The sequence below is a fragment of the Syngnathus typhle genome, linkage group LG2 (genome assembly GCF_033458585.1).
Source record: "Syngnathus typhle isolate RoL2023-S1 ecotype Sweden linkage group LG2, RoL_Styp_1.0, whole genome shotgun sequence".
NCBI classification, from domain to species: domain Eukaryota; kingdom Metazoa; phylum Chordata; class Actinopteri; order Syngnathiformes; family Syngnathidae; genus Syngnathus; species Syngnathus typhle.
Window position 1 is genome coordinate 5,296,419 of NC_083739.1, and position 72,089 is coordinate 5,368,507.

Below are 72,089 nucleotides of genomic sequence, written 5' to 3' on the forward strand. Positions count from 1 at the left end.
AAGGCAGCGAGCGGCATATTTTTCTCTTTTTAGAACAAAGTGACATGTAAATTAGCTTTAAGAGCGCCACTCAGGACGCTGATGGCACCCTAATTGTCCCAATCAATTGTGGCCAACAATCTCTCGAGCCGGCGCAGGCTGCGACAACAAGGCCGCCATCAAAAGAGGCGTCGTACCTCGGCCACGTGCGCGATTGCGCTCGTCTCGTCTACTCGCCCGCTCGCTCGGCAGGAAGCGCTCGAGCCACTTCTATCAACATCCCTCCAAATCCTTTGAGTGTCGGGATAACAAACCAACGTCCGGCCGACCGTGACTCTCCCCTCCCCTTGACCTCTAACCAACGGATTAGCCCGGCTTGAAAAATATATTGAAAATAATTCAAATACAGAATGTGAAAATATGCAAGACTGCGGGAGGCATGTTGGAGAGGTCACGAGTCCAAAGTTTCAGAGTTCACGAAAAGCTTGTTTGCTTGCTAGCAGCTCATCACACTGTTGTGGGCAGAGCCATTGGTTAGCGCCGCCCTGATTTTTACACCTGATTGTTATTGCTCTTTTTTTTGAAGAGGAATTGAAGTCAAAAATTTTCTTGGCAATAATATGTATTCTATGCGACTCCACTATAATCTAATCCCCAATTTGTGATTAATAATTCACTTGTGGGATATGAATGAAGCAGCAAAATGCAGCCGTTTGTCACCATCATCGCAGTGCCGGCCGACCGGGCTCACGTAATGACCAATCACGGCTCAACTGTTTTCTGGCTTGGGTCATGTGACCTTGGCTGATTTTTAGATTGTGCTGTTTAAATCCACATTTTACATGCAGTTGTATATTGGAAATAATTTTTTGGACCTGACTTGAGGCATTTTTTTCCCATCTGGTTTAAGATGCCGAATTCAGATTTTCTTTTCTTAGGGTCAATACATTTTTAAATTTTAGACTAGCCTTGATCCCCAAAACTATTTTCTGCGCAATCCAAACCATTTTGGCACTTGTATTGCAAATGGATTGATTGCAATTTTTCTTCCTTTGGCTTTATTATTTTCACATTTAGATTATCTGTTTGTTTTTTTTGCCCATTATTGCAGTATTTTAATTTTTAATGCTTGATCTCATCACGGCTTAATGCACATTTTTCCATTTGCGTCGCACACATTCCTTTGCAATTGACGAGATCCAAATGAGGTTTGTTCTGCCTCGGTCCAGGTCTGGGATCCACTGAGTGCTATTCTAGTTTTGCACCCAACTTATTCCCTGAGGGATATTAAGAGGAATTCTGCGGAAAATATCAAATGTGACTCCCAAGCACGATCCTGATTATTTTCTTATCCCGGCTAAATGTTTTTGCGGCCGTCGAGCGCAAATGTGGGACGAGGTTCCCGCAAATGTACACTTGTTCTTTTTTTTTTTTTTGTCTTTGTGTCCTGAGAGGATGTGCACTCGTATTAAGAGCACGGCAATATGCAAATGAATGTTGAGATGAGAGATACAACAATTATTCAAATGTTTGATTAATTATTCAGCTGAGACACTGTCAATTATTCATTGGGGCAAGCGATAAAGTTGTGCTTTTTTTTTTTTTTCCTTTTTCTCTGCAAGTAAAAAGTTTCCTGGCGGGATCTATCAGACCCCCGGATCAGAAGCCTTTTTTTTTTTTTGTCATGTCAAATTGATTCTTTGCGACATTGGCTGCTGATGTGGTGGCGAGCAGGAAGGTGTCCCTAATAAAATGAAGTCCAGTTGTCAGTGAAAGTCTGCAGAGTGCAAAGTTGTTTTAAATTCTTTATTGACTCAATCCGGCATCGGTGGCTTCATTTCACATGCGGATGTTTGTATCCATGTGTATTTGTGTGTGTATGCGTGTGTCAGTGAATAGCTGAGAAGATAGCAAATCAATAGCTCTCCAGTGCAAACATTTGTTTGTGCCCGGGCTAGCTTGTTCTCCTTCTTGTCCTCGCGAAAGGGATCAGAAAAAAAAAAAAAGCTAACTCTTCATTTTAGATGTCGGAGGAGCCCTTACACATCACACGGCCCGGCAGTCGCCTCCTGCTCTTTAATTGTCCGTCAATCTCGACGTGGCGTGGCGTTGGCGGCTATCAGAGACCAAGTCAGATGGGAGCTGCCCGGTTTGATGTTGGCAAAGCTGCAAGAGACGCAAACAAGCACAGTGGGGAGATGAGATGCGGGACGTCTGAGCTTTGCTTCAGACTCCGCCTACTCTACTCGTAAAAAAAAAAAAAAAAATTGAAACCGGCGAGGTCAATCGGCATGTCGCAGGTCAAATTCTCGCCGTTTTCCTTCTTTATTGCTTTACTGTAAGCCACAGAAAAATGGCACAAAGAGGAATGCCCCATGATCTGTTTTGACACGTGTCTCATGATATCCTCATGTCAACTTTTGAGCAACACCCTTCATGATAATGAGATGAACTGAAGATAAAATCTCCAATGTGGACTTTTTTCTTTTTTTTTCCCCCCGAAATGTCGATGCGGCCGCTACATTTGTAATTTGGTAGCGGAGTAGTAGTCGAGCCCTGTGTCGGCGCCGTAGCCGCCGCGGCGTCTTTCTTTGGCATGTGTGCGTGCGTGTGTGCAGCGTACAGCAAACAAACCTTGCATGAATTTATTCATCAGCCGACATCACGCGCTCATATTTGTACATTTTGCTCAGTTGAGTGCAGCTTTGACATCAAGAGAAGAAAATAAATAAATCTGCATTTGTACCTAAGCAGGAATCTCTTTTGAGCACTTGTTTCCTGACCTTTGACCTTTTCAAAATGTATACATTTATTGCTTCTTCGCTGTCCTCTTGTTCCGCAAGTTCAATTTGAGCAGCACCTTCTCAGAGTTTGGACCGGAAAGTATTCAGCTTTGTACAGCACACACACAAATACACCCGCGTACACACACACACACACACACACACGTAGACACACACAGAACAGAAATGAGGATTATATTTTGATTTTCTGCCTCCTGGCGTATTGAAACTCCCAGTGACTATTGATTCAAATTGACAAAATAAGCCATCAGATTTCTTTGCTGCAACGTCGTATGAAACAAGCAGACAAAGAATTCACCTCGTAATCACACTTTGATCATCAAATTTACATGCAGAATAAATATTAAAACAGTGACGCCCCCCTCAATTAACAACCTGTAGGCCCTAAACACACCGCCTCCCCCTAAAGGTCACACATACATACACACAAACGCACACACTCACTTAATCCGTTTACACGCTGAATATGCGGCCCCACGCACAAGAGCCTGCGTGCGTGGAGAAAAGCGAGAGCTACCACTTCAGGCCCGCCTGGATGAATGCATCTGTGGCCGTGTGCGCGCGCGCGCGCGCCCGTGTGAAAGTGCGCCAACCACGCCGCTTCGTTTACATGCAAATACCCCTACAGCAAATTACGCGTGGCAATAATTCACCCAGGAGCTGATTCACTTTCCACCCGGGGAAAATGACAGGCAAAGCGGCCTTACGTCACTTCCGTCACACCACAAAAGTTGGCTGGAAATAAATTCAATTTACCCGTTAATAATAATAATAATAAAAATAATTGTAATAATTTCAAGACTCAACCTTAATTATACTTTTTTTCTGCTAATTAAACAGCATCTGAGTTTTCTGTTGATGGGGGGAAAAAAAGGAGGAGGGGGATTGATTGATGATTTAATTAGCCATCCAGTAGCGACCTGCAAAAGGAAGGGACACAAAATAACCCTTCATTTGCTTAGCCAATCAACTCGCTGCGAGGGCGGGGCTTGCTCCCTCACTCCATCCCTGTGTGGTGTGTGTGTGTGTGCGCGCGCGAGCGAGAGAGAGAGAGAGAGAGGGAGAGAGAGAGAGAGAGCGGCGCGCGTTGAGATGGTTGACTTCTTTAATAAATGTGGGGTTCATCCTCTTAAGTGGCCTCCAGAAGCGAGAATCACTCTAATAAAGCTCGAAAATGTCGATGATATTCGCATAATATTCCTGCAGGGACTCGTGCAGCTCCGCGGACACTTTACGTCTCTTTATGTCACTTTATGTTTTTTCCTCCCCTCTCTCTTTTTTTTTTTTTTATTTCTTCGATCTTTTAGTGCCACAGAGCTATTCTAAAATAGCCTGTATGTGTCACTGTTGGAATATAGTTCGTCATTTAAATGTAAAAACCATGGGTTTTTTTTGGCTTGATTTTTATTATTTATTATCTAGCGCTAAAAAATGTGCAAATGAGTAAAATGCAAATTTACCCCCCCTCCCATGCATGTTACATTTACACGTAAGTTATGTAGCTATACCTGCATGCAAAAAAAAAAAAAGATAAATAAAATTACAAACACATGGCATCTTATGCATCAGATTTAAAACGAAGAGCCCAAATATGAACGTTGTTATTTGTTTAACACCCACACCATTTTATTTTTGTGAAACTGTTCGACTTTTCTTGAATCATTTTCACAGAAACATAGTTAGACACTCACAAAAAGATGATGGTACTAAATTCAACAATTTAGCGCACAAAATTGCTGCTATAGTATTTTACAAAAAAAATACATATTCCGTTGAAAAATTGCACATTTGGGCGACCGGCCAACGCTTTGCGGTCAATGAAGCGGATCGAGAACGCGCACATCTCTGCCCAAAACACCAAGTGTAAATAAAAATTTGCAAATAAGAATCCTTACGTGGTTGCGGCTGGCGTGGACGTGCCTCAAGTTTTTCCCCGCGCACTCACGCGCGCACACATCACACATGCACACAAACTCCGCGTGGACATAGTTGGTTTCACAGTGCCAAAGAGAAGGATGCAGAAAGCGAGAGGAGCAGGAGGGGGCAACAAGAGCGTGTCGGGGGTGGGGGTAGGGGGTGGGATAGAGGAAATAAAAAAAATAATAATAATAAGTTGAAGCCAGAAGATGCTCACGTTTGGCTCCCCTCAATTATCCCCTCCCGTGAAGATAGGTGGCGTGCGTTTCAGGGGGCTTCTCCTCCGTGTGCACTGCAAAGAAAAGGAGGTGGAAAGAAAAAAATGTCATTAGAAGAGGCGGAACACGTCAGTCCCGACCCAGGTTTGTTTCCTGGAGTGGGTGTAAGACATCAGTTGTAAACCTGCCCGAGCAGGACGCGCGCTCCCTCCCTCCTCCCAACCACAAGCAGGCTTTATTTCTAAGGCTTTATTATCACCGCTGGACCGGAATCCGCTCACCGCCGCGCTCCGGTGTCATCGGACCAACACACCACTGTTTGTTCCCCTCACAGCAAGCAGGTACGTTCGGCGCACTTTTTCCCTTTTTATTCGCACTCAAAACTGACGCGCTCCACTTCGCGCCTCACTTGGAACTTACCTGCGCAGGTGGATGAGGTAGTTTGAAAGAGGGAGAAAAAAAGAAAAAGAGAAATCCATGCATGCGCAGAGGCGGTTAGTGGAGGCTCCTCGTAGCCGGCACTGGGCGCTCTTTACCCGGCGTTTTGCCCAGCGCAGCTCCGCCTGTGCTCGGAGAGGAGCAAACGACGCTGGTCCGCCCGCTCGGTCCACTTTGTGCCCACTCGCGCCACGCTGCAAAACAATTGACACGTCGTTTTCAACTTATTTGCACATATTTGATCAGTTAGTCCCACGACAATCTTTTAGCTTTTCTTTGTGCGCAATTTACGCACTCAGCGCAACCTGGTTTTCTTGCATTTTCACTTGCGTGTTTTCTAATTGATTTGCCATTTGCGAAAGCTGCGCGCGGCGTAAACAATGCAGTCGCAGCAATTTGTTCAAAGTTCCGTTATACTTTTTCCTCGTGTGTGTGTGCACCCCCGTGGAACTCAGTTTAAAAACGGCCTAAAATGTGATGAAGGTGCCTTTCCCCCCTCATCGTCGAGTTTGAAGCCACTACACAAGCTGTTACTTGAACAAGTAAAACTAACTAAATAAATAAAACTAAAAAAAGAGGAACTTTTAAAATGAAATTATTTGAAGCTTAAACACAACCTCGGATAGAAAATGAAGATGTGTGGGTTTTTGTTGATTTTTTTTATCATCCCTTGTTGTCATCATAATCTCAGAATTATCACAAGTATTTATGATTTTTTATTTTTCTCATTGTCTACACCAAAGTTAGTTTGTGCGTCTGTCTCGCAAGGCTAACACTGTCGCGGCTCTTGTTTTGTGTGCGTGTGCGTGCATGTTGGTGTGTGTGTGTGTGTGTCCCGTCAGAGTGAGACGACAAACTGAATCCACGCGTTGGGGTCCATGCGAGCTGCCGTCTGAGTGAGCCCACACGCGCACTTCTAAATGAGGCAGGAGATGATGGCGGATGGGCCCCGGTGCAAGCGGCGAAAACAGGCCAACCCCAGACGGAAAAACGGTAAGAGATCATCCGCTCCGATCTTTCCGCCTCGCTCTGCTGTTTGAGTCGTCGCCTGCTGAGCGCTCCAGTCGGGACCGTTAGTCCGCTCGGGGACAAACCCCACGCCCGCCCGCCCGCCTGCCTGCCTGCCTGCCTGTGCGGTCTTGTGTGCCCACTCTTTTGGGGCTGTGTTGTTGAGGGAGCAGCGAGCAAACTTTGGCATGTTGGAAAGTTGTCTCGGTGTCGACGGGCCTGCTGATTGGCACGAACCCGTCCGTCGTGGGGTGGAGTGCTTGTGTCTAACGGTCACCCGAGTGTGGCTGATCCCTGGACACGCGCGACTTGTGACTCCGTTTTTGCTTCATTGCGCGTGTGGGTGTTGGATTTTTTCTAACGTCAGGCTACTCTTGTATATACAATTTTTGTGCGTAATTTTCTTTTCGATTTAATTATACTATGAACCTAAAATGATCGGTGACGCGACTCGTCGCGTGCATTGCTGGACGTGACGGTTCGACTTGTCGTCTCAACTCGGACACTAATTGGCGCGCTGGAGGTGCACATTTATTGCTTTTCTTTATCCATTCGAGTGCGCACTTTCCCACAAGAGGCAAATGTGCTGTGACATTTCCTGGCCCCGTTATTCCTGATTATTCCACACATACACACTGTGCGTGTGTGTGTGCGTGCGTGCGTGCTGGCGTATTTGCGCGCGCGCGCGTGTGTGTGTGAAACATGAAGGCTGCCATGCAGCTGCTCAGAGAAGCTTTGCATTTTTCTTGAATCGAGACTTGTTAATTGTATTAGATTTTTATAGCAACGCCGACACGGATTCTTTATTTGGATCAGATTTCATTTATTGATTTGCTGGATCAATGCGAGGAAAACATAATATTCCTCTTGTGAAAAGCAGCAGCTGGCTTTCAAATATTTATTTATTTGAACAAATATATATTTAGAGCTTGTTTAGTAGCACCTTTTTGTTCAAATGAATATTTTTTTTATCACTCCCTTAATGTTAAAAAAGATTCCAAATAATTTTCACACATTAAGGAGGAGCTCAGTTATTTGAATCGCTTGTGAAAATAGTTGCATGCAGTATTTTGAATAATATTATATGACATGTAGTAAGTTCCCTGCTTGATGCCCTCACCGGCCCCTCCCTTTGCGCCCCCCCCCCCCTCCCTCCATAGTCCCCTGGGAATCTAGAGTCTTATTGGGGTTTGTGTCCTCCCCCTGACTGCGCGGAGGACTAACCCGGTCGGTTTCGCCGAGCCCGGCTCCGAGAGCACCGTCGGAATAAGACGAATCAAACCCAAACGTGCCTGGTGTGGAAATGTTGGCGCGGTTTTGGAGAAAGCGGCTTCATGTGTTCTTTTGCAATTTATTTTAGGGCCTGTTTGTGGCCAATGTGATTCTGTTTAGTTTTTTTTCTCCAGCCATCCAGCCAATTAGTATTAATGAGGCCTTTGCTCACTAAGTTGTCCAAGCGATGACATTCTCGTCCAGATGACTGTTGGCCTTCAGGGCTGGAGGTGGCACACGGTAACGCTCTCTGGCCAACGTGTCATGTGATATTTAGACACAGCTCATCACTTCCTCCTGCATGTCTGCGCACAATATTCCAAAGAACACACACATAGGGAAAGTTCGGGCCCGGTCAGGTGTGGCTCTTCGGATCCAGCGGTGAACAAACGTGCGCTTGATTTTCCCACCAGACGTCGGGCAAATCTTGTGATAAGCCGGGAAATATGTTTTTGATTTTTTCACCCTCTAAATCCTGCATTGCCCTCATGTGAATCATTTCTGATTTCCCTGCGTGACCTTTGACCTTTAATTGTCAGGATGTCCCCTTGGAACTGTACTCAGATTACATAACAGCTGCAGCTCAGTAACGCGCTTTACATGTAGTCTGAATTACAGCGTGTGTGCGTGTGCGTGTGCGTGTGTGTGTGTGTCTAAGCATGCATTGAGTGTAACACAATGCCACATTTGTGCCAGTCCAAACAATTTGTCCATTACAATTATTCCGCAGTCTTTTTAAAGTTGTGTGGGAGAGAACCGTGAGCGTTTAGGGGGGGGGGGGGGGGGCATGTGGGAGTGAGGCAAGGTACCCCCCCCACCCCCACCCGCCTCCCCTCTCCCTCAAGGTAGAGGGGGAGGGAAGGAGGAGGTTTCGCAGGCCGCTCGCGGACAATTGATTGTCAGCGGTAATGTGTTTCATTTACATGTTTATACCGTCAATAATGGCGGGGGGTTGTCCGCCGCGCCATTCAGCGCCGCCATTCCCATACGGGTCGCCAATTGTGTGCAGCCTTCCGCTCCTGATGGCTTCTTCTAGCGCATACAAGCAGTTCACGGCCACGTCTGCATCCGAGGGATTATTCTGTTTGAGCGAGTGAAATAATGACGGCGAGATGTTCCGGGGCCCGCTGCGACGGCGCCGTCGGCACAAACGCGCCGTTGTCACAAGCCGGCGACAATCACAAATGGGCCGAGGTCAGAATTGTCCCGTCACCGGCGGCGTGACACCTTTGGATTTCTTCTTCCCTCGGCCGTGGCTTATAAATGTAAATGTAAAAAGAGATTTATGAATACGTCTGCCGGGTGGAAGTCGAGCGCTCGGCAGTCTTCTTCTCCCCCCACGTTAAAAATTGAATCTTTTTTTTTTTTTTTCTTAATTTGATATTTTGTCATTTTCTCATTTTCTGATGTGACATTTTGTCTTCATTGTCATCTCTTCTGTTTGTGTCCTCATTGTCATCTCTTCTGATTTGTGTCCTAGTTCGGCAGCATGTGTACACATGCGTGCATAGTTGCTCGCACCTTTGATAAGACACATAAAAGCAGGACACACACACACACACACACATACACACACACACGGACTAATGATCATCTCCTCCATCCTGGACATCGGATGGAAGCTTTTTTATCCTTCCCCGAAAATAGCCATGAAAAACATTTTCTGACCTTTTTTCTTTTTCTCTGCCATTTTTATTTCTTTTAATTTCCTTTGCATCCTCGACCACCGCGCTGGTGTGAAGACGCGTCTTTTATTTTTCGCTCCCCCCCTTCCCCTTCTCCTCCGCCTGGCGGCCAGAGAACCCACACTCGCAGAGGCACCGGCGGGCCGGACCCCTGACACGGCGGGTCTTTGGAATGCCTTAGGTACCATTTCACTTTGGCTCACATCAATGCTGACCTGAATGCCTTTCATATCTGATCCGCCGCGTCTCTCCTGGTAAACATCCCCCAGGGGGAGAACAAAGAAAGGAGCTCCTCTTCTGCTGCTTCTTCTTCTCCCTCTTAATCACAATTCAGCCCCTCTCGCCGCCAGCAGTAGGGCTGCACATTTGCATTCAGCATCAGAAAGGGGGCCGAGATGAAAAGGGGGTGGGAGGGGGGTTGGCGATGGAGGAAGATGAGGGAGGAAGGGGTGGCTGCTGGAGAGAAATAACTGGGCTGTTTGTGCTTGTTTGTTGCCGGTCCCCTGGTTACAAGCCTTTTATAGCCTCCCTCCTCTAGCGGGGGCCCGGGCCCCTCCTGACACACAGATAGTGTTACGAGATGGCGTGCTCGCACTATTCGTGGACACCCGTCCGCTTCTTGAGAAGAAGCGGCGGGCCGGAGCATCCGCGAGCAGGTGTCGTCTGGTTCTTGCCGGGGGAAAAAAAAAGTTAGGAGCCGCAAACACCGGGCAGGTGTCTCGCAAGCTCCTTGTGTAACTGATATCTTTATCGGCAACCTCCCAGGCGGGGATGGATGCAAATCTTGAGTAAAGATGGGGAGATGTGGGATTTTGTCGGGAAGGGGGGGGGGGGGGTCATGTGATATGGATTTCTTTTTACCCTTTCTTTTCCTCTCACAGAACTTTTTTTCTTCTTTTTGGTTAAGAAGAAGGATTATCGGTACACCTTCCCTCCCCCTCCTCTTCCTCATGGCCAAGCTGCGCAGGATTTAGGCAGATTTACTTCAGCAAACACCTTTGGACACTGGGGGTGGCGGTGGAGGGGGGGGGGGGGGTGAAGGAGAAAGAGTCTGTTTGCAAAAGGGGCCTTTTGTTCTGGGAGGTTCTGGATAATGACTTACCAGGCAGCCATGATATTAACCCCTGCTTTGGAGGGACGGGGTGGCTGGTGTCGGGGGCGGGCGGGGTGGTCTCTTAAAACACATTGGCAGTCAGTGGCCAAAGTGGCAACCAGGACGTTGTGATTTGGTGGCTGGTGCCACTTTGGACTCTTCAGACACGGGTTGTCCCGCCTCCTTGTTCCCTTCCCTTGCAAGAAAACAAATGCAAATACCTGCACGCTATTTTTAATGCCCGAGCGCCGCACGGTGATGCGTCGGCAAATATCACGCCTCATTTGAGCCACGTGACAAGTCTTTACGGGGCCCATCCGGCCGGACTCATCCCGCTGCTTGTTTTCAATCCACTGATGTGATTTTGACGACTCGACTTTTTTAGATTTGAACTTATCCAACCCCGGGGTATGTAAAGGTAGAAGTCGGCGCCGTTCGCCACCTTGCTAGCGGATGCTATTTGAAGCGAGATCACTTTGCTTCATTATTCACCGCTCGGGAGCCAGCTCGCCGCTCGCCTCCCGTTACCTTTCTCTAACGAGGCCTAGCCCGCGCCGCCGCGTGCCCTCGCACGGAATCCCGAGGCGTTATCTGGCTTTAATTGCGGCCGATCGCCGAGCGAGATGAACAAATTTAGGTCGTTTTGCGGCTGCACGCATTTTTTCTAGCTTTCATCTCGCCCGCTGATCAAGCGGCCCGCTAACCGGAGGTTGCAGCCTAAAGAGGAAATGGTCAGAAATTACACGCGGCCTCTCTGTTATTCAAACATACAGTTAACCTCTGGCAAGAGTGAGTCAAGGAGAGATGAAACGTGGAGGGGGGAGGGGGGGAGGAGTGCAGCACCCTTTACTTTAAATGTCAGCACACGGACATGTGCAGCAAAGTCGAGCGTGGCAAAAAAAAAAAAAAAAAGTCAGAGAGGTGAATTTACGTGTTAATCGGTTGTGACTGGATAGGGAGCCCCCGCCCCTGAACGCCGCTCGTCCCGCCGCTGTCAGAGGCAGATGTCAAACAAACACCTCCTCAGGTAGCGGGGGGATAATCACGCCGACAGGCCCGTCGTCCGCCGTCGTCCTGACAGGCGGCTCACACGGCCGAGGAGACACTCGGGCTTGCGTTTCAACGAGGCCGAGGCAGCCATGCACGCTCATCGCAGAAAGTGGAGAAATAGGTTCATATCTTTGGAGGACCAATCAAGGTTGACCTTTGGCACACCTTATGAGCTCTCATCTTCCACAAAGCAATTGGTTGGGACTCACTGATGTTTGTTCTCCAGACATTCCTGACTAAAAGTTGGGACTTCCGTGCAGCTCAGCATCTAATTACTGCTACCGCCAGCCCATATCGAGCCCCCCCCCCCCCACCCATCCTTTCCTCCGCGCAATCTATATGCACCCCCAGCCAAGAGAAGCTGCGTCCTTATCGTCCGGCATTCCTCAGATAAATTGCAGTGTTATTCTTACGACTTGACGAGGTCTTCCATACTTGAATTTGAGGTCATTTTATGATGGTGTTAGGGCACTACGTTCTGATGAGCGCTTTTTATTTTACGTCCTTCGCACCAAATAACAAACCAAAGGTGATAGACACAAATTGTGGACTGTACTTCCTCTTTTCAGCTAGGAGCTGGAGTAGTTTTAAAAATTGGGGAAAACACATTTGTTCTGAGAGGCATTGTAAAGTTTAGATCTTTTAATTCATATTTATTTTTATCATATTTGTATGATATAATATATATATATATATATGTGTGTATATATATATATATACACATGTATATATATATATATATATATATATATATATATATATATATATATATATATATATGCACACACATATATATACATATATATATAATATGACTAAATATATATACGCATATATATATACAGTATATACATACTGTATATATATATATAATGATATACGATCTGATCCTATACGTTCCAAGTTTTTTTTTTTTCTTTTTCTTTAAATGATATGTGGCTATAATTAGCTTGAGAGTGACATCTTAAAACACGGCGCTGACTGTACAACAACTATTCTGGTCCCCTAGAGAAGGAAGGAAAACACACGCAAGTCATACATCTGCTGTGATGTTATGAAAAATTGAAGCTCACAGTTCTGTAATCACGGCAAACTCAACTGCACCTTTCAAACGTTGGAAATCGAATTGAAAGAGTGCACATTTTTCAAATTGAAATTTAAAAATTGAATAAAATAATCACAGTGTATAAATAGAAAAGTCCGATTATATATAAATGACAAACTTTTCGGACAGAAATTCACATAAATTATCGACGATAATTAGTTTGATGATTTTCATCAGTATTGTGACCAGTTTTAGTTTTCTGGAAATAAATGTTCAGTTGTCTTACCGATAAAAGGCAAAATCTGAGAAATTGATCATTTCTCATTGATTACAATTTTTTTCCATGCACTTTTTCTTGGGCCTCTTGGCATTCTTGTAGGCATAATCTCAAAACCTTGACTCAAAGGAGTGAGACACGGATGATGTGCAGGTGGAGGTATTCCTGTTCCTGCTTTCATCATTTGTCTGCAAGCTGGTGAAGCACCAATCACAGTTTGGCTAATGTTATTATGTTTGCTAATTAGTTGCAGTGACTGGCAATGACTTTTCAGTAATTAAAGTCATGAAATATTCATTTGTGCTACCTTTGCAGTAGCCTTCTTTAATTGTCATGCTGCACTGGCAATTAATAATTTGGCACTGCCCACTTTTGGGTGATACTTTTTTTCTGCTGACTCAGGACTTTTTTTTTGTTTTTTCAACTTGGTGCATTTTGTGATCTTTTTTTTCCAATGTTACTCCGCTGACTGCAGCAACAGACTAAAGCAGGTTGGTCGCCAGACAGTCGCAAGAACGACAGACAACCGTTTACACCAGGGCTCTTTTTTTTTTGTCAATTACAAAATGACAGACGCTTACATACTTTATTTAACATGTGTCGGCCAGCTTCTCCAGCCCCACCCCCCACCCACCCCGCTGCAACCCGCAGAGGGAAGCAGATAAGGATTTTTTGATGAAACTTTTAGTGAGTCTGGCTGCTCCAGTTCCACGTCACAGACAACCCCCCCCCCCACTCCGCCCCCACCTTCCTGCTGCCATATATTGTTATTAAGGTTTGCGTGGGAGAGGCGAGGGTGATTATGTTTTTAATTTCAACCCCCTCCCTCCTCCCACCACCTGTTTGCAAATAATTTAACGGCTTCCTTCCTCTCGGTAGTCCGCTTCATCTTCTCACGACTCGCGTTGCCTTCATCTTCTCCTGTCATCATCATCCTCTTCTTCCTTCACCCCACCTCCCCCTCCCACTGTCTCCACCCCGCCCTCAGCTTTTTTTGCGGGCTGACGGCTTGATGGCCGTTTCGACAGGCCGCCATTGAGGTAAAGCAGTGTGACGGCAGAGTTTTGTTAAGCTCAGAACAAAGGCTTGGAGATGGCGGGTCGGGTCCATTGTCCCGAGCGCATATTGGCCTCTTTTGCAGGATTTAATGCTCTGTTTACCTCCAGCCAGTCACCGCTAATATTCAGAGAGGAGCTCCGGCCTGTTAGATGCACTTCAGGGTGACGGAAGGGAAGGCAAAGTTTTATATGGCTGTGTGTGTGTGTGTGTCTGGACTGTCCCCTGCATGCTCTCTGGACAAACTGAAAGCAGTGCTCAGTGGGATTAGAGAATGAGTGTTGTTTCGGGGGGAGGGGGTCATTGGACTGAACACAGCACGAAGGGATTCTGGGAGGTTTTTTTTTTCCCCCCGTGTTTTCGGGCAAGTCCAGTTTACCGATTGTGTCAAAGTGGCTCTTTTAAAGAAAGAAGGAAAGAAAAAAACAGAGGACGGCCGCCACTTGCAGCTCTTCAGGGAAAACCCATCTCATATAAACTAAAAAAAGGCGCCGTGGTGGTTTGCCTTTGTTTTTACATTAATTTCAAAGCTACATTCCAGAGCCGTAAAGGCGGGCGAAGGCGCCGTCGTGGAACCCAATGTTACTTTGACGAGCACATAAAGATCGGGAGCCGGTGCCAACGGAACCCATCTGCGCCTGAGAGCGGAAGACTTTGATTGGTTGTTTTAAGGTCAGCGCTCTAACAAAAACCCTCACAATGATTGACAAGCCGCTACTCTGATTGTTTTGAGGAAGAAAGACAGTAAATCCTCTTCCTCTCGCTGTGGTAATTAAAGGGTTAACCGGATCAAAGAATCCCAAGAACTTGGTGTCCCCCCCCCCCTTCTCTCCCCCTCCCTTGGCAAAACAGTTACAAAATTACAGCAGATAAGAAGTGAGCAGTGTTTATGCAATCAAGCTAACGAAGAAACAAAACAATTTAATGCGGGAAAAAATCATCATTCATCTGCATTATAATTGCCTCTCTCTCACACATCTACCAACATGCTTAATTAAAATTGTGATTAAATGCGGCTGCAGCGCCTGCAACGACACACACACACACTCAGCACCTAAACAGGTGCTACAGTTTAAAAGTAAAGGAAAGAAGCTAATTAGCATTAGAAATTGTCAGATTGCCTGCAAGAATTTGCGTTAATTTCACTCACTGATGAGGTAATTTATGGCGGGTGGGGGAGGGCCGTGAGGATGATTACCGCAACACACACACACACGGCATGCAGGTGAAACTGTTGGCTAAATACTGAAACTTATTTGCCGCACACAGCTAAGCTCGGAGGTTCTTTGGAAATTCGGTGCACGTGGCTCACACACGACCCAAATGTTGCTTCTTCACAATCCAAGTCAAGGGAAACACAACACGAAACTGGTGGCTGGGAATTTTTTTCTTCTGTTTTTTTTTTCCGATGGGAGCTCCGCTCGGGATGTTGGCGGCCGTCCTCGCTCCCACTCAGATTTTCCAGAACCTTCACAGATACTGCTGATCTGGACCTCTCATGTTCACAACCCCTAGTAATTACCTGTCATTGTACATCATTATAGTTGGCGGCGCTGGAATGTCGGATCTGGAACGAGACAGTCAGCCAAACCTTTCCACCATCTTGGGGGGGAGAAAAAAAAACTGGCTGTAGAAAGTCTCGCTAGAGCCACATTTCTTATGACGGCTGTTTGTGCCAGCAAACATGGTGCTTGTGTTTTACAGTGTGGTATAAGGATCTGGGGGTTCTAGGCTACGTCCAATGGGAGGCGTCCTTACGGCAGAGCGTGGCGGCAAAAAGTTCAGAAAGTCCAGGAGTTAAACCTAAACCTCCTCGTCATCACTACTTTTGTTGTGATCTTATTTTGGGTCGTTGCGCATCACAAATTATGTACAGCAGAGTGGACCTATTTTTTTTTTCCCTTTAGGGATTATAATCTGTAAAATAAAAAAATAGTAATTTAGGAGATATTTTCCAAGGCCATTTTCCTTCAGTCACAGCAGAGTTCCTTCCCGATTATTTCATGTTGGCAGCCCCTCTCGGAGACTCCCACTCCCTCCTTCCCTACCCCCTCCCTCCCTCCCTCGCTTCTCATCCTCGGAGCAGGTCAGCCAGTAAGTGACAAGGTATTTCGCTGTTTTGTGAACCTTTGCCAGACTGATTGTTCACTGCAAGTGTAGTGTAACTGAGCTGCTTGTAGCTCGCCCAAGTGTGGAAAATAAGATCGAGGCTGATTTTTTTTTTTTTTTTGCTTTCACCGCCATTGAGCAATCCCCCCACCTCCTCCTGAGCCCACCTCACCACTTTCCCTCTCGGCTCCACTGAGATAGTAAAACAGATATCTAGACTGGTACGTCTATTTATGTTCCACCTGACAGGCCGCCGTCTTCGTCCAACTTTTACACTCGCGCCGCGATGATCCGTGACCGCTTTCGGCCACCGCGGCCACGTGTTGAGTCACTGCCGACATATTGTAAATCATGAATTGCTCTAGCCAAGTGTGTCATAATTCACCGGGATTATTATTTCTGCTTTGGAAGTATTGTTTGGATGTATAGTTTAGTTGTACTGTTTAGTCCCAGTGAGCCGGGACCGATAAAAGGTAGCCCTTTTCAAAGATAGATGAAAAACCTGGATTGGGGTATAAATATTATCCACTCTGGGTTAGAATTTGTTGGGATTAGGTTGCCCTAACCTACTGATATCAAACTCAAGGCCCGTGGGCCAGATCGGGCCCGCCACATCATTTTATGTGGCCCACAAAAGCAAAATCATGTGTGTCAATTCAATGTTTCTTGTTATACACCAAAATTATCTTTCCTGAGATATTGGAACAATGTTTGTTATAATCCTAATTTCAAAATAAATTAGAAAATTGTCGTACTCTAGTCATTAATACTGCCATGAGGGAAACATAACTCCGATGCGGCCTGCAACAAAAATTAGTTTGACACCAAACTCTTTTAAGATTCTTAACGATGAATTTTTGCACATTTTCACAATGTACCAAGCAAGGCCTTTATCATATTTTGAAAAAAATGCTGACAGATTCAAATGAAGACATTCTATTTTGGAATCCCGCCATTTTCAAATTCTCCTTCTGATCCGTGTGGAGTACCTGTTGTGATTTTTATTATGATAAGTGTTTCTGCCAACTGGATATAAGAGATAATATTATTATAATGGCTGGAGCTGCCCGACTGGTGTAACAGATGTGTAGAGCTGCGCTTTGCCTCCTCACACACAGTGGCGTTTATCTCGCAGCAGATGGAGGAAGCCTCTCGTGTGTCGTATTAAAAAAACTCTACCTTGTTTATAGCCCGGGGCGCAGTGTGGAGACAACCGTGAATTTATCAGACAAAATGCTACCTTAAGTGTCTCCCTATGATTCCGACATATTTTTTCTGTCGGCCCGTGTGACGGCATGACGGCGCTTAGGTGAAAGGGAGATGACAACAAAGCGTGTAGGGAAAAGCCTGGCGGAGAGATGGAGAAGGAAAACCGGGGGCGGGGGCTTCGCTAAAATTAGTACGGCATTAGAGCGGGGGCACGAGGGGGCGTTGTGGAATACACACACACACACACACACACACAAAAAAACAAATAAACAAAAAAAAAAAGCTTGAGTGAATTAATGTGCGCATAATGCGAGCGCGACCTGTGAAGTATGCCAGGGTTCCTCAGGTAACAGGATTACGTGGGCACATAATTGATCCATTCAGGGGTGGAGGAGGGGGGGCTCTAAAGAGGCCACGGCTTTGGAAATGCACTTTATGGCAGGCATTCGTAAATTCAAAGGAATCAATACGTCACTTTTATTACATCTCGGAGCCAGATGGGCGTTAAAGGCAGCGCTCATCCTTCCATCACACCTCGCCAGCTTTTGTCTTGCAGCGTTGGCACGTTTGTGTACGTTTGAAGCTAGCAACGTTGCTAAGCTATTTGGCTAACCGTTGAACAATCGTGTTCAATCGTGAACAATCGTGAAAAACAAACATTGTTTATTCAATACCAGATTTTTTTTCCCAAAAAGTCCAGAACTGTTAATATTTAAGTTATGAATATTTATGTTGATGGAATTATCTTAGTAAAAGAATATTGTTAATCAAAACAATTTGATAATTTCGATTCTTCATCGTAGGCATCGTAGGCATTGTAACAGCGTTGATATTTTCTTAGTCATCTTTTTCCAATGTTAATGTTTAAGTTATGAATATTGATGGGATTATTTGGGGAAAAAAAATATTGTTAATCAAAACAATTTGATCATTTCGATTCTTCATCGTATGCATCGCAACAGCGTCGATATTTTCTTAGTCAGCTTTTTCAATGTGGCTGACGCTTTATGACCCGGAACCACTTTCAGTTCATAGCTGTGCAGTATGACCCGTTAATTTCTTGACCTCGTAATGTGTTTGAGACCTTCTGAATTGGAAGATGTTTTTTTGTGTGTCTGTAAATGTGTGACATAGGTCACCTCTCCACCTCCTGTTCCCGTCCTCCCTAATTCCTTGACTCTCTCTCGTCTTTTCTTATCTTACTGATAGGTACCCGTATCAAGGTCCTGGCTTTGTCGCCAAGACCTTTGTGTGTGTTTTTCTACACGCTGTTATTGCAAACAGTAGTGGATTTGTAGCAAGGTGGCGCCATGATTTGAGATTGTGTGTTTGTATGTGTGTGTGTGTCATTCTGCATTACCCGGTTTAAAATATGCACGTTTCACATAAAGACAACGGCAAGCTTAATTAGCATCCCGTGCTGTAACGCAAATGAATAATGCAGCAAAAGACTGATGCAAACGGAAAGAAGTCGCTAGCAAAGAGAGGAGGCCCCTCCACAATTAGAGGGGCCCGCTTGCCTAACGTTTGCCAGGATTCTCCTTTTCCCATTCCAGTAGTTCATTTTCAGTCAGTAAATAATAAGAAGTTGGTGATGCTTGCGTTTTTAATTCCGCCTCCTCCCCCCTCCCTCCTCGCCGCACGCACTTTCCCCTTCCTCAGTTGACTGGGTGACATCTGCTATCAATGCTAAGCAGGTGTTCCCGTGCAAGCAGACATGCCCCCCTGTTTGTGTTTCGCCATCACCGCCACCGTGCACCCAAATGAGCAACGTGATTAAGAATCCTGTAAATTTTTGAAAGGAAACGGATGGCTGCCCGGCTAGAACGTAATTACACCGCCGCCGACATCCGTAGCTCGCCGCTGCCGCCGCGCCAGCCGGAGCCAAAGCAACAGCAGAGAATTAATAATATATAATAGCATCTTTGCTTGTAATTCATAAATGAAATAAAATGGAGGTGTATCCGCTGATAAGACTCCCCCCACCCCTCCCTCGCCTCAAAATGGATTCGATCGTCTTCCACAATGTGTTAACTGGCGGAGCTTCACATCTTTTTGGTTTGGAGCTCATTTATTTGCTAAATGAGGCCTCGGCACGCGGCGTGTGACATCACGCTCGTCGGCGCCTTGGACGATTACCTCTGGCGTCTCAAGTGGCGTCCCACTTCCTTCCTTTTAACTTCAAAGACGCTCGCCACATTAAGTTGGTGACTTTTCTTCATGTGCGCTAAAAAGAAGCGCCACTATCTTTTTTCACGGTGTCAGAGCGAGGTGCTCCCGGTGAACTCTCGCGAGGTCAAGTGATGGTGGAGATGACTTTTGGACGTTCGTGGCGAGCTCAACGCAGTTCCGTCATGTCTTGATGTTTACCAACGGGAGATCGGAGGGCTGCTGGGAAATGAGTCGGGTAACCGCGGGCTGCTGGGTGGCGATGGCGGCGGTGGGGGAGGGGCGATGGGAAGCAGACGAATCAAGGGGGCGATTGTGTCTGGTGCCAGTCAGTCGTAATTAAGAGCCCGGGGCGGGAGGGGGGAGCACGAATAATGGGCAGGGGTGTATACACACACTGACGGACCTGGAGACATCACCTCACATGCACATTAATGTGCACAGTGACACATCCTTAAGCCGCATCTTTTATACGGAACAGCTCACCTGAAAATAATGGCGGCGGCGCTGGGTGGGGATGCAAATGAGGCCGGAGGTTAGCGTGGGAAAAGTGGGGCAGGGTGGGGGGGTGCTAGGTGATCCTCCGGGCAGAAGTGTGTGTGGGGGGGTCTTTGTTTGCAATCTCAGTTTAAAAATACCCCCCCCGCCCCCTCTGTGTCACCTCAGCGGCCCCCGGCTCGGCCGAGCAGAGCGAGCCGGTGATGTATGGTTTGTTTAACAAAGAGGGAGGGCTCAGGTCCATTTATCAGCCAAACACAGGGTGCTGAAGACATTATCATACGGTGCCATCATGTTTTTACCAGTGACATGAAGCTACTGTGTTCACTAATTTCACTCTCCTCCTTTTTTTTTTGGGTCCCGCTCCTTGTGCACCTGCTGGCTCCAAAGCAGGTAAGCCTGTTTTCTTTCAAAATGCAACCATGCTTTTCTCTCTCCTCATTATTATTCAAAGAGCTGTAAAAACACGTTTGTTGTCTAAAACAAGGCGACGGAACCTGTTTGATGGCGCCGCTGCCACTGTTGTACCACTCTTGCTTTATTATTATTTATTGGCCATTCCTCTCACCTCCTCCGTCCCCTTTATCACCTGTTTAAATAATTTCTAGAAACAAGGATGCGGCAAACACGCACACTCACGCTCAGTTTTCGCTCATCAAAGTTTAATCGCTGCCCATGTTACAGGTTTTTTTTTTTCGAATAAAGCACACTTAAAAGATCTCGATGCAAATGACGCTGCATTATTCATGCGCTCTGGCAGCACTTGTAGGTTTAAACATTTGCTTGGCCACCTTGATGTCAGTAATTACCTTCGCCGTGTCCGCCGTTGTCATGAATAAGCTATTTCCTACGAGCAGAGGCCGTGCTTGATGAGCTTTTAGAGTGGCTCGACACCCAACTGGTGAATTGCCACTGCCGCATCAGTGACTTCAACATGCGGCAGCGGGGCGGGGTGGGGCTCGGCTGGAAGACTCGAGAGTGACGCCAAACGTTCTCAGTTGCTATCTGATGTCTTCTCGGTGTCGGCGTGAGCTAACGTGGATCCTTGGCCGCACTTTGGCGGCCTCTTAGTGACTCACTGACGTGTGTGTGTGTAGCCAGTGGTGTGTAAACTAAAAACCACCAGCTTCTGGCATTCAAAAATTATCCGCCTATCTAGAAAAATAAGAAAAAACTGACCAGAAAATTATATCTATATATATATATATTATTATTATTATATCTATATTTTTGGTTGAGGTCATTCGCTTGTTTTGACAAGATGGGTAGGGTTAGCTAGGTAGCTTATTTTCTTCCAACTAAGCACTATGACAGTTTTTATATGTCAGTGATAAGAATAAAATAAAACAAGTGCTTAGGTGCATCTCAAAATCATCAGTAAATTAATTGAATCAATAATTTTTTCCTTTTTTTTTTTTTAGTCCCTGTACTTAATTTGGAGCAGTGTGAATACGTATGCCATGTATCTATATCATTGGGATAACCGCTTCCTTTTTAAAATATGCAATGTCTCGGCAATTTAATAATTTGTGACGTTTCCATAGCAACACGTGAGCGACCCACATGCGCGGGGTTAGCAATTAGCCAGCTCTCAGCATGTGACAGGTGAGCTGCAGGTTGTTGAGGTGTCAGATGTTAACGCTCCCATCAGTAGCGGCCCCGTGACAACCTGCTGTAATATCGCCACAAACATGTTAACCTGCACACCATCATGTTACCCCAAGTGCAAATGACGTTCGCCCCCAGGAGGGCGAGCACACCGAGATTGCTGCAGCGGCGTGTGGGGGAACAAAGTAGCGACGTTGGCTTCCATCGTCTTTACGAGCGGAAGAATTAATATTTAAACATTCTAATAACGTGGCTCGCCTTCCATGCACTTTTAAACAAAGCAACAATATTTTTCACCTGAGGTAAGGCCATGATTTGTCTTCCCACCATGCACAATTTCCCAGACAGCCCCTCCCCCTTTCCAACATCCCCCGGAACCTGTTTATGACTTCCACCTTATTTCTCATACAAAACAGAGGAAAATATTCATGGAGATGAATATTGAAACGCATTTTGCCGACATACTGTACAAGCTTGGACGGTCAAAGCTGCGGGAAGCCTGCGACATCTCATCACAATCGAGTGCATTTTTTAACGTAGATTCTTTTGTTTGTTGTTTTGAAGCTAACGCCAATAGCTCGTTGAACTTCCGTAGGCGTGCTGTTTGCATTCAAGGTGTAGGTAACGCTTTCCTCCCACTGGGACTGTGTAAACAAACGCTCAGTAAAAGCAGGAAAATGATCCACTTTGAGGAATCCTCTAAGGTGGCGGGCGAGGTGGAGCCCTGACATGCTGCGCACGCCTTCAGGTTTGTCGTTGATCATGAGGACCAGCGGCAGCTAAATTGAATGACATAAAAAAAAAAAGAGTTATGCACTAAGCCCCGCGGAGCTTCATCTTTAATAGAACGCAATACACGTCTCACCTTGCAACGTACACACGAGCGCTCGTAAAATGTCATAAGCTGATTCCGACGTTTTATGCTACGTCAATGGATGGACAGTTTTGCTAGCACCTGGGAGATCGGGAGATTAAACTCAACATTAAGGTGTAGTGGCGCCTTTGTATGGGGAAAGATTGCCTTCCTTTGATACGCGATGTTCCCTCCGGGTGTTCTCGCTGCGGTGCCGCAGGCTATCAACAGGTTTATTGAAGAGGACGTTCAAAGCGTAGGAAATATGACGAGCAAATTACCTTGGCAATGGCCCACTTTTGGTTCAGGCATTTGTGCGCTACCTTGACGTGAGTGCTTGAAATGTGTGATTATATGTCTTATTTCTATTTAACCTGCTCGGGTCCTTCACCGCTCGCCGCTCCTCTCCAGGGCAAATCCTGACTCTACAACCAGGAATCAATTTAAAGCGTATTGATTCGGTGGAAAAAATAAAAAATAAAGCACGCTTTGCTAACTCTGGCATTAGACCGGCCAGCCGCTCTACATTTGTCCCAACATGAGAATTCCGTCTAGACTGCCGAGCGAGGGGATTTAGCATGAGGACGGTTGGAGCAGATGACTTTCACCAATTAGATTAAATCCTCGGCTAATTTAAGGCAGCTCCGCGACGCCCCCGCTCTTGAGTCATTACCACCGCAAGGCAATTATACCCTGAGTGGTCCAAACGCTGACGTGCCGCAACACATCGGTCCAAAAGTTGCAGCACAGACCTATCCGGATCCCGCCCCGGACGTGATAGCCGGATAATGGCATCCATTTTGGGTTTTAAAAACACAGAAAGACAAGTGATGTGAAGAGTAGATGGCCGATTCTGACCGACCTGGTCGGCGACAGTCACGGCCGTCGCGAGGGCAGTGCCGCACAGTTGCTCTTTTTTCAGACGAGGCCAAGCCGGGTCGGGCCGGGCCGTGGTGGGAGCCTTCGGAGGGCTGGCGCGGACTCTGCATGACAATACCTACATCTGTCCGCCGTTTTGTTCTTTGTGTTCTTATGGGCTGCTGCCTTTGTGGTGCTGTCGTGGTAACAGGAGGTTAGAGGTAAAGGCGGTGGGTGGGGAGGGGAGGGTCGGGGCGGGGAGGGGGCGTCTTGTGACACAGCTTTTGTTGTGCTCCCATATTTGATCCTCTTAGCGGTTTGCCATGCCTCATGCCCACTCCTACAACTTTTAAAGCCACACGTCGCTGTCAAAAGCAAAAAGCGCTTGTTTGCTTCCACCAAAGTCTCGCCGCCTATTGCGGCGAGAAACAAACTTCGTTTGTTTTATAAGCGGTGGATCTCCCAAATGAGATGGAGACTTTACGGCATCAATTTGCACAGTGTGTTAAAGAAAGGTTTATAGCCCCTCCCCCCCCGGCGTGCCTCTGGAGGGGCCATTACAGGGCCTTTATTGTTTCAGAGCTGAGGTCATCCTCCTGCTTGGTGCGGCCCAAACAAAGGCCACGGGTTTCATTGCAGGCCCGACTGTGTGAAAGGAAACACGCTCTAATAGTGTTTGATTCTGACAGATAGAGCGGCGAGGAAACAGCCGCTGCACCTGACAGCGGCGCATAAGTCACTTTGGATTTTTTTTCTAAGATGCTCCGCGTCAAACCTTTTTGTGCCCGCCGGCGCCGCCGCCGCCAAGGTGTTGAGTACGTCTCAAGCAGGATGTCGTTCCTCGGTGACAGGCAGTCAGGAGAAGGGGAACGGCGGGAGGGATGGGGAGGGGAGGGGCCGAGGGGGCCTGAAGTCAAACAGCATTCTAAGCGCTTATTTGTTGTATGTCTGACATGACTTTTAGATGTTTCGTCACAGCGACAGCAGTAAATAAAAGGCTCATCTTTGGCACGAGCCTTTCAGGCCCTTTGTCTCCGTGGTGATGACCTTGGTAATTGCGACAGTAATTACAATAAGTGGCCGTTATATTTCAAGGTGCAGCGACCTTCATTATCCAAATCAATTTGAGTCACTATCAATTTGATAACTCACCGCCGCCACGCGCACCGCTGTATGGAAGACACGCGGCTAACGTGCCTGTCGTCCGCTATATAATGGAACGCCGTTACCGAGATTGAGCCGGGCTGCTCTCGGCGCCGGCGCCAATCGATATTAACGGCTCGTAAAAAAAAAAAAAAAAAAAAAAAAAAATTACCGCCGAGGCTCAGCCTACTTAAACAAAGTGCAACATATCGAAGGAAGCAGCTGAAGATGCAAAGATGGGGTCAAAGGTCCCCGAGCGTTCGGCGGCTACTAAACGTGCGTACGGCTCGGAAGAATGTATTGAATTGTTTGCAGACACTCGCCGCTCTATGGAGCCCGACAGAGGTCGGCATTCATGGCTCGCCACCTGGATGCAATCCTGCCAAGCGGCCATCGCCGAGCGCTCTTTCAGGGTCGCACGTGCGCCGCTGTTGAATTATATGCACCTGTCTCGTCTTGCAAGTGCGGACGGAGACTTTTGTCGGTCACCGTGTTGACATGCAGGTCAAAATTAGGGGCAAATGAATCTTTCCCCGTTTGAGCAGCTGGATGCAAGGCGCCGCAGTACTTTGCCGCCAAAACGTTTGCCATCGCGTGAAGCCAAAATCCTCCTCCGCCTCGACGCTGACAAAACAGCAATTATTCCGTGACCTCATTGCCACGGGTTGGCAAAATGTGCAATTTGCGCGTGTTTACAAGTTTGGCACACCTGCAGCTCATCCCTCGCCTTTAAGGCGCCACGCGTTGCCAGCCGGCGACGTCGCCGGCCGTCACCGAGACGAGCGCAGAAAGAAAGGCGCCGGCCAACGGGGTGAAGTAGCGAGAGAGAGAGAGAGAGAGAGAGTGTGAGCGAGAGAGAGCGGCGCTCTGTGCACCATTCTTCCCGAAGCCTCCGCCTGGCTTATTGCTGTGCGTGTTAAGAATCAGCCTTTTACACAGGCGTACAATGGAGACAACATTACTTCCACAGTAGCCTCATTATTTCCTCGCCGCCTACCTTCTGCCCTACACTGCTTTACGCTCTCCTTGCGTTATTGTTGGGCCGTAATGGCGCCGGGGTAGTTCTGCAATTCCCTCATTATTTAGCTTATTAAGGCTGCATCGAGTCTATAATCGCGCCGCATTTGGTGTCAAAGGGGGCGACTGTACTGATTTGCCACATTTGAAGGCGAGACGAGACGGCGAGCTCAATCCTCTACGCACGCAGGCGGGATGAAATTGCTCTGCAAATAAAGGCAGTGTAGAAATGACCCTCGTAGCCGACGCGCGATGCTCGCTCCGCCCTGAGCAAAGTGCACCTGACGGATAACCCCGCTGATTTGAATGTCGTGACACAGAAAATGCGATAAAGCGTGACAAACTCGGTAGCGGGCTGGCGTCGGTGACAAGTTGGGAGGTCAGGGCGGAAAAGAACCTTTTATTTGCTTATTTTTTTTACTTATTTTTATTTTTATTTTTATTTTTATTTTTATTTTTATTTTTATTTTTATTTTTATTTTTATTTTTATTTTTATTTTTATTTTTATTTTTATTTTTATTTTTATTTTTATTTTTATTTTTATTTTTATTTTTATTTTTATTTTTATTTTTATTTTTATTTTTGCACCATCCAGGTTGGTTCACCGATGGAATGGGGAAACAGAAAAATGAAACTTTGCCGTGATACGGCGAGTTCTGCTCCTTCAGCATGAGAAAAGGACAGAATACCAAATTCTTCACTCTTTACTCCGAGTTCTTCTGGGTCTTGAACAGATGTGGAGGCCCAGGGCTGACTGAAGCTGCGTCTTGTCATGTGATGTGCACTCACACATTGGGGGGATCATCGGGCAATTAAAAGATGCACCTTGCGAGGACGCCAGGCAGGAAGTGGCGGGCTCGCAGGCGCTCAGTAACCAAGCCTTAATGACTATTCATAAGTGATTTTCACTATGCCGATCCACTCGACTGGGAAGCTTTGCCCTGGAGAGTCGGCGCTGTCACTTTCTCTCACCTCAAAAAAGCGCCGCCTTCGACAGTGTAGCATGTGAGCGAAAAATTGCCCACAATTCTGCTGGGGGCCCATCTCAGGTTGCATACAGGAGGACAAGGAGGGGAGGGGGGGAGGACATTACATATGTGGCATGTACGCGCCTGAGAAGTCACTCATGATGTTCAGAATCAGATCCCGCCCTGCCCCAGTAGATGTTTTGAAATCCGCCGATCCCACTTTGGCTCGACCGTTGAATTGCGGAGCGGCATATACCCCACCCCCCCCCCGCCCCTCCCCTGCCTTATCTGGCGTTTATCGACAGGCATCGCTCACCTTATCTAAGGTAAATACAATAATGGGCTCATTAGGCTCATGGCTACTTGGCATGCGTGTTTGCTCAGCAGTATGAGCGTGTCGGGTCAGCGGTGCGTGCATGTGTGTGTGTGTGAGAAATAATGCTTCCAGCGCAGCTCTAATTGAATAAAGTACCTGAACGAGCCTGACTTTTGCCTCTGCCCCCTTCAAGACGAGAGTCACAATCACATCGTGGCAGGCGGCCAGAACCACTATCACGTAATTAATCTGCATCGATCATCCGGTTACGGCGAAATCATCGAGTCAGGACATCTGCGGCTCCCTCTTCTCGGGTTCGCCGGACAATAGCAAAAGTCAGTCTCGGGTCGCGTAAGAATCAACGGGTTCACTCTACGGCGCGTCGTAAAGACGTCACTCCTTAGCATTGATTTTTTTTTCTTCTTAATAAGAGTGTGAGCTAGGGGCCGCCTTTCCTCTCTTTATGCCCATTGTTGGCACCTATCATCACCCTCCAAAATAAAACGTTGGAATTAGAATCTTTCACTGGCGGGATGTCGGGTTCCCGCTATGTGCTTGAAAGTTGGACTTCCAATTAAACAGGTGGGAAGAGACCAAGTGTGTCTGTCAAAGGTGGGAGAGTGTCTCCTTTCGGGTCGTAGTCAGCGCTTTTAATTGAAGTGGCAGCTCATCATTAGCGTTGCTATCATGATTATAAAGCTAGCAATACGGATGATATTTCTGTCCCCAGCCACCTCAACTACATCATGATCCCTCCGTCAGCGTAGCACGCACACCCCGAGCCCACCGCCCCGTCATTACATCTATCAGATGGCAGCTTAATTAGTCCTGTATAGCACATTAAGCAAGAGGAGTAGCTTTGCTCAAATATTTATAAGCTTGAGTATATTTATGATCTATGTCATAATCCCTTATTGGAAGACCTCAAGATGGCCGCCTCTCCCCCCCTCTACTTCCTCTTTGCCCTCCCTCCCCGCCACTCTCCATCACGGAATGTCAGGAAGTGTCGCAATCCCGAGTAGAGTTTCCGACAGACGTCCCTGAGCGGCAGATAAGATGTTCGACACCAAAGTTTTGGTTTGCCGTGTCAAAACTCCAGCGCTGTTTTGTCTCGCCGCGGCTCGGCTCTACGCGCACGCGTGGACTTTATGTTCCTAATTCTCCCTCCTCCCGGCGTATCTATTTTTAGTTACGAGGGTGCAGTTTGAAGTGGTGTTGGATGGTACTTCACCATGACCTCCCCCCTCCCTGCCCTCCCCCCTTTTACCACCGCCATCATACCTATTCTTCAACAAAAAGCAAGGAGTTATCGCCACCATGGAGGGCTCTTAGCTTTCTCTACCACTCAGCCGTGGGTTTTGTCCACTTCTCCTCTGAAGGAACCACGAGGGTCATGTTTGTTTAAAACCAGGGAACTCATCCTTAAGAAGCCCTCTTCTCCACCCTATTCTTGTCAAGGGTGGGGGGCAGGTAAAAGTGGCAGCTGAAGTGGCAAATATCACGAAAGGGTTGGTCGGTGTAGATTCCTTCGCTATTTGATTCATTTGGACTTGATCAGAACTCAGAATTGTTGTCCTTTAAGTATTTTATCGCATCAGCTGGAAGTGGTTGGAAGCATCAGCGGGGACTTGGACCCGGAAGCGTCCGTGTGTGTTGCGCCGGTTCCGTTTGCCCGAGAGGGAACCCAGAATGTCATCGGGAAGGTGCGACACAATAAATACAAATACACTGGCTGCAAAATTGTATTGCCGCTCCTCCTCCCCGACCGAACAAGGCTCCCGTATCCACCCGGGAGCCACCAAGGTGTCGGCTCGCGCGCCGTTCCAGCCCTTCAAGCTGTCAGACACACTCGGGTGGCGCCAAATCCTCTTTTCCCTCTTCCTCTTTGGCCACAAACATATTTATCTTCTTCTGGCCGCCATCAAGGACGAGCAGCAACATCCAGGGCGGCGAGCTCTCCGGGGCCTGTCACTCGACATTTGCCTTTTAGCCATTCGGCGGCGGACACGTTGATGCGTGGCGACGTGCAAAGTGAAAGTCAACCTGGATGCTCAGATGCACGCGGAGGACAAAAAGAGCGACTGGGGTTCTCTTTCACGTGCTGTCACTTACTTTATCCTCCCGCGAGCCACCTTTACTCTCATTTCATCACGCTTCCCGCTGCACACATTCTTTCTGGAGTTGCTTCATTGTGTCTGGCTCACCAGTCCGCATCGATTTTGAATCCTACATTTTCCGAGAAAGCCCTCAAAGCCCGTCACGTGTCCCTTTGGAAGCGCCAGCGGCTCGTTAGCCGCGCGGGCTAGCATGCGGGCACCGTGTCGGCCGCGACAGCGTGTCGTCTAATTGTTTGGAAGAGAGCATCTTCCTGCTCTGTTTGCCGTAATGAGAGATAAGTCGCTTCACGCCGTCAAGCACCTTTCTCATGTGTCGTCCACGCCAACACACACGCAAATCTTTGTACAAGCACATGTCCTCCCCCACTCTCACACACACACACACACATACACACTCCGAAATGGGCCTCGGGCCGACTGCATGCGCACCGCTCTTATCTCCCGCGCACAGACTCAGCGCGACGCCACCTGATCTCCTCTCAGGTCCGACTTCCTCCTCGCCATCTAAATTGTCGTTAATTGAGCATTGCTAATCAAATAGGACGCTAGCTTTTTAAGAAAAATTGCCGCACCGGTTGGGTGTCCAGCGAAATGTGCTACCGGCGATCCGTAATAACATTAAGTATGGCCGTCGAGGTGTGGGTGGCCCTCTCATTGCCAGCCAGCTCGCCAATTGCGTCGTCCTCGGAAACATCTGCCAGCGTGTCCGTTCAGCGTGGCGACAGACAAGATGGCTACTCTTGCTCAAGATGGTTTCAAAACTTCAACTCTACTGGGGGGGATGAAGCTGTCCTCAGCATCATCAGCTGAAGTCGCTACCCTGGATGTCATTTTTGCGCCATGTCGCAACTGTTCTCTGGTCAAAGTGCGCTTCCTGTCCATCCAGAAAAAAAAAAGGCGAATACCAATGTTGCAATTCGAGGAATCCCAAAAGGAAGCAGCTGCGAGGGTCAGATGCCTGCTTTCTCAGCGTTCCCTTTCTCGGCAGCTCGGGGTCCAATGTCCAAACTTTGACTTGATAGAAAAATATTTCTGCTCCAGTTATCGAGCAAGAAGTCAAAAGGCAAAACTGAACTTATCATACAAAACATGGTGGCGGACAATGATAACTGGCTAGCATAATAAAAAAGCTCTAATTGGGCCCTGTTCTGCTTGTCATTTGATGAAGATGTGAATAAAAATAGTTAATGTTGATGTGAGTTGAAGATGTGACTTTGCTGCCAAAGCTAATGGCCGGCTGATTGTCGCACTTTGTCACATGATTCCTGGGCTGACTTCAAGTCTCCGTCCGTCTAATGGCTCTGTGACACCTCATATTTCTGTTGGAAGCCAATTTGTAGCGGAGGACGGTGCACGAGGCACAGTGGCGGCGGCGGGCGCATTAAAAGAACAAGTCAGGGTGTTAAGGACTGATTGGCTCCTCTTGGTAGCTTCTGTCACACCTGACATACAAAGGGTGGGCGTGTTGGAGCAGGTCATAAAAATAAATAAAATGAAATAATTAAAATAAATATCAATCAAAAATAAGAAATACAATAAATAAAAATATGAAAACCCCAATAAAATAATAAAATAAATAAATAATAAAAATAAATAAAATCCCTCCACGACAACCCCACCGTGGTTCAATTAGTTACCGATTACCACGGAGACGGAGTCGTTATGCAACAGGGTATTTCAATTTGAGCACATCGAGGGGGAGGGAGGAGTTGAAGTTCTTGTCAAATTTCACCTCTGGATATGTGAGGGAGGTGCGCTTGGGGTCGCTCGGGGTCAAGTCAATAACGTTGCTGTGAGATGCTCTGTTTGCATTACCTGAAAAAACAAACAGTGGCAAGGGAGGAATGAGATGAGGAAGGAAAGGGAAAGTGCTCCCCTGGCGCACCATTTATTTCTCGCGCAGCAAAGGAAGGCCTGGGAACTGCGCTAGTTCTGCTAGCATAGTGCTAGCGGGGGGCTGTTTGTTTAATAATGACGCAAACTCAAACTGCCGCCGTCCTCCCTGGTCCGAACTCGCTGGGATTTGATTTCAAAGTGGCGCTCTCTGATCCATCGCCATTGCCCTCCGTAATGACCCGTTTTAAGGTGTTAATCACCGTCGAAAACCCGATTGGCGGGGATGAAAGGGACTCTATCTGCAAAAGATGAGTGGGTCTTCACCACGCTAGGAGGGAGGGAGGGTCATTTTCCTTCATGCATCTTTCCTTATCAGGTATGTGCTTAAAACGATCCCTGCGCTCGCGGGGTTCTGTCCAGGGGGACCGAGCAAGAAAGATAAAAAGCGCTCGGACCAGGTTTCCTGTTTCAGCCGGACTAACTGAGGGCTGGGCTCACTTCCTCACAGTTTTTTGCCGCTAAAGCAAGACTGGGCGATTACTAATTCTCGAGTGCAAGTGTCCTCGATATTTTCAGTTTCCCTGATACAACCTGATCAAATAATCAGATAATCAAAAAGGTGTGCAGAAGCGGGATAATATCCTGATCCTGAAAAAAGAAAAAAACTAGCAGAAATTTAAAACTAAGCGTAGTCAGAAAGATTTAAACTCATACAAATAATGTATTATTATTATTATTATTATTATAAGAAATATTAACTGATACAAATAATGTATTATTATTATTATTTTTAATGGATAATTATTCTAATCCTGACAAAAACAAAAACCTAAAACTAAGCGTATTAAAAAAAAGTAACTCTAATGGATTATTATTATTATTTATTATTATCCTGAGAAAAACCGAACAAAAACTTAAAACTAAGCGTATTCAGAAAAAAAAATAATTCAGAAAAAGTAGCAAACTTGCTCTAGAAGTAAAGCTGAAAAACCAAAACACAAAAACAGGTGCGATTAGTCTATAAACAAAAGCTCGGGCCAATATTTGTATGCCGTCGTCGCTTTTAAAGAACGGATGCGAGCGGGGGAAACGTGCTTGTTCACGTGCTTTGCTATCCTGAAGACAAAAAGATAGAGGAAATCGCTTTTTAGTTGGGGGGTGAAGCGGGGCACTGGGAGCATAGCCTCGCTCTTTACGCCATGCTCTTTCATTACTGAATCGTTTCCCCCTCTGGAATTTCGCCATCCTCTCCTTCAGGGTTTGGAAACGCACGCTTCCTCGCACTGTGGAATCCCAGAGATGCTCGCTCGGCATGTGGCGACGCAACTCCGGCGCAAGCCTTTTTTGTTGACGCAAGCACCTCCTTTAACTCGGCAGGTAAATTGTTCATTAGCGCCGAGGTAGCGGAGAACAAATAAGTCTGAGCGTTTGTTCAGCGGCGTAATCTACACGTCAATTAGCCTGCCGAGCTAATTAGCGCCTCGCCGGCACCCGAGTACCTGAGCGCCGCTTTCAATCCGCTGATCAAAAACAGCAGGATTGACAGAAACACGGGGAGGCTGAACCCTGGGGTAGAAGAGAGAGAGTGAGCGAGAGAGTTTGTTGTTCACACCAGTGCAGCTGCTCAATTATGTAAGCGCTCATCTGAGCAAGCAGGGAGTTTCGTCGACAGCCGACCGGCTAACAATGAGAGCACCTCGAAAAGGGTTAAAGATCCAATGTGGTAACTGTTGTTGCGGCAAAGTGCGATGTTCAGCTCTGACGTGATCAAACGGGAGCTGACATTAGGGGTCGTAACCTTAAACATGCTGGCTGTCTTATTAAGGTGGGCTCAAAGAGCCCCAGGTGTCCCACCTCCTCCGTCACGCCACGCTGTCATTAAAAGTCGACTTTCTCGCAGCTACAAAGGGAAGACAGGTGGATGATTTGGAAAAAGGAGAGAGTAAAAAGCAGCGCTTGTTGCCTCCCACTCACACACGCGAGGCTCTGGGGCCCCGCCCGGACCTCGCCGGTGTTGCTCGGTGCCGTTAAACCGAGATGGCGAGAGAGGTTAAGTCGTGTCACGTTGCCCTCGGCCTGCACCTGGCGCACCTTGCCGCTAGCTAGCGCGTACGGAGTTAGTCAAGCAGCAAATTTCTGCAAAAATCAATCTAGTTTGCATTGTTTAAAAAAACAAATCCCCTCCAGTGACATGTACACGAAAATGCACGCCGAGCCAGAAACAAAATAACTATTATTTAGCCTTTTCCGCGGCTAACGTTGCGCTATAGCTAACCAGCTGGAGGTTGGTTAAGAGTCCAGACGACCAAATGTGTGTGTTTGTGTTTAAGAAAAAAAAATCCCCTCCAGATGCACGCCGAGCCAGAAACAAAACATCTCCGTCGTTATTAAGCATTTTCCGCGGCTAACGTAGCGCTATAGCTAACCAGCTAATTTGGAGGTTGGTTAAGAGGGTCCAGACGAGCAAATGTGTGTGTGTGTGCGTGTGAGTAACAGATGTGATTTTACACTCTCATTAGCATGTGAATGAGGCCCTGGGCCGCCGCTTTGGCTCAGTCAATCTAGAGAGGAAACAGAAGAATCCTCGACCCTCATGTGGCCCCTCACCTGGAACCTTGCTCCCCACCCCCATTTGGTTCAGTCTGTCTGATATCTTTAGTTCATCCCAGCTCCCTGCTTGACTTCCTGTCCGCTATAACACACACGTTTGGACGGTGCTTCATTGTTTTTCACTGTCATCCACAATGGTAGATTTTTTTTTTGCACCTCCAGAACGCAGGAACACATTTTTTAGCGCTCAGGTTATATTTACGCAGAGATAAGCGGCAACCTTGCATTAGTCAGGAATGCAACCTTGGTCAGATCAAACCCGGTTAACAGTTTTGGTGTCTGAGAGAAAAAAGGCAAAGGATGGTTGCTCATTTGAATGCTCTTCGATCCCTGCCAGAATCGGAGCCGTAAACTTGGCATGGTGCGTGCCTTGCTCAACCTCAAATGAGATTTTGATTCATGGCGTCTGTACGCACATTGGAAGCTTCCAGTTTGCATTTGCTGGATTTTGGCATCATCTAAAGATGAACTTGAAGCCACCATTAATTGTTCCAAAATGGAGGCGTGAGAAACTTCATTTGTGTGTTTTATGTGGTTTGCTACGACCGCCGCGAGATGAGAATTTAAGTCCAGGTTTTGCTCATGGAAAGAAAAAAAAGTTGACTAATCTGTCCTGGCAGTGCAATATGTCAGCACAGCTTTATAATTAATTTTACAGGCAGCCTAATATATTTATAATATCAGATTGGTGCAACACTGCTTATAGATTAATTAATGCTTCTAATCAGTCTTGGGGAAAAAAAAAATCATTTCACAATGATTGCGTGTGTTTGTATTTGCATATGCTTACATGTTATTTATTTTTGTAGATTATTTTCTGCAACAAAGCAGGCAGCGGGATTAGAGATTTATAAGAAAAGACGACAAAATGAAGACCTTTTTGACGGTTGAGCATTTTTGTCTTTGGAAAACATCTTATTTTTTTTATGCAAGTTGGCCTTCCTCTCCCTTTTTTCTTGGTGCGGACTTGTACGGATATTTGTTGCCATTGATTCCTAGAAGGACCTTCAAGACAGTTGACATGGACATTTTTTTTATTATTATTATTATTTTTTTTTTTACATGTCTTTGGTCGGAAGTTCCTTGAGATTTTTTCCCTTTTGTCATTGCCTCCCTGCTTCCCTCCTGAGTAAATACACAAAGTGACACACACACACATACTCAGATGTCCACTCCCACGTGTGCACACACACACACACACACATACACACACATACATACACACATACTGGCGCGCCGTAGCAATGGTTGCACAGATAAGCATGATTCATAAACACACAGTTAAAGCAGATGTGTTATCAGGGTGGCTCAAAGTGCTGCAAGGCTACACCACCTCTCCTGGGGAGACACACACACACACACACATACACACACAGGTTTTATACTCAAGATGATAAGAGGGCAGCGGCCATCAATTTGGCACCCCCTCAAGCGGCTCCGCGCCGGCGTCAGCAGATTCCGCCGCCCCACTAGCGTGTGTTTTTACTAGCGTTGTCTATTTGGAAAGCTGGCCGTCGTGTCGCCGTGTCGGTTCTTAGGTGTGTGTGTCTTTGAGGATACACGGAACGACTCGTTCACATTGTCAATCAATGGATTGTGTGGGCTTCGAAACTTGCAAAATGTTTTGCTGTAAACTTTTCGATGTCAGTGTTTGAAGTGTCTTTTGTGGCAGCATGTTTTATTAATAATGAGTAAAAGCGGCTTTTATTGTGGCGAGGAAAAAAAATGGACACTCGCTTCCTTTCAGCTCGTTGTTTTCTTACCGTGTGTACATTTGCTTAGTTACAGTAATTTTGAGCCAATAAGGCGGCTAGGCGAAGGTACCGTCGACGGGGGCTGTTTTTTCCTTGGCCTCCCTGACGAACATCTGCTGAGAGATTTGCATATTAATTAACCCACATTAACTCTAATTATTCTGGGAAATTATCAAATAAATTAAATTTTCTAATTTGAACCCCCTCGTGTTGTTGCTCCATGCATGTAATAGTATAGTCAGGAGGTGAAGTGGAGCTTACCTGAGCAGGAAGGAAAAGGTTTGGCAGTCGCCCTCCATCCAAGACCCCCCCCCCCCCTCTTTCCTCCTCCTCTCTGCAGGCCTCGGGGTCCTGAGGGCAGCCAGGGAAGCTTTTGTGTCCCCTGTTTTTTATTCTTTTCCTTGTGTGACCAGCAGGACGAGGAGGTGGGGCTGGAAATGGGTTGGGGGACATTTGTTTGAGGTGGGAACATCCATGAACTGAGGGAGGAGGAAAGGGGTTCATGTGTGGTGTTGGGGGGGGGGGGGGGTGAGGAGGGGGCGTCGGTGGGCGTGCAAGCTTGCCGAGGGGGTTGATTGTAGTTATGGAAGGCGGGTCACAGATGGTTGGTCGATGCAAAGGTGGTACCACTGAGCTGTTTAGCAAACCTTGGCCCTAATTTGGACCCCTACCCTCCACACACACACACAACTGAAAGATAGATACACACCAGTTCCCTAAACACACCCCCTGCCTGTTGCTTGACACATTAATGTAACTTTAATGGAATTAGTCACCGGTGTCCTTTCTTTTGGACCAGGCTGAACACCCAGTAAGGCATTTTTTTTTCGTTTGAATAGTCCCAGACGAAAACAAACAATTCCTATCTCTCAAAGTTGCGTAAAGTTTCCAAATTGGATTGAGTGCACTTTTCAGCGTGGCAGCATCCTCACCCCCCCCCCCCCCCCACACACCTCCATCTCTTTATGAAGACTGTCTTTCTCTCACGCACACACGCGCACACGCATAAGCCCACTCCCAGGTTGCATTTCCACTCGGCTGAGTTTTCACCATTCATCGCACGCCACGGCCCCACCTCCTCGTTCCTGCCTTCACTCTGGCTGCGTCCTTTCAGGGTCTTTGTTTGCCCACGACCTCCCTCTTTTCAACGACTCGGCCCCCTCGTGGCCCCCTCGTGGCCCCCTCGTGGCCCCCGTGCCCTCATTCCCAGACCAGATAACACCAAATAGCCAAACACTCACTTTTGTCGGCGACTTGACAATTCTTTCTTCTCTCAAGTGTAATGGGAGAAACTTTCCTGGCTTGTTTGTTTATCTGGCATTCCCCCCCCCCCCCCCCCCCCCCCCCCCTTACCAGGTCGTAGTGTCTCGCCTTCAAATTTTTTTTGAAACTGTATTTTCTTTATCGAGAAGTAGCCGCGGCAGACAAAAGGTCATAGCGAAAAATCCACTTGTGCCAGCCGTAGCCACGAGGCAGCGACCTCGCCTCCACCTTGGTGCCCTCCCCCACACACCAAGGCTGCGTAACGGCCCCCCTCCTGTATCTCGCTCTCAGCTATCCAGGTGATCCGCTTGGCTCACATTCATGAGACAGCCAGCGAGCGCGAGCAGTTACGGTCCAATAGGGAGAATGTCCGGGCTCATTATCGGCGTAGGAGGCCAAGTGTGTCACCCGAAGCTAAGCCTCGACACTCGGCTAAAGAGTCAGCCGGGGTTAGCATTACAGCGTGGGTGTTAGTCATTCCACCTCGCGGCCATCACCTCTTACCGCCGCCCCGTGAGAAGGAAGAGCGCTCTGGCTCTCTCCCGAGCAGGAAAGGCGCTCTCCTCGCGGCGCTTAACGCTACCTTGGGATGCTTAAATGAATGTGATTAGCATTGTTAGCGCTGCCGAGCGCAGGTGCGGCACCTCTGAACTCGGCGCCTGGGAGGAAATCGCTCACCTGATGGGGTAGCTTGCTGATCTTTGGCTTTTAAAAAAATAAAAATAAAAAAGTTGCATCGCACACGTGATTCCGTACTTTTATCGGGTCAAATGTGCATATTAACTCATTCACTGCCATTGACGGTTATAGACGTCAAAGATGTCAACGAGGTTGGAAGTGAATGAGTTTAAGCAGGGGTGTCAAACTCATTTTTGAGTCATAGTTTTCTTCAGAAGGCCATGAGGATTGTCAACATCTGTTCAAATATTTTAAAAAGACAAATAGTTGCTAGCAATATCTCTTTTGTTCTAAAGTGAAGATTTGTAATTTTAGTAATGACACAAAGCCGATGCAAAATTTGTCTTTGTGGGCCACATAAAATGATGTGGCGGGCCGTATCTGGCCCCTGGCCTTGGGTTTGACACCTATGAGTTAGATAATTGATGGCTGTGGATTTCAACACGTGGCAGCACAACTGTGCTCGATGAGTGGCGCTTCAAACTTTCGGTCCTTATTTGACGCCTTTTCTTGATACATTTTTATTAAAAAAACGAGAACAATGAAACAAACTGTCAGCATCAACGCCCTAATCAATAGCGCCGCAACACTCCACTTACAAGAGAGCCGCTAATGGCGGTCTCGTGAAAGCCCCGTGTCAGAAACGGCAACAGTTAGGCCGAATTAGCGGCGCGGCCGCGCAGGTAACGCTCGTCGCCGTTTTGACACCGAGGTACGAGCGTAAACATCATTGTCTTGGTCGCCACAAAAGGATGATAAAGCGGGTGACAAAATGACGGCCTGCGAAATGTTGCTAGGTTAGAATTACTTTGTTGCGCGGCACAATGGCGGCGGCTGAGCGACTCGTCAGCCGTGGCACCTTAACAAAGGCGTCTTTCTACACGTTAGCGGCGCATGTCGTGCCTTGACAAGCTCCCTCGACGCCAACAGACAGCTGACGCTCGGGGAAGATGGCACTGGCTGTAGTTTGGCAAGACAGTTGGCCGCCCCCGTGCAGCAGCCGACACAAAGTGGTGACGAAAATAAATGAAAGCGCCACTTTTCTTCTCCTCACTGAAAGTTTTGTTATATGGAAGGTGGGCGGCGCCCCACCTTCCCACACGTGGGAGTGGAAGTCAGCGGCGCAACAAAGAGATGCTCCCTCGTTCCTTTTAGCGCCACACAATAGACCCCTTTCGCAACCTTTCTAACCTAGCCGCCCTTTCCATAATGTCATTCACAGGCTGTCACGGAAATTTGCATGCCTCGATTGGGGTCCGCGGCGGCAAGCCGATCGAGCCTTCCGGCTTGCTTTTGTTCTAAGCGGCGAGATGTTGGCTGGTGAATTCCGTTTGAAACAGTCAAATTCCTCAAATGGTGTTGTTTTTGAGTGCTATGCGGGAAAAGGCTCAGTATCAACCATGCCAAGGTAGATTTGGACCACCCAGGAGAACCCTGACCGGCCCAGTTTCACCCCCCGCCCGGCACCAATCCCCCGCAACTCGCCCCTCCCTCGCAGGTCACCACTGCCCTTTTTGTCATCACAAGCAGCATTACTGAGTCTGAACTTGCCTAAACCCTTGTGATCACACCTCTTGAAAGGGTTTTGTTTCCTCCACCGATTGGTATTCGAAGCAGGTCAGCGCAATCCCAGACGCCCGCAACCCCCCACACCCCCCGACCCCGCCTCAAAGCCCCGTTTTCATTTTAATTTGCACCTGTTGTGCAGTTGTTCCATGTAGGCAAGTGTGGACCAGCCAGTCATACGTGCCTGGAGGGGGCTGCGGGAGGTTTAGCCTTTCATATGTAGAACGTGAACACAAGTGTCATGCACGGACTTCACCGTGGGAAGAGGCAGCCTCTCGTAGATTTATGAAAGCTCTCAAAATGTGAGAAACGTAACGCGACGTGCTGCCTCCTCGTGACTGAATCCAGGGACGGCCTAGCTTGTCCGATGGTGGCGACTGATCGGATGGCGTTTTTGGAGCGAGTTCATAATTGTCAAGTTTTTTGGTGTTGAAGACAACCCCTCAAAATGGCCACTGAAATAATTCATATTAATGATGAATTAATAATAAATATGAAAATAATATTTCATTGATTGGGTCATTTAAAAAACAATTAAATTAATACAATAATTATAAAAATAATTAATAACGCAATACTTTAAGAGAACAAAACTGACCTGGAGAAAAAAAAAAATGAAGGCACCTTGAACTGACCGCACGCTTTATCTTCAAGAGATAGTAAAAAAAAAAATTCAGACCGTTGAAGGCCATCACAATAGTCAAAACTTCCAAAGATTGCGCAACAAAAGGTCAGAGGTCATTTGTTTGATTTAACAGGTTTTTTTTGTTGTTGAAATATTCGTTCTTCAGTGCTCATTATTCGATTTTTTTACACCAGGGTCGTCCGTGTGTGTTTTTTCTTGAGCCTTGAGTCCTGTCTCAGTGCTTTTACTTTAGATAAAATGCGTATTCATGTTCACAAATGGCTTCCCCCGATGACTCATCGGGTCGAGCTTCGTCGCCGCAACTCGGTCGTGCCGCTCGTGCTATGTTAAGCATCTGAAAAGCGTGAAAGGTGCAGCACGCCGGCACGTCAGGCATTTGAGTCCGACTCGAAATTAGCGGCTATTTTGGCCCACATTACACTGGCAGCTGTCTGCCCATCGCTGTGGATCAAGTGCAGATTCCAGTCCTGTAATTGGGGCGGAACCCGTGACTCAAGCCAAATAGCGAAGCGGGGCCTTTCGCGGTTTCCAAAAAGATGTCGAAAATCCTCATTGGGAAAGAAACGTTCCCGCCCACTGATCCAAACGTCCTCTCTTTGGCAGCTCTCAACTACGAGAATGTGTTGGAGACCGGCTCGGAGACGGAAGAGGACGACAAGTTGCAGGTGTCCGAGGAAGACCCGCTGATCAACGGCACCGGTAGCCCGGCCAGCCTGGTCAACGCCGACGCCTCGCCGTGCGCCGAGAGCCACGGGCTGCCCACCAAAGAAGAGGAGGACGACGAAATGAGGGACAGCGGAGTGGAGCACATCTGGCCCGACAGCGACATGCTGAGTGCCTCGGCGGATGGTGCCGGTGAGTGTCGGCCGATGTCATCTCTCCGGTTGAGAAAAGGGGCGGGGTCACAGAAAGCAAGCGCCACTCCTAAATACCTTCTGTTTAAATTAAAAACGTGACACCTGGTGTAGAATTTGGTCGTCTGTAATCCGCCAGATGTGCGGCCTTCAAGGTCAGCCGTTCTTTGACTGAACTCGCTTAATCCGACCGTCAGATTCTGTATGTGCTCATGCTGCCGCTTGTGGGATCTTCTTATACGTTAAGCCCCTCCCATCTGGTGTAGCCTTAAACAAATGGAGCCAAGTGTGGAGCAAACAAGGCTGGAGCCAGGTCTGATGGCGAGGCCCCCGTGGCGCTCCCCACCATAAATTGTAATATGGACGCCGTTCAAAATTTCACTCGCCATTTTGCAGTCCTTTTATAATCTAGGTCAGAGTAGCCCATCGCAAAAATAAAAACAACTTTTGAGGAGCATCATGTGACAAAAAGAACCTCGAGACCCCCGATCTGCTGCTCCCAGGTGACCCCCTCCCATCCCCCACCCCAACCCCCAAACTTGACTTATGCTCTTTTGTCAAACGGCGCTGATTGCCGGGGCGCCAGTCACGGATGCTTGAAAGATAAATACTTTTAATTAGGGGGCAGGGTAGACCCATTAAAGGAAGCCAGACTGCTGGAAAAAAAAAGTCATTAGCAATCTTAAATGAAATTTTTATTTTTATGATAGCCATTTACATGTATAATAAGAGTCAATGATTCTTGGAAGCGAGTGACAGGAACAGAGTGCGGCGAGAAGTCATGTAAGACAGCGCCTTTCTAAATGAGCTCGGCTTTGCTATTCATTTCTGCTAATGAACTAGCCATGCACGGCGCCCGTGAAGTCGGCAACGTTCGGGCGGGCTTAAATTTTAATACCGGAGGTGGCGCATTTATTAGTCGAGGCAAAAAAAAAAAAAAGCCGAAATAACAGTTCGTATCCTTCAGGGGATACGAGGAAGAAGACAGTCGGGTAAATAAATCAAGATAAAGGATAAACAAGCTGTCGTTGCATACGGTAATTGTTTATTTGATAAAGACCCGCGGTGCCGTAATGTCTGTAAATCAGCCATGTTGCAATTCTCACATAATCTGCTTGTGCTGTGATAAAGTGTCTGACATATTTGGGAGAGCGAGTCAAGTTCATTAGAGTCTCTTTCCCAATCTTGTGGCTGCTGTGTTTCCCAGCCTACTCTTACTTTGCCGGTGCCTGAGTGTCTGCGCAGATACCTCAACACATAACTGAGTCCTGAGATAAGCTAGCAGCCCCACACACACACACACACACACACACATATCGCTGTCCTGCTGATTTGAAGCCCTATCAGGAGCTTCTCACCGGGCCTCCGGAAGGCCGAACAGGCCTCGTTGGCCTCGTAAGACTCTGGCTTGAAAAATCTGAATGTACTTTAACGCCGACGACGTCGTGCCAGCAGACAGGAAGCTCCTGTGATTCCAGAAGACAATCAAAGCCTTCTATCTGGCCTTCCTCCATCCCACAATGTGGCTGGATGGAGTCTTCTGGAAAGCATGACATCATTGTCACTGACAGGCATTTGCGCATAAATCACCTGATGCTCCAGCGAGCAACGTATTTTTATTGCCACCGGACATGTCATTGGGAACGTTTTGAGGATTGTTGAATAGAAGCGTTTGCCCCCTCCCCATCTTGTCACATCCAAATTTCAAACTGTTACGCTGCTCCATCGTGAAAAGATGCACGCAAAAGTCTGCACACCCGCTCTCAGAATATTTTTGGGGGGTTGAATACGGTTCAGAGGCAAAATGGAGAGCGGCCATTAAAAATGGAATGTTTTCATAGCAAACTGAAAAGATGCATGCAAAAGTCTGCACACCACCTCTCAGAATATTTGTTTTTGGTTGAACGTCCATTAAAAAAGGAATGTTTTCATAGCAAACAGCAAAAATTAAACCGTGACGCTGCTTCATCGTGGAAAGATGCATGCAAAAGTCTGCACACCCCGTCTCTGAATATCTTTTCGAGTTGAATACGGCTCAGAGGCAAAATGGAGAACATCCATTAAAAAAGGAATGTTTTCATAGCAAACAGCAGCGTGACGACGTGAGCCGGAGTCTCGCTCTTCCGCGAGGTGTGGGCCCTTGTGCGATCTGACGCAACACACGCACGGCTACCCCGTGACCCGCAGCCGCACATTTTTTGCGGCATTCCTGGTGACGGCTTTCACGCCGTGTAAAGAGCGTCGGCTGCCGTGTCAGGACGTAAACGCCTCCCGTTGGCTTGCTTCCTCGCTCACCGCGGTGACACATCGCCCGGTGCCAGAGGTGGAGCCGCGTCTCGCTCGCTCGCCCTCCTCACGCCGCAGATAACACATGTTTTCCAAGGTAAACACTAACAGGGCAGAGAGGAGGAGCAGTAAATCCCACTGGTCATCCCCTTGCGTCAGGGCAAAAGAATGCAGCCAAATTTGATTAGCCAAAGCAAACACGGCCCGTGAGGACACGCACATGTGCTGAAATCCGAGCCGTGTGGGTATATTTCAATCTGTTGCTCTTGATTTATGCCACTAAAAAGACGGTTATTCTCAAGCTGCGGTTCTGATGCCGCTTGGCAGACATGTGATTTCAAAAAAAAAAAAAATGTCTCCAGAAGCCAGCGAGTGGGGGCGTTCACAGCATACACCGCCATCAAGTCCATTGTCGGCTAAAAATACAAAAAAAGCTTCTGGCTTTTGTGCGGGGAAACATTAAGCTTGACTGGCTCCGCCTCTTCCTATGGCGTGAAGAGTGACATCAGACGGTGGCGCCTCGTGACAAAGTGAAGCACAAAACACGGCCTTCTTGGAAGAAAGTTCATTTCCAATGAAGACGCGCAGAGTGCAGTCGGTTTGTGGGTTGGCCGTCTTTGACAGCAAAGGCGGTAACGCAACTTTTCATTTGCGGTGGCGAGTTGTGTTATTTTTAGTGCACCGCCGCTGCGTTTAACAGCTTTGGAGGAAAACATGTCACAAAGGAGACAAAATGCAGAGCGCGGCGGCATCACAGTCAGGGCGTAATGAGCTCAAGCCACATGTTAGCTCAAGCTCAACAATTGCTCAGGTGGATATCACGTTTAGTCGCAGCTTGTTGTCATGTGAAAGGTAAATACGTGGCCGTCTGGCTGGCCTGATAGGATTCATTGAGCGGGATGAGCAAAGCGCCGCACCTTCAACGTCTCATCTTGCACTCACTCCGCCCTCTTTGTCCACCCCCCCCCCCCCTTCTGTGCAGATGAAATCAAAGATTTCGACACTTTGGGCCCCGATACCACTTTGCAAATAGCTGGAAACGGTACAGGTGAGTTACTCGGTTTATTGCCCCTTGTTTACAACTTTTGAAACACTTTGTGTTGATAAAAAACAACAAATAAAATGCTCACCTGTTCATAATGTGATGCTCACACACAATGTACTTGAGGCTATTTGGTAAAATTGTTTTTATTTTTATTATTATTATTTATAATATTTTATTATTATTATTATTATTATTATTATTATTATTATTATTTATTTTTTAAATAATGACATACGCTTGTCATTGTGAGGAATGCAATTTCCTTCCGGGCCAGGTTAAAATATATCACATTTATCATTTTCACAAGTAGCGACCCGGTTTAATCAGCATGAGCACAATTCCAGCAATTAGCTCGGAAGGACACGTCTAACGAATAGCGTAAATGATGCAGTCGAGGCCGCGATAAAGGGATCCATTGGTACCGGTGACATTTGCTTTTTTTCTCCCCCACCAAATCACCAAATATTTGCTACCTTGACCTTTTACAAATTGGCCGGTCAAGTTATGGCTTTAAAGCTCACCTTGACTCGCCATCCAAAAGGCTCGTTAGCCATAATCGATCTTCATTTAGTTGTCACTCAGATGAGGACTAATGAAGGTTAGCAATTTCATGGTCATCTTGGCACCACCAGCCGCGGCTGGGATGAATTTTGGTTTGGCTGCAACCAAAAAAAAAAAATATATCTCTCCACCGGTCTTAAACGTGACTTCCGTGCGGAAGGATTCAAGAGTGCGGCGTACGTCTTGGCAGTCATGAATGAATGACCTCGCTTAAGTTTTTCTGCCTCTACTGATTGTACAATTTGAAGTTGGATTTGGTTCCGATTCTTATTTTAGCAGTGCGGAATGACACGCAGGACCCATCATTTAGTCGTATCTGCCCGACGTTTTGCGCTATTCTTTTTGTGTCGCCTCACACTTGAAGCAAGAGACTCCCAAAAGGAATCTTATGTCTTGTCGTTTGTTCTCCCTTCTCGCCTTTAGTCAAGAGCGTCAATTGCACTTCAGAGTTCGAGGACTTTTTTGCCAAGAGGAAGCTGGGCGACAGTGACAGCCACGTAGTGAGCATCGCCGAGTATCTCCAGCGAGGCGATACTGCCATCATCTACCCAGAAGCCCCGGAGGAGCTCTCCCGACTTGGGACCCCGGAGGCAGCAGGCCCGGAGGAAAACGGTACGGCACTTTTTCACCTCTTGTTTTATTCTGCCGCCTCGACTTGTTTGTGGCCGTCACTCCATTAGGTTTTCAACTAGCATCAGTTTGGTAAGATAAAATAGAAAAAAATTCATTTTCAGTTTTGGAAACCTTCAGATTCCAATTTAAATGCACAACTGAATTTTTAAATGTGGATATAACATATATATTTAAATAAATATAAATATAAATATAAATATAAATATAAATATAAATATAAATATAAATATAAATATAAATATAAATATAAATATAAATATAAATATAAATAGATATTTATACACACACACACACAAACATAGATATATATCTACACATATATATAATCATATACGTATACACATGTATACACATACACATATATACACACACATATACGTATGCAATTGTATACACATACATATAACACATGTATATACACGTATACACATATAGATATATAGATATACACACATGTACACATTTGTATACTCATATGCACATACATGTATACACTTACACAAATGTATACACACACTTACACACATGTATACATCTACACATACTTACAAATATAGGACACAAATAGCCAGTAATGAGGCCAAAGTGTTACTATCAAAAAGATAGGACAATGCCTGGGCAGTTGGCCTCCTGACTCGTGCGCTGGGGAGAATAAAAAAAAAAGTTCCGAATGAGAGATGAGAAGCTGCAGCAGCTCTCTCGCCCGACGCGAGCAGACAGCTGTTGGTCCCACAGATTTGCCGGATGCCACAGTGTTTACCTCCAGTCTCAAGCAACAGCTGGGCAGAAACCAGATAGTTCACCTCTGAAGGTCCCAACAGGCGGACTGGGATTGAGGATTGAGCGAGTGGGGTCAAGCTGCAGACATGGCAAGCATAGGAGTGGGAAAGATTTGAAGACATGACAGCAGTGAGGAACTTGCTATCCTGCTGTGTGCGAGTGTGTGCTTGTGTGCAGATGTATGTGTGTGTGTAGTCTTCAATACCTAAACAGAAAATAACAGAAAATTCATAGGTCAAAAACAAACATTTTATGACATCTCCTGTAATTAAATGAAATAAATTCAATGATATTGCTAAAATACATAAATTTGTCAATTTAAAATGTAATCTTTGGTCCAGTAAGAAAATAATTGTTCCCTTCCAAGTCCTTGGTTGTGCGGCAGATTGCATAGATAGCTCCCATAGCATTCTGGGCAAGACGCCCATTAGCTGCCATTGATTGGCTGACCTTTTGGCCCGCTTTCCCCTCCTACCCATGCAGACCTGCCACCTGGAACGCCAGATGCCTTCGCCCAACTGTTGACCTGCCCCTACTGCGACCGAGGCTACAAGCGCTTGACATCACTGAAGGAGCACATCAAGTACCGCCATGAGAAGAATGAGGAGAACTTCGCCTGCCCGCTGTGCAGCTACACGTTTGCCTACCGCACTCAGCTCGAGCGACATATGGCCACGCACAAGCCTGCGAGGGATCAGGTTAGCTATTTCACACACACGCACAACCTCCATCTTATCTGTAATGTGCTCTGATCCTCCGAGAAGAGAGATCTTTTTTTTTTTTCTGATTGGCAATCATTATTAATTTTTCATGGCATTTTGAAGATGCGACTCCTTTAATGGTAATAACTTTAATTGAGGCCCTAAATGGTTTTTTGATGGCCTTCCTTGATATGATTTTGCAGCTTCGTGTTCACGATCCAGTGATTGTGTTAATTTCCAATTTGGAAATTTTTATCAGCTCCTTAACTTTGCTCCTGGTCTTTAATGTTGTTCTGGTGACACACACACACACACACACATTCGCACACACTGCATAATCAGCAGCAACATCTACACAACATACTTCAGAGATTTGTAATATAAGTGCGTCTCGTGACAGTTGACGTGAGTCGTCCCGTGAGGATGAAATACTTCCATTAGTCATGGATGTTAAATTAGAGCAATGAAGTTGCAATTTAGCTCAATTTGAGCCATGATTTTAACATTTTAAATAAAAGGATAAATTGGGCACAAAGAAATTTAGGATTTAAAGAGCTCAAAGCCAATATGGTACGACTTAGGTCCACAATATGGAATAAGATTGTATATACGAGAATTAAGAGAAATCATTTCTGAACATGTTGGATGGGATTAGACTTTTTTCTTTTTTTATCCAAGCCAAAACTCAAAGCTATATAAATAAACAAAACAAATTCTGAATCAAATAAAAATAGACAGAGAATTTAGGTTAAAAAAAAAAAACGCTACTGTCAGAAATGACGTTATTTTCTATGCAAATTTAATCAGAACATCCTGGAAATAAAAAATAAGTAAAAAAAATAAAAATTAAAAAATTAAAACACAAGGAAATAAATGAATACATAAATAAATAAATAAATAAATACACACATATCTAGGCTTTCATATCAAACATCCCTTCAAGTGTATTCACACCAATGAAAATTTGATGGAGGCATAGTGAAGATAAAAAAGTGGTGTAAAAAAAAAAAAATCCATGTCACGCGCATAGTTGACTTGTCTCCTGAGGTCGCATGACAGCCTCAGGCTGAATTTGATGTCATCACCTGATCTACCAGCTGGATGTAAACGTGAGCAGATGGGTCGGCCCAATGCCTGGCCGTCCCAATCCCCACATTACCATGCCGGTGCCGCCGCCGCTTTTGCTCTCAATGGCCGGCCAATCGTGTTCAAGCACCGCAGCTCCTTCTGCTCCACCACTTGTGTTCACTTATAAAATCAACTGCGCTGTCAGCTTCTCCGTCCCTTTGTCATTCCCGTCCCGGCCGTCCCCGCGTAGGCGAACCTGACAACGAGGTGCATTAGCATAAGGAATAATGTACCCATCAGTAAACATGTGCTCTCGTATGTTTACAAGTCTTAATGCTCCTCCTCCTTTTAAGCAATTAGCCGGAATATGACTAATTAGTTCTTATACATATGCAAGCGTTCTGCCGATGCCCCGCCCACAAGTGACGGCGCCAGTGCATGAAGGCGAGATGGAGCATTTTGCTGGTGCCATTCACAATTAAGGGCCCAGAGTGTCTTATTAGCAGTGAGACTAAACTTTAACGGGCAGAGGTCCTCAGGGGGGAGAAGGGGGAGGAGGGGGAGGAGGCACAGAAGCAGCTGTTGCTGTTTGTTTATGCAACTCAGCAACATACGAGTGGCGCGGTTCTCTCCGGCGCTTGGCGGGTCCCCCCCCCCACACCTCCCCCCACCCTCGACTCTCCCTGCTTGATCTGTGAAGGTTGGAGCTTTTCTTCATAGTGTCCTGTGCACTACCATCTGTCTCTCCAGGAATTCGTACACCCCAGCATTTGTCGGTAGGGGAGGGGGCGCGTCGGATTTTTTCAGGTCTGGGCTCGGAAAACAATGTCCTCTCTAATTTTGGGGTGACCGTTGTCAGCAGGTTCAAGTTAGATGCCGTTCCAAGTGCTAATGAGCTGCTACAAAAAAAATCCAAAATGATGCGACTGCAGGTATGCAGGGCGACACAAGACTTATTACGAGGAAGATGAATGAAAAGTAGATCATATCAGTGCCTCTAATGAAGGCAAATGGGCTAAATATAGATTATTTTCTGGGGCTGCCAAATTCTAAAGACAGTCGAGCAGGCAGGAAATGAAAAGGTGTGGGATCCTCTCTGTTATCCCCACCGCTTGTGACCGTTCAGCGAGTGAAACATGCTTTGTGGTGACGGTGCAGAATTTTAACGGCAAGTGTCTTTCCCGCAGCACCAACTGCTGAACCAAGCGGCCGGCAACCGCAAGTTCAAGTGCACCGAGTGCGGTAAGGCCTTCAAGTACAAGCACCATCTGAAGGAACATCTCCGCATCCACAGCGGTGAGTGGCAGTCTAAGAAGCCGCTTGCAGACGTGTGTCCCCCCCCCCCTCAGACGGCTTATTGTATCTGCTTTTCCGTTCCAGGTGAGAAACCATACGAATGCCCCAACTGTAAGAAGCGCTTCTCGCACTCTGGGTCCTACAGTTCGCATATCAGCAGCAAGAAGTGCATCGGCCTGATCGCCGTCAACGGTCGGATGCGCGGCGGCGCCATGAAAACGGGCTCCTCGCCCACCTCGGCGTCCTCCTCCCCCACCAACACTGCCATCACCCAACTGCGGCAAAAGCTGGAGAACGGCAAGCCGCTGGGCCTGGCCGACCACAACAACCACCTGAGCATCAAGACCGAACCGCTCGACTTCAACGACTATAAACTGATGATGGCCACGCACGGATTCGGCGCTCCCGGGCCTTTCATGAACGGGGGAGTCGGAGGCAACAGTCCGCTGGGCATCCACCACAACTCGACGGCCCAGAGCCCTCTGCAGCACCTGGGTATGCCCGGGCTGGAGTCGCAGCTTCTGGGCTACCCGGGCCCTCTGATGAACAACCTGAGCGAGGTGCAAAAGGTCCTCCAGATCGTAGACAACACGGTGTGCAGGCAGAAAATGGACTGCAAACCGGAAGAGCTATCCAAGCTCACAGCCTACATGAAGGAACTGGGCTCACAGGTGGAGGAGCAAAAACAGGGCCTGAACTCAGCAGGGGGGCACGTTAATCTTCCGCTCGTCAATCACAACGGCGCCACCAAAAGCATCATAGACTACACGCTTGAGAAGGTCAACGAAGCCAAAGCCTGTCTCCAGAGCTTGACCGCAGACTCAAAGAGACAGATTAGCAATATCAAACACGAGAAAGCCAACCACATGCTGGAAGGTGGCATGGAGGAAAAGGCATCAGAGAACATGTTCACGCCGTACGCGTGTCAGTATTGTAAAGAAACCTTCCCGGGTCCCATCCCTCTCCACCAACACGAGCGCTACCTGTGCAAAATGAACGAGGAGATCAAAGCCGTGCTCCAACCCAGCGAGAACCTGATGCCCAACAAGCATATCTTCATGGAGAAGAACGCTCATCTGACATCTTCCATTTTGACCGAAAAGGGAATGGCGGGTTCCCTTCACCCCTACAGGGACCACATGTCTGTGCTCAAGGCGTATTTCGCCATGAACATGGAGCCCAACTCCGAAGAGCTGCTCAAGATTTCCATTGCCGTCGGCCTTCCTCAGGAATTCGTTAAGCAGTGGTTTGATCAGCGGAAGATGTTTCCATACGGTAGCAGCAGAACGCCGCCGCCGCTCGAGCACAAGAACAACGCGGAAATGCTTGTGGGTAGTAACAACCGCCACAGTCCCCCCAAAGACCCTCTGGCGGCGCGGTCGCCCATGTCTCTAATCAAACCGGGCGACCGCATCACATCTCCAGCCATCGCCGAGCTCCACAACAACTGTGACAACTCCCTCAGACATTTGAAAAACCACCAATTTGGCGACGCCAAAGCCACGGGTGACAAGTTGGACCATTCCCGCAGCAACACTCCGTCACCTCTCAACCTGTCGTCCACCTCCTCCAAACATTCGCACAGCAGTTCGTACACCCCCAACAGCCTGGTGTCGGAGGACCTGCAAGCCGAGCCGCTGGACCTTTCTCTCCCGCGACTCATCAAGGAACCTAAACACGCGTTGACGGTGAAGAGCCGACCCAAAGTCAACAGCGTCTCCGTCGAGCTTAGCGGCGTCCCTTCGCCGCGCGAGCACTTTGAGGAGCCTCTGAACCTAGCCTATCTCAAGAAGGAATTCTCCGCCTCTGCCAACAACGGCAACCTGGAGAAAAGCACTAGCCCCATCTTTGGCATTAACCCCTTTGCCGCCAAACCCATGTACACGTCACTTCCACCTCAGACGGCTTTTCCGCCGGCCACGTTCATGCCGCCGATGCAGGCCAGCATCCCGGGACTCCGTCCCTACCCGGGTATGGAGCAAATGGGTTTCCTACCGCACATGGCCTACACATACGCAGCCGGTGCCGCTACCTTTGCTGAGATGCAACACCGGAGAAAGTACCAGCGGAAACATGGTTTCCAGGTAAATAAACCACCTGCGCTTCGGTGACGGCTCCAGGCGGAACCAAATGAACGCTTATCTCTGCTAATTAGAGCCCAAACAAAATGTGTTCCATCACTAGAGTCAGTGTTGAGTCATCATCTTCCTGGTACCAAATTACAAAAGCCCCACAATGTTTGCAGAAATAACAAATCCCGCCTTGAAGAGCACTCCGCCACACCTCAGTCGCATTTTAAAGCGAGATTAGCTTGCGAGTGCACTTTAATAATGCACCCGTGTTCATTACCGCTGCATGCTGAGGGCTGTTTGACATAGAGGGAAACCATTTTGATGAGAAAAAAAAAGTATTAATAATGTTTCTCATTCTAAGTTATTAAATTAGATTTTAAAAATACAGCTACAGGCGTTTAGTTGGAATTGATTGCCGAGTGATAGCGCCGTCCCGTCTTCAAACATTCTCGCATTGTCAAGTTCATTAAAGGAACACGTCACACCTTGTGATTGTGATCGCCGCCGCAGAATGTTCCTCTCACCGCCGCGTATTGTTCTCCATCAATTCACACGCCACACTTGTCTTCATCATATAAAGAGAGATTTTACTCTTACTGACTGGACTGAAAGGAGAAACAATGGACCACCTCGCAAATCTCCTTTCAGGCCAGATAAAAGACTTTCATTGCATTTTTAGACAAAGGTTTCGATGCTAACGTTTGGATAGCGTTGAATTAGCATTTTTAGCATAGCACTCCTAACGAGATGTTTATATTGAATGACACCAAAAAAAAAATGCAGTCCCCAAGGTTGGAGAGTCCTAATTTTGATCAGGCCTATATTGACACCAAAATCGACAAGTGCCAGAATTTTGTGATTCGTGTATCAGCCATCTAAATTCTCGGGTAGCATTGGATTAGCATTTTTAGCATAGCACACAGATGTAAATGTCACTAACATTTAAATGAAATGTCACCAAAAAAACTGCAGTCCCCATCTTGGAGTGTCCTAATTTGTCACCTATATTGACACCAGAATCGACACGTGCCAGAATTTTGTGATCCGTGTATTAGCCATCAAAGTTCTCGTTAGCTCCATCCTTGCTTAGCTGATTTGGGGCATGGTGCGGGCTAAATTCCGACCTGGCCTGTTATTAGTCCTTCAATGGGCACAGCATTCAGAGTGGGAAAGTACATTTTAAACTTTTTGTAACAAGTGTTTGCGTTGGGGGCGGGGCCTAATCGTTTAACATGAAACACATCACCCGTGAAAAGCGAGGGAACGAGTAAATTTATAAGATTAGGAATTTTTGTGTTATCTGAATTCCAACCCCAATTGATTTTTTTTTTTTGTGTGTCTTCTTGTCTTCTCTGTTGTTCTTTGTCCTTGCTAAGGGCGAGCTCCTTGACGCTACCGCCGATTACATGTCAGGGCTGGACGACATGACAGACCCCGACTCCTGTCTGTCGCGGAAGAAGATTAAGAAGACTGAAAGTGGTATGTACGCGTGTGACTTGTGCGACAAAACATTCCAGAAGAGCAGTTCCCTTCTCAGACACAAATATGAACACACAGGTATATACTGTTCTAGACCCTTATTTCCAACCCCATTATATTTCCTTTTGTCAATGTTTGTATTGAAAATCCTCAGTGAATCTTTTAACTTGTCCCCTCCTCTTCCTCCTTCCTCTGTTGCACATCTTGTAACTTGCTTCTTCATCAACAGGGCGGACATACTTTTCGCTGTTTGTTAGCCCGTCGAGTAAAAGCGGCTCCGTTATTGGCGAGACATCGCATCGACGCCTTCAGAGCGCCGCAAACGAGTCTTTCCTATTAGCGTTAGCGTAGCCAGTTACTCTTTCATGGGGTTGCATCATTCATTTCAGAGTCGGTATCGCTCGTCTAGTGTTTGCCGCTTTTGTGCGTCTTATCTATTCGGACATGAAAGCGGGGTGGGCCGGGGGAGCGCCGCTTTCTCGCTCACGTCGCCGTGTTGTTCTGGTCCCCCCCCTCACTGAAGGGAAGTGGTCGGACTGGAGATTAAAAAGCCTTTTTGCCTCGTCTCGTTTGCGAAAAGTTTCAAAGAAATGAAATGGCGGCTTCCTGTGGCAAGCATGCGATCAACGTGAACTTCAATCCTATTTCCAGATAAGCCCCTCCCGAGTAGATCCCACCGATTTCTCGACTCCTCAGCCGGCGTGTTGGCGACGCGTAGACGAGTTTCTTTGTTTAGACCGCAGGAGGGAACTTTCCTAATATCAGGCGGCGAATGCTAGCGCATTTTCCGCTCCCAATTTGAATAACTCTGGATTTGATGTCCCCGTTATGTCATTTTGCTCCACGCCATCCAATCCATCCAACTCTTTGCTTTTCCTCTGCTTTTGTGTGATTTGTTGTGGCGTCCCGCCCGTCGTCACGGCGCTCACGGCGTCCGCTCTTTTGTTTTGTGTGTCCGCAGGAAAGCGACCGCACCAATGCCAGATCTGCAAAAAGGCCTTCAAACACAAGCACCATCTGATCGAGCACTCGCGCTTGCACTCGGGCGAGAAGCCCTACCAGTGCGACAAATGCGGGAAACGATTCTCGCACTCGGGCTCGTACTCGCAGCACATGAACCATCGTTACTCGTACTGCAAGCGCGAGGCGGAGGAACGCGAGGCGGCCGAGAGGGAGGCCCGCGAGAAGGGCCACCTGGAGCCCACCGAGCTGCTGATGAGCCGGGCCTACTTGCAAGGAATGGCTCCTCAGGGTTACCCCGAGCTGGCGGCGGTGGCGGCGGAGCGCGAGGCCATCTTACGGCACGACGGCGTGAACGGAGGGATCGTAGAGGGACGCAAGGAAGTGGACCAAGAATACGGCAAGATGGGACGCAGGGAGGACGAATTTGAGTTTGAGGAGGAGGAGGAAAGCAAGAGCATGGACACGGACCCGGACACGTTGAGGGACGAAGAGGAGAACGGAGAGCACTCGATGGACGACAGTTCGCTGGATGGCAAAATGGAAACCAAATCGGATCGCGAGGACGCCATGGAGGACGCCATGTAGTCGCCGGGGGGGAAAAAACGCTTTTCTCCCGCTTCGGTATTCTTACCTGTTGGGTTTAAGACGGGGATGTTTTAAACCCTTACGTGCACGTGCCTGAAGCTTCCGGGAAGCTTCGACCGCTAAATCAATGAGGCGGCGGCAGTGACGGTGGCGGTGGAAGGGAAGGGGAGGGGTTTGTGACTGAAGCTGCATTATGCAAACCCGACAAAGAATAAATACATTTGGAAAAAAATGTACAGACACAAGAGTGTGGTGCTAACCTCCCCTTGCCCGTCCGTGTTCCATAGTATTTATAGCACAAAACAGTGACTTGTACAAATTGCACTCCGCTTCTGTAATCACCAAGAAGAAGAAGAAAAAAACTGAAAAAAGAAAGCGTTGCCTATGTATATATTTATACGGGGTCGGAACAAGAGCAGCGGGGTCTGCGTACCCCCCCTTCAGCCCTTCGGTGTTTGTCGTCACCCACCTTTGGTTCCGCCACCTGCAGCCGCACTGTGTCAGGCCTCCAATCATGAAGACTGTGAAGGAAACGGGGCAAAGAGGAGGAGGAGGCGGATGAGCTGGCGGTGCCTCCGTCTTAAGGGAAAAAAAAGAAAACGGGGAGGGGAGGGGTCAAATGAAGGATGAAGCCTTTGAGGTGTTTTATGAAAAAGAAGAAGCCTTATATGCAAACCTTTTAACCTGTGTGTTTTCTGCAAGTGCCACCCTCGTATTGTGTCAAAGGAAGGTTACTTTTTTTTTTACCCACCAGCTTCAGTATTATGGGATGGTTTACCATTGTTCTCTGCGGCACCCGTGTCAGTATTAAGACTCTAGGCAGCAGTTACTTAGTTTACATTATGTTGTGCAATGTTTCTTTGTCAGTATTACACCAAACCTTTTTTTTTTTTTTCTTTTTTTGGAAAACGAACAAATTGCATTCATTTTATTTGTAGGTCGGAAGAAAAAAAAAACTTATTTATGTGGCCCATTTTATATTTCCTAATTTTATTTATTTCATACTGTTGTGTACAGTACTATAGGTCTTCAATATATAGATATATTTTAGTAAAAAGGAACATGGTGTTGATCATAGGGCAAAATTTACGTAAAGAGAGCATTTATTGTGTTTTGAAACATTGTGAAATGCGAAGTTTAATCTTATTTTATTTTATTTCCTCTATTTTCCACATAATGGAAAATTCCAAATTTGGGAACTTTTATACAATTGTGAAAACACTGTATTTTCGACTGAAAAAAAAAAAATTCCACTTTCTTCATCTTTGTTTCTTTTTTTTAAGCTAAAAAATGAAGAGGGACTGTTAAATACTATGTATGATATCATGACTGAAGAAGAATCTTTCCTGAAATGTCTTTGTAAAAGTATTATTGAATTCTTGATTTGTAATTTCTCTTGAAAATGACCCTGCTCGAATAAAAGTAGCCAAATTACAAAATACAAAACGCTCGCCGTGTCGTCTTTGTTTAGAGGCGACAAATTACCGTGTGCTGCTTCTCATCCTCATGATTTTTTTTTTTATTCATTGCTATTATTGATTACTGTAATGCGATTCGTTTAGAAAACTATGCAAACATTTTAAAATAAATAAATGTATTAAAATAAAATAAATTTACTCTTATTTACACAAATGTGGACTTTTGCAATATATAAATAAATACATAACATAAATAATATATTCCTCATTTCAAAAAGAAATGATTCCCCCCACATACACACCAAACTTTTTTTCCCATGTTAAACACCAATTCATTTGAGCTGGAGGAATTCCGAGTTGTGTTTCCGTCCTCCCGCGTTTGTACTTGGCGCTGACAGGTGGACTCCATCCCGCCCTTCAGTGCGCTTCATGCAGATGAACGGCAACTTCAAAAGGCCCAGATGAAAGCGGCAAAGGTTGAGCCATGCCAAACATCACAACCAGCTTTGCCTTTTCCCCCATCGATCGCGTCGCCACCGGATCATTCGCAGACTATCTCGTGGATGAAAGCGGGGCAGCGAGCGGGGCTAAATGTTGATTAGCTGTCGAATTTGATATGTGACGTGGCGGAAAGTGTTGAACGAGTGGGCTGGTTGGTTCAGGCCAGCCGGGAGAGGGGGGGGGGGGTGAGGTGGGGGAGATGCTGTCAAGGCCACGTCAACAAAACAAGTGAACGTCCGCTACATCTTTCTGACCTGCACAGATGATTGGTGGCTCAACTGAAAAGTAGGTCAAAGGTCAGGATGGGTGTGATGCAATTGCGGGAGCCGCGCTAACGAAGCACTACGCGAACGAGCCAAAGACGGAAAAAGAGACGAAGCGAGCCATCGCATCGCTCGTGGCATTCCGCAAACAGTGACTGAAAGCGATCCAGTTCCATGCGCTGATCAATATCGTCTGGCACTGTTAGTAGAGGTCCACTTCTAATTGCAATCGAGCTCGTTGTACGTACGTGAACAGCATTGATTTTTGGTGCACTTCATTTACTAACTGATTTCAACACGAAAACAATTATTTCTGCTCTTCACTTGCGACCTAAGACATTATGATGTCCATCGCAACTAAGCGTAAAAAAAGAAATAAATCATATAATTATAAAATAATAGAAATAATAGATAGATAGATAGATAGATAGATAGATAGATAGATAGATAGATAGATAGATAGATAGATAGATAGATAGATAGATAGATAGATAGATAGATAGATAGATAGATAGATAGATAGATAGATAGATAGATAGATAGATAGATAGATAGATAGATAGATAGATAGATAGATAGATAGATAGATAGATAGATAGATAGATAGATAGATAGATAGATAGATAGATAGATAGATAGATAGATAGATAGATAGATAGATAATCGCTACGTTAGCATCTCTGTGTTGTTAAGATTGACCCTGTGTCACTCCCATCCGGGACTGCAAAATGGAACCCACTGACCCCACCCCCTCCACACACAAAAATCACGTCCCCCACCCCCTCCCCCACTCCAACACATTCGATTGCTGAAGAGCAAGACGACGGGGCGACAGTGATTAGAGCAAGACGGTGTTTTCGATGTAAAGGAGTCAATGGAGGCGGCGGGAGCGAGCGAGCGTGTGCGCAGGCAGCGCTATGGCCTCGGGCTAAATGTACACTTTGCTTTGGTGTCGGCGAAGCCCTGCAGTGAATCATCGCAGCTCAGCTGTCCAACACAAACCGCCAATCTGGGCCGGGCATATGGCTGCGTGGCGCTCAATGACAGCGATACACTCGTGTTGTCAAAATGCTCTCAAAACACATCGCTGGGCCTGCAAACTGGATTGAACTCAGGCAAAACACAATTGGTATTTTCAACATGGAAGCAAAGAATCGGTGCCGTAGAGTCGATGAGCTTCAGCGAACCTCGGAAGAGCGCTTGGCTAAAGTATTGCCTGGGGCCGTGTATGACCCGCTTTGTTCTTTAATTTGGCCCAACCAGTATTTCGATTATCAAGAGTACTGTCATATTTTGAGATTTATTTGACTCATTACAAGACCTAATAATTCATTTATTCCATCAAAAAAAAATAAAAAAATACAGTTTACATTTAACATTTTGGGCCATTTAATTTGATTATTATCTCATTTGATCAACCACCGGTTAATTTATTTATTGCAAATAATCCAATTTACAAAATAGTAAAATAAACTTGTGTATGTTTTATACATCAAATTGCACCTGTCAACAGCACATTTTTGATTTTTGACATTTTGATTTTCCATCACATCAAGTTTTTGTTTTAAGCATTCAAAAAAGCTAGCAAAACGCAGATTTGACTATTTTCTTCTGATTTATATCTGACGTTCTAAAAAAAATAAAGACTTGATGTGTTTTAAGAAATTATTTTAGAAAAGTTTACTTGCCTCTCTGATTTGCAAAGAAAAAAATCGTTGACCCGTCTTATTTTTCGTATGAAATAATTTGACATACGTGAGGATTTTCATATTAAAATTTTTGATACCATTTATTTTTAACCTCATCCTTAAATGGTCACCAAAAAAATAACACAAATGTGTCCCTCAAGCCTACATGGTTTCCCTCGAGAGCAACAGTGGTGCTAATCCTCACCCAGCTCTTAATGATCTTCACTGAGTCAAAATCGCTCAGCATCAATCTGTGTCGATCCACTTATTGACAAGTCAAGACTAAAATGAGACTTGCAGACATTTACCTGATGAGCACAACCCCAACATGGTAGCCGGACCGTTTGCCGGGTGCGGCCAAAGAATGAAGGAGGGTCTTGGCTCTGGGCGAGAGAAAAGTTCAATGACACGCATGGAGGAGAAGGCACAAGTGACCAGCAGGGATTAACCAATCACAGTGTCAGAAGAGCGGCCAGCTGTTCATTCTGGCCCGAGCGGAATGAGGCCTGGAGCAGGTGGTGCAGCCTGATGCCAGCGGTGCTGAAGGGGGGAGGGGGGGGGGGGGGTCAGGAGGAAGATGCTGATGAAAGACACTCGCCTAATGTTTCGGCATCACTCGCCGACTCCCTGCCCGCATTATCATGAATAAATATTCTACAAACGCAGAAGATGGGAAAAATAAGCCAAGCTCGCGCTTTATTGATGTGCCATTTTTCAAAATAAAAGCAGCAGTGAAAAGATAGGAACAGAAGGTAGAACAAGATGCAAATGTTAATCATTAAAAAACAAAAATAGAATAAAGTCACACCAAGATGAGTTTTAGCCTTGAAAATATTTTCTTCTCATTTTCCGTCTTATCCAAATGATTGTAGAGGCTGAACTGGATGACTGCGAAAAAATATACACTTGGCAACCAGTGGAGGTTGGTCAATAATCACCTGATTCGGGGACAGGGACTCTCTGCGCTTCGCTTTCTAGCTCCAGGTCGATATCAAAGTAGAAACATCGTATGGGATTGCCATATTTTGCTGTTGATTCCAATTTGAATTTGTTGTTAAGTAACCGAGTTGACTTCAGCCACACAAATCAAACATGCAGCTGGTCATCTAACAGTGGTAGCATCTTCCCGCATTCAAAGAAGAGCCCCCCCACCCTGGACCCCCACCCGTCACTCCGGGGTAAGTGATTATGTGTTTTGCCAAAGTGGTAATCTTTTGATATGCACAAACATAGATTCTAACATGCGGCTTTTTTTTTTTTTAATTTTCTTTTTCTGGGCTGAAGGCTGATTAGGATGCCGGATCATGGTCCCAGCTGGACGCAGGGTACATCGCTCATTACAGGTTTTTGAGAGGAGGGAGGCTGATTCACGACGGCGCGCAGCATGGTAGGTGTAATCATATCATGCAAAAATCAGCGGTCAGTTCGGCGCGGCTGGAGCCTGATTAAAAGGCCGCCATAGACTCATCGGAGGAGACATTAAGCAAAGCATCGCAAGGTGCGGGGTTGATTCCTTTTTCGAAATGACCACTATCTTTTTTTTTTTTTTTCCCAGAGATCAGCATGTATTTTTGATGAAGCCACATATGCCGTCGAGGCCTTCACTTCACTTGCAACTCCATTTAATGAGAGCTCAGCATTTTGGATGTAAAATATCTGCTGTAATTAAGCAGCATTCTTCAGCCGAGCGCGACGTGACACTTTGAGTGAACACGGGGTTAATGTCTTCGGGAAAAAAAAAAAAAAAAAAAATCAGCAGCCATTAGTTAACCCTTTGCCCGCTCCCATTTCTGCAGCATTGCTAAGAAGAATCCGTTTTTTGCCAAGGCGTCGTTTTATCCGCTTTTTGACTCGGTGGGAAAGTTAATTACGCCACTTCCTGGTCCAACCTTCCTGCTGGAGAAGGATGAATGTGGCCTCGCCTTTCCTCGCCTCGCCTGTATGTAATGTCTTTAAGGAAGCAGAGCCTGCAGGGATTAGGCCTAATGACAGAAGTTAATTATATTAAGAGTCATTTTCAAAAACAGTTCATGAACTGCAAATTACAGTTAAAGTTGCTCCTTAATGCTCTTAAGTGTAATTAAATTGGCTAATATCTCAAGAAAATGAGCGTGTTGAGCAGCAGGATGTCAGAGGGGAACTTTTACACGGTCAGTCGGTAACAAATCTTCGTAAGATTCACGTTCATCATCTGTCCACGCATCCGCAAGTCTTTTGGTAAGTTTTGTGGTACACGCGGAAATCGGATGGTGCAAAATCAGGACTTGTCTCCTTTTTAAAATGTCATGTCAGGCACCTTTGTATTGAAAGAAAATTCCTTTTTTTTTGTCTTAAAATATTTGACCTCAATCGTAATCTAACAGTACAATCCTAGTTGATGATTGTATATTTAATGCATGTTTAAAATCCTTGTTAATGTTATTGTTCAAAGTAAATTGCAAAAAAACACACCACAGGATTCTAGTTCAGATTTTTTAGACATTTTAGGATAAAAATAATTTCACATTACTATTCGCCAACATTCTGTCGTATATTTTAAAAGTTAAATATATTTAGTGTAACAAGTAGAAGGCAACTGTGCTGGGAGGGTTAGGGCATATCAACGCAATGACATTATTCCCCCACAACAAAATCTAATGAAAATAAAGACAATAATAAATAAAAATAAATTAATTAAAATAAATAAATGAATAAAAAAGTAATAGTAAAAAATCGTTTGAGAGAGAGAGAGAGAGACTTGAAAATGTCATCTTGAATGTAGCTTTCTGTCGTGGATGACAAACCACTCAGGAGCAGAATTTGCAACGATCCCCAAGTGCCGGCTGTCCTGGCAGGAATTAACTCTCCTCTTGCAGCCGGTGAAACCTTGACACCTCAAGTGAAAAGTGCTTGAGCTGTCGTGCCCCATAATCCCCAAATGGTTGACAACATTCCCTTTTGAGTACAAGCCACAAGGTGGGGGGTTGGCGGCAAGAATTATATGCATTTGTCCTCTGGTAATTAGATGACTTTTGACTCACTGACTTTTTTTTTTTTTTTTTCACTGAGGATTTTTAAAGTGTAATGATGCTTCCACTCAATTTAAATCAGAGAAAAGCAGTGTCATTGGAGAACTTAATCTTGCAATATTTAGCTTGGCTCATCTATTTTTATTTCAAAGACTTCAGGAAAAGTAGAATATAGTAGCCACGCCAAAGCCACAGAGCGTTTTTTGTTCAAGTTCTTCCCGGACACTTTTCACCTCCAGTGAGGTTTGGAGACTTTCCGAGTCATGCCATTTGTGCAACTGTGCATATTGAGTCGACTTGCTGGGCACGTGTGTACTTGTGGCTGAGGTGTGTGTGTGTGTGTGTGTGTGTGTGTATGTGTGTGTGTGTGTGTGTGTGTGTGTGTGAGCACACATGGGAGCAATATCTTCCATTGCTGCCATGAAGCTAGACCCCCCTTTGCTTTTCTCACTTGTAATCATGTCCAAATTTGCACAGAGGGGCTGGGGTGACTTCGGGGGGGATACTAATCTGTGTGGGTGTCTTCAGTTTTAAAAAAAAAAAAAAATCTCAGATGTCCAGGATCCAAGTCAACTTCCCAGGCCCAAAGCTCAAAAACATTTTTCTCTCCATCGTCATTTGAGTGAAAGCGCAGATTGATTCCTTGATTGGAGCCAAGCCATGTGCCTTGTGACAAGCGATGAAATATTGCAGAGAATGAAGATGAGAAACTTTATTCTATGTGTGTAATATGTACAACAATAATTGAAGTGTTTTTCCTCTCAGATTGGAGAGACGCTAGAAAATCCAAACTGTTGTTTGGGGCAGCAAGTCACTTGAAAACAGAGTTGGGGTTTTATTTTGTCCTCTGGACCGCATTTGTCAAAGTTGACCAAAGTTTCAAACGTTTGGCCCTTCTCATTTGCGTGATGCGGTCGAGCATCAATCTGCTGATGGGGACGCGGGCGCAGCAAAGCTTTAATTAACCGCGGATCCAATCACCGCGTGTCAGGCTCTATCGGCCGAGGCGGACGGGATGACGGCACCGCGCTCGGACTGGTAAAAGTGGGTCAGGTCCGAAGTGAGTGGACATGGAAGTGACGCCGGCGTGTGATGTGACCCGATAGAAGCGAGGCGAACGGACTCGGGGCTCCTCTCGTCTTCCCGTAGCTCGCCACGGGGCAAACAAATCAAAGCAAGTCACAATGACGCCCGGCTGAGAAGTTTGCTGCTCTGCACTTTCTACAAATCGTTCAGCAACTTCCGCTAACTCATCTTAAAGTTCCTTCATGTCCTTTGCGTTTTGTCCTTTCCTGTCTACTTTTCCAATCCTTTTCATCGTGCTAAATTCCTCGCTTATCCGCTTTTTTTTGTTTCCTTTCCTCAATTATCTCGCTTTTCATTTTGGTTGTCTTGTCCCTTTGCCTTTCTTATGTCCTCTCCTAATTCGCTTTCCAATTGCTTTTCATTTACTTTGTTTTCTTCTGCTCATTTCCTGATTTTTATTATTTTTATTTTCTTTCCTCTCTGGTGTTGTTTTTGTTAGCAGAAGAGTTCCGCATGCTGGGGAAGAATATCACGTCACGTCTGTGTGTTTTAATTGCGGCGTAGCGATGCGGGCCTCCCAGCTATGGCGCTTGAAGCCTTTGACCATGATACAAGCGGGTGTCTTCTTGTCTCTGCCTAAACAGGGCATGTGTAGCCATGGGGCAGCAGACTATCAGAGGTGATCAGCGTGACACACACACACACACACAGCCGCACGCCATGTTTGTTGTTGGCAGTCAACCCCTGTTAGAAAGTATCCGCTTGCTCGGCATGTTAGGCCCAAATTTTTTTTCAGTTGATAGCATTGTCGTGTCCGGTGGTAACAAAAAAATGATATATTGGGGTAAAAGTGTTTTCTGATTCACCGTTTTTCCCGATGAACTGCGAGCTTGTGTTTTAAGGCTGTGTCCTCAGAACGAAAATCCAATCGGCCCAAAAAGTGTTTGGGATTCTAGTCAGAGTGGCGCAATGATTAGATTGCTTTAGCCAATTCTACCGTCATGTCCCATCCAGCATTTAATATGCAAATTGCACCAACGTATAAAACTCTGATGGTTTTATTTAACAGACATGTCCTCGGGCGATAGGAAGAGCGTTGTTCCGGCATAAAAGAAATAGTTGCACAATTTCTCATTGTGGGGGATTAAACCTTAATTGATGTGAATCATTTATTTGGGTTGCTTATCTCAAAGATATGTGGATAAATAAATAAATAAAAAGTCGGAATACGGCAGGGAGTGTCTCGTGCGGCTAGCCAATTTGACATCCTTCAGATTACTTGTCATCCTTTGGACTCATAATGGCGTTTGTCCTGAGGTCACGCCACTGCAATTATCCAACATTACCGGAATGCTCGCAGGGATTAAGAATAATGATCTCGATATAAATGATGATGTCGGCGCCGCTGCGCACGAGGAAAAGGGGAAGCCCTCGTTGCTTTTAAAGACGGAAGGAAGTTCACGTGTGAAGGAAAGGTCAAATTGATTTTGTAAAAGAAGTGATATGGCGCTCCGGATTGATATCCCTCTGTGGTTGCGGGATAGCGCCAGAAAATGTGTCAGTATGGCAAACCCCCTCAGCTGCCTCCTACGGTAAATCCTCGCCAGCATAGTTGAAATTCAAACGGGCCCGCCGTAAACCAGATGACACCACAATGCCGAACATTGTCATGGTGAACTTTGGGCCGCGTGGGCCGCTTCAGCGTCTGCAGTGTGGGCCCAAATTGCTGACATTTTTCTCTGATGGCACGCTCGTTACTACTTTTGTTTTCTACTGTAGGCTACTGTGAGTGTGTGTGTGTGTGTGTCTCCCAGGGCAACACAAAACCTGACGTGGCTGACAAACACTTTCTGTGACTGTGGCATGTTGGAACCCCACCCGCCTTGTTCTCAACTGTTTGACATACTCTTGGTGCAAATTTATTCCGCTGAGACAAAGATACCGTGGTTTGAGCGACTCTGGGAATTTAACCCTAAGTATCCCGTACGCATGCAAATTGTCTTCTCTTTTATTTATTTAGTTTGACCTAAAAGTAAAAGAAATACGGAACAGTGAGAGAAATTCCTCACAAAATTTTGGAAGGTTATTTTGAGTGGTGAATGTTTACCACTGGTAAAAAAATAATAATTGACCTTATGCCTAAATGGAAAAGTGTTTCATGTTGTTTTGTGTCCATGCCGAATTGTGTGAAATAGGAGTGCACAAATATAACTGAAGTACCCCGTTAGCTTAGCCATTACTTGTTACCCAAGAATGCGGTCTTGTCCGATGTTTAGTCAGTTAGTGGTCATGTATCGATTGGAAAATCAGCAACATTATGTACGTTATAAAATATGCTTATATTTAGAAAGAAAAATCGTCTTAATGCCTTGCTGAATTGTGTTTTGTTGTATTCAATGGTTACAATGTATGCATCGACGGAAATTACACTGTATCCTAGTTTGTTTTTTAAATACTTTTTTCCCTATTAATTAATTGTTTTAATGAAAATGATTTGATTAATACTTTGATTAATTAGTTTTTTTTTTTTTCTTAAACTGTAGGGTATCAGTGGCGACTATTTGGGGATTTCAATAAGGCACCTGGGACAACTACGGGGGTCGTCAGTACCCGGAAGTAGTTAATGGTGAGCGGGAGTTTCGCCGGGTCGTGACTGTAACTGCCGCTGTTGTGTGTGTTTCAGTAAATGTATTATTTTAACAACAATCCCCGCATGCGTGCGACATATATATTTGTTATAAATGTATTATTTATTCATGTAAAGGCCGGTCCGCGAAAATGTTTGTCACGTAACCGGTCCGTGGCGCAAAAAAGGTTGTGGACCACTGTGTTAGACTATTACATGAAGCTAACCCAAACTAGCTAACCTTTAGCCAAACGCTAGTACGTCATTTCCGCTCTTTAGAAGCAGTCAATCTTTTCCGTAGCCGTTTGATGGTAAACAATGCTACGAATCGTGTATTCGTACCCCCGTACGACCCCCGCCGCTTTAAGACTCGAAAACACAAACGTTATGACGCCGCCGGCGCTCCATTAGCCTTATATTGAAGTATTGCGGGGCACAAATGAAATCCAGCTCGGTAATATGAAGCAGGATATGTAACCTCACAGCCCCTGTGGTCCGAATAGCAAATGTTAAATGAGAGGAGAGCCAAGTGCTTGAATAAAGGAGTACATTCTTAGCAGGGAGGTGAGCGGCTGACAATGAAGCTCCCGAGCGAGCCTGCGAGAGGCCGACTTGTTCATCCCTTGTTATGCCGCTAATGTGTATGATTTAAGGGGGAATTATGCACATCTCAATGTGCCTATAAATGACATTATTCATGCACAGGTGCTGCACTAAGCAGCTCCTGAATGAAAATTAAGATAATCTTTCTCTTTTTTTTGCCCGCCTCCCTTCACGCTCGCTCCCTTTTCTCACGGATCCACTTTGTTCAGGCAATATCTCCTGTGTCAATACCTCACTAGACTGCCGCCCCTCTCCCCTCAGCCATTGTCTGATCTTTATTCAGCACTAACAAGTGCGACCACGTCTGTGTGTCTCCCCCGAGCCCGACGGTATTTCTGAGAAATAACGTGCCAAGTTGAATTAAAGCGAGAGAATTAAAAAAAAAACTTTAGCGAGGCAGAAACTTGCCGTTCCCCAGGGAATTCTCAGCGCAATGAATTTCTCAAACGAGAATATGAAGACATTGATGTGGAGCACTTTGCATATGATAAGCTCTTTCTCCATAAAGACCGATGATTAGTTTTGGAAATGTTGCCGTGGAGAAAGTGTTGCGGGCCTTCGGATACGACGGGGGGGGGGAAACTGTCACTTTGCATTACTTGGGGAGGACGTTGTGCTAAGATGACAATTTGCGATCAAGAAGAAGTGTATCGCTGATGCCTTTGGACGGGCTCGGTTTGCGTTCTCCAGACTGCGTGGGGCTCGCCGTTCGCTTTTCGTAAACAATGAGCGATGACGATCGACGCTTAGCCAGCGGAGACACAGCTGTATTGTTTTAGCGCCGCTCTCTTGTTTACGAGAACATCTCGGGCCGGCTCGCTCCACTTGTCTGCCGTGCAAATCACTCCCGCTCGTGTTTGTGTTTTGTCGATGTGGCTCCGAGTTGGCCTTCGCTTCAGTTCAGCTGGCTCGGATTAGCGGGCCACACCCTCGCACCTCACAGCGCGGTGGGGACAAGCAGGAGCTGCAAAGAATTCACCGCGTTTGCTTTAAGCGGCCGTCGGTGCCAGAGGGGGCGGAGTTACATTCGCCACTCTCTCTATAGACCGCAGTTTCCCAAACTTACTCGGGGCTGTAGACCTAAATTACAAGTGTGGTTCCGAGCCAGGACCCAAATTTACAGAAATACTGCAAGCAGTTTGGTTCAGAAGTGTTCAAACAAAGACAGACGTTGAAGGATTTCTCCTGACAAAAATGGATTTGAAATGAAATAAAATGAAATGAGAGAAGATGTAAAACTGGGTTTTGGGGAATTGGCTTACGGTGGTCTTATGTATCTCCTTTCTCAAGAGCTCGATAGTGTTTCTGACTTGTAAAATACTACTTGAATACAAATGAATTGCTACGAATGACTGCCTGAAGTTCGGACTTCAGTGACATCATCACTACATTTTGACTCCGGTGACATCATCACCTCATTTTGAGAAGCTCTTCACTGACTGCTCGTTTGCTGCCCTCATTTTTAATCCTCAATCAGGGAAAAGCGTTGGGTTAACATGGAGGATGGAAAATTTCAGATGCAACCAAAGTTATTTGTCACAAAAGCCTGACAATCACCTTGGAAAAAGTTCTTCTGCGTTCTGATGTTTGTTTGTTAATTCCCACCATGAATGTTTGTGATTCCCCCGCACACACCCACAATCAAATACGCGTGTGGAGTGAAGCATCATTGTTCCCTCAGTCCGTCTTTGGTGAAGTGAACAGGATGTGCCTGATGTGTCTTTGGCAGAGGGGAAGGTAAGAATACAGAAGATTCATCTGGTTTGAGTTGTGCAGCACCACATCACTTTAAAGGGCGTCCCCCCCACACCCCCACTGCTCTTTCTTGTGCGGCAATCCTGGACCCTTTGTGTGATTGAACCTCAAACGGAGCAGGAAATGCAAATAGTCCCTGCTCTGAAGACGTCGACTGACGTGATTGTTGGGACGGTTTGAGGAGACCAGCTCGCCCGCCACATTAAAGGACAAAGCCAACAGAGTGGGTTAAGTTAAGCGAGAGGGGGGGGAGGGGAGGGGGGGCTTCAAAGACGCAGAGGTTGGCTGGCCACACTGTTTGTGGCCAGAAATGTCTTTCATTAATGCTGGTTGATAGTTCCATTGTTCTAAGATGCAACATGAAAAAGGGCACAGAACAAAAAAAAAAAACTCAGTCAAAAGCAGGAATGTTTTTTTGGGGGGGAAAGTTTTTTGAAAAGTTGTATAATGACATTGCCATAATGACAAATCGAGTTTATTCATCTACTTTATTCGTTTATTTTTTTCAGGGACCATGTACAAAAAAAAATAAAAAATGAATAGCTACTGTTCCATATTATATCTCTGGAATTAATCGTGTAACCTAAGAAAATGAGGTATATAAAATGTCCGCTAAACAAAACCAGAAGCCAAAAGAAAATTTGCATTTACGGGTATTTCGTCCAAGGAACGAAACAGTTCGTCCGTCCGTTCCGGACAAAGAACAAGACGTTTTTAAAAAACGGACAGCATTTTGGATTCTGGAAACGAGATTCCATTTTAATCATATTTTCAATTGATGAACAAGTTATCTGTCCAAAAAGCAGGATGTGCATATTTATTCCAGTGCCTCGGTTGTTACTTTATCCCTTTTGACTCTTCTTAAGAAAAAAAAAAAAAAGAAATGGACTAATTATCCCAATAACGAAGCAGCCGCGGTCGTCATTGGCATCCGACGCTGTGCACAAGTGCATTAGACACTATTTCATAGACGGCTCATTTGCATATTATGATGTGAGGACTGCCCATCATCGCCTCTCCTCATTAAACATCCGGTATCTCGTGGTCCATTTTTAGAAATGGACAAAAAAAAATGTCTTCAATTGCTCATCATTTGTCTTCTCGCAATTTCCCCACAAATCCTTGTCAATCTCGAGCCCAGCTCGCATTTTATCAACAAAATGGCGCTACAGTAAACATTCCATAATTGACTGTTCGGGAACGCGATTATCAGTTTGAGTTTGATTCGAGGACGTAATCTGCTTTTTGTGCACGCCAGCCTATTCAAGCAAAAATGGACGGCGGATTTAATGGCGCCGCTAACCTCTGAGCCATTCATGCCAAATGGATGTACTTGATGATTAAGTTTGAAAGAGCCGTGTTTTATCGTCAGCCGCCACAAGAGTTGACAATCTTAAGGCCTTCAACAAGAAATAATTAGCATCTATTTGAATGCGCCCGGGAGTTAAGCGCGTTAACGACTACGCTGGCTAGCAATTAAACGACTGGGCTTGTTTATGCCTTCTGTCACCTGAAAATTGATTCCGGTTGTCAGCGCCGATCGGGCGGCGACTTTACGGATTCCAACCGCGCTCTTGTGTACGTTGTTTTACAAAACTTGTTTTTTAAGTTTCCTTGTGAAAAGTGGTTTAGGAAGAATGTGTGCTGCTTATTCCAATTTGAAGAGCCCGACTACTCCAGCCCCCCCCCCCCCCCACATAGTTTAGCTTTAAAAATCAGGTCAACCTTTAAGATCTATGAAGAGGAAAAAAAAAATGAATTAATGGCTTGCTATTTTTATTCAGTCACTCATCTGTTAATTTGGTATGACCTTAGTCAAAGGCAGCGCAATAACAAACTTCTTCTTAAGACCAAACCCCTGGTCTCCAATGTTGCTTTGAGAAGCGAAGGAGCCTTCAAGTCTTATCTGCAAAACTCAACGTGCAGGATTTTTTTTTCGTGGCGCGAGAAACTAATGCTCTTTCATCTGGTTTCATAGCGTATTGTTTCACATTTAAAGCTGCTTGAAGATGTTTTTTTTGAAACAGCCAATCAAGCAGCTTCTGGGGGCCCAACAACAAAATGAGTTCTGACAGCCAAATGATGCCGATGATGTCAAAGACTTGACCAAAAATGGCGGCTGTAGAAGTGTCTTTGTGCCAGGCACTAAAGCGGAGGTACGTCACCGCTTTTATTTCCCACCTTCCCGTGGCCCGTGAGTTCCCAGTGTGACTTCCCTGGTGACAGCAGCATCCAAACTTTAGCGCTGCAAAGTCTCTGGTGCCGGCTGCCCCCATTGAAGCATCCCCGCAGGGGTTTTCTTCACAGAGAGCCTCCGAGGGGAGGGGCCGACGGTGAAAGTTTGGCAGCGGGTGACGGATCTCCAACAGCGGCGGCTTTTGTTGCCAGGTTGCTCGCGCTCGGCAACGTGGATGAGCCAGGTGGCCTCTGACCTGACCTCCTCTCTGGAAGCCATGAAAAGGAACTCACATTGGACGTGGAGGAAGGGGAGCCTGTCTGAAAATTGAAAAACAAAAAAGTGCCCAGAAATAGGTCAACCGGTATCTCATTTTTCTTGCTAAGCTTGTAATAAGCCCTGACAGGAATACTGTAGAAGACGGCTATTCAGCGTTTACTTAGCTCGTCCGAGCATCATGGGGAAGAATGACCTTTGTTCTTTACTTTCCTGCAGCTGGGGCTCTTACCTGTAGCCATCAGGAATAATTATCTTTTGCCGATTTACGTGGCAACAGAATATTTAATATTCACACCTCACCAAAGAAGAATAGTTTGGATTTTAAAAACCAAGCAAGTCTCATAGAGACAAATCGTTTCTTGTCATTGTCCAGAAGAAGAATGAAGCCAAATCTCCACTAACAATATCTTCACGATGTAATATGATTTCTTCAGTTTCCAGCCTTCTGTCTGAATCTTGCGAACGATCATGAAGTATAAAAACTTGGCAGGAACAAACTAAATCTGCTCAATCACATTTTTTTTCCCATGAAAAACTTGTTTGCTTTACATTCACATTGACTCTTTTTAAAATGTTTTCATTGGTCCGTTTTTGACGCTTCAGGATCACCGGTGGGCTGCAAACTATTTTTTTTTTTACTTTTGATTAGTTCTTCCTTTCATCTGCTTTAACAAAACTTTTTATCCCACTGACACCGTCCAAGAAAAGACATTTCAATTAGAACAAAATTTTATGTCATACTTGTGTATATATCAACAAATGACGACGATAGCTACATGCGACAAGCTAGTAAGCTAGCTAGCGTGAGTTTGCGGTCGGTTGACTATTGTTGGTTTAATGTTACCGCCAATTTTTTTTGTGAATTTACCACAATGTCTTTGTGATGTGTCCCTTCAGATTTGTTTTTTTCTTCCCGACTACCTTGTGCCAGCATTCCTTTCGACTAAAATCAGGCATAAGAATTTTTTTTTCCTTCTTCATACATCTTCTCTTTATCCTGAGCCTTAGGCAAAGTGAGACTATTAATGCTTCACTTTTACACAACTCTGGAGCAAATTCGCAACTGGATGAACCAAAATTTGCTTCAGCTAAACCAAAACAAAACGTCATGATTTTTGCTAATAAGGTCATAGGTCAAAAACGTGACTGCACTACACACGTCAACCTTTAAACTGATTAAATAAATAAACAAATATAAAATAAATAAATATAAATCATCTAAATAAATCTAAATAAATATCTAAATAATCTAAATAAATATAAAATAAATTAATATAGAAATCGGACTGCACGACACACGTCAACCTGTCTATGTTTAAATGAATTAAATAATAAATAAATAAATAAATATAAAAACAAACAAATATGAAATAATAAATAAATGAATAAAAGATTTTTTTACCAAGACTACAGAACCGACCTCACGTGCCGTGCAGTGCACCAGACAAGAGTGCTGAGGATCCGAAACACCCGCTGCTCGTGTGTGCAGCATTTAATCAAAGTGGCATTAGTTTGACACTGTAGCTTAAACGTCGCTTGCCTCCCAATCCCAGCTGAGACGCTCATATTGTTGCTGAAGTCGACCATAGACTCAGCAACTAAGTGGATAAGATGAGCTTAAAGGGTTTTTTTTTCCCCCCAAACCTGGCTATTCACTATGATCCACTCATCACCTGCCCGAGAGTCCGAAACACTTCGATCCTCTGTAAACGCTCCGTGACTGACTTTGTGTCTCTCCACTAAACCCAAAAATGCTGAACAAACCATCACGAGTCTTCTAGCTCATATGTTCAGTGTGAGAGCAATTTACGACACTGAGCACTTCTTGTCAAATAAAACTTGAACAGATTCTGGTGTTCTATGATTTTAGAAACCATTGAATTCTTTGAAGCACAACTTTTAATGCCTCCTCCTTCAATATCAGCCTTGCTCAGTCCGTCGCAGCCGCCATTCATCCCATTCTATATGATGTTTGTGAAATGTCTTTAAACTTTCCGCATATAGAAAATCAAGCCGAGGTGGCACAAGATTGGCTGAGAACCAATCAGAGCTCTCACAGCAAATCAGATGTGAGAGTGCACCATGTCCCTACAGCCAGTTGTGCGTGCATGTGTGTGTATGTGTATGCGCGTGCGCTTACGTATCCTTGATAATATTACCGAGAATCATGATGCAAGCTTTTTTGCCTAGAGTGTTTTTGAGCTCATTTTCAAATGGTAATTTGCCTTATCCGAAGCAAACTCACTGAGTGTAAGTAAGTGATTATTTGCATGGCTGACAATCACTCGGCACGCCTGCGGTCTTTTTCCAAACTGCTCTAGTTTGTCCGGTCTTTGAGTGAGCAAAGTGTTTAGAGAAGCCGCCTCCCTTTGAAACATCCTTTCATTTACCTTATCGTCGGACGCAAATGTGGTGTAGTTAGCTCGGGAAAAGCAGACGGCTTTTTTGGTAAAAGTTGTCGGATAAAAACACAATGGTGGCGAGCGTTTCTTTTTGGAGAAGTTTGAGCACCTCGGCGCTGCTTTTTAATTGGTTCCGACTTCCTCGGGCAACATGACGCGTCGCGGTGACAGCGGGAACAATGTGCCGATTGATACGATCTGCTCACGGACTCATGGGCGACTCGTCCATGCCCCCGACCCGACAAGTGCGCATGAACGGACACAAGTCGACGGCGTTCAGGGACCACTGCGCAGCCACGCTTGGAGGAGGACCAAAAGGAGAACTTCATTCAATCCACTCATTTAACGGCTGGCCGATGAGCAGAACTTGTTTGAGGTCAAAATAAATCCAACGAGGTGATCAGGAAAACATCGAAAGGTCACCTTGACGATTGTGAAATCCAACCTTTTCCAAACTTGCGAGAAGAATTCAAGAAGGCGGCCAGCGGTCCCCGGTTCGATACACGTCGATAGCAATGTGATGGAGGCCTCCCCTCGTCATGAGAAAATTGTGTCGGGGGAGGGGGGGGGGAAAGTGGTAGCAGCCCTCGCTTGGCCGCGCTCATCCATCAATCAGTATTTAGGACATTGACAAGTGGTAATTTAATAAGCAGTGACCTGCGCTGGCAGGAAGCCAGCCCGACAGACAATACAAACTCATTTATCACACGGGAGCCGAGGCCCGGCCGCTCCCTCTGATCCGCAGATTGCCGCCGCACCGGTTAGCCCCTCGGCGCCGCGATGAGGACTAAGCGAGCTCCAAACTCGTAATGCAATTAAATTCTGCTACGAAGAGCGCATCCCGAGTCTCCTTAGCCCAAAGTTTCACCTCGGAAGTTCTGACGTTGATGTCAAGTGAAGCCAAGTCCTTGTGGCTTTGGAAATTTGATCTTGGCGTAATTGCGCCAAAGTGATGTGTTT

General features: G+C 46.1%; 1 protein-coding gene and 1 long non-coding RNA gene across 3 annotated transcripts; one reads left to right on the top strand and one right to left on the bottom strand.

Moving 5' to 3' along the window:
- Positions 1-1,771: 1,771 nt before the first annotated feature.
- On the bottom strand, positions 1,772-4,904 carry LOC133150053 (uncharacterized). Its single transcript, XR_009713722.1, has 2 exons — positions 4,679-4,904; positions 1,772-2,145 (listed from the first exon to the last, which is right to left on the bottom strand). It is a non-coding gene; the product is annotated as an uncharacterized LOC133150053 (long non-coding RNA).
- Positions 4,863-54,830, top strand: zeb2b (zinc finger E-box binding homeobox 2b). Of its 2 annotated transcripts, none has more exons than XM_061272300.1 (10): positions 4,863-5,259; positions 6,199-6,349; positions 39,665-39,916; positions 43,184-43,249; positions 44,231-44,419; positions 45,704-45,918; positions 48,177-48,285; positions 48,370-50,369; positions 51,734-51,914; positions 52,798-54,830. In XM_061272300.1, exons 2-10 carry the CDS (start codon positions 6,277-6,279, stop codon positions 53,382-53,384), a joined length of 3,672 nt encoding a protein of 1,223 aa, XP_061128284.1. In that variant the 5' UTR covers positions 4,863-5,259; positions 6,199-6,276; the 3' UTR covers positions 53,385-54,830. The 2 variants fall into 2 exon arrangements, with proteins under 2 accessions (XP_061128284.1, XP_061128285.1); XM_061272301.1 differs by having other exon boundaries at positions 51,734-51,836.
- The last annotated feature ends 17,259 nt before the right edge of the window (positions 54,831-72,089 follow it).

Excerpts from the sequence above, each read along its gene's own strand:
- zeb2b (XM_061272300.1), top strand. The coding sequence starts at position 6,277 with ATGAGGCAGGAGATGATGGCGGATGGGCCCCGGTGCAAGCGGCGAAAA. Across the intron at positions 39,917-43,183 it reads TGCCTCGGCGGATGGTGCCG|ATGAAATCAAAGATTTCGAC; the intron begins GTGAGTGTCGGC and ends CCTTCTGTGCAG. Across the intron at positions 48,286-48,369 it reads ACATCTCCGCATCCACAGCG|GTGAGAAACCATACGAATGC; the intron begins GTGAGTGGCAGT and ends TTTCCGTTCCAG.